This window comes from Nicotiana sylvestris, chromosome 11 (assembly GCF_000393655.2).
Source record: "Nicotiana sylvestris chromosome 11, ASM39365v2, whole genome shotgun sequence".
NCBI classification, from domain to species: domain Eukaryota; kingdom Viridiplantae; phylum Streptophyta; class Magnoliopsida; order Solanales; family Solanaceae; genus Nicotiana; species Nicotiana sylvestris.
In genome coordinates, this window is record NC_091067.1 from 159,590,508 (window position 1) to 159,662,596 (window position 72,089).

General features: G+C 36.8%; 3 protein-coding genes and 1 non-coding gene across 4 annotated transcripts; 1 reads left to right on the forward strand and 3 right to left on the reverse strand.

Moving 5' to 3' along the window:
- Nucleotides 1-18,854: 18,854 nt before the first annotated feature.
- Nucleotides 18,855-18,926, reverse strand: TRNAN-GUU (transfer RNA asparagine (anticodon GUU)). The gene has a single exon. It is a non-coding gene; the product is annotated as a tRNA-Asn (tRNA).
- A 1,631-nt stretch (nt 18,927-20,557) lies between these two features.
- Nucleotides 20,558-26,356, forward strand: LOC104238748 (non-structural maintenance of chromosomes element 4 homolog A-like). The gene is made up of 7 exons (XM_009793208.2): nt 20,558-20,758; nt 20,851-20,931; nt 24,324-24,564; nt 24,663-24,750; nt 25,315-25,525; nt 25,641-25,732; nt 25,897-26,356. The coding sequence occupies exons 1-7, from the start codon at nt 20,611-20,613 to the stop codon at nt 26,143-26,145; spliced, it is 1,110 nt and encodes a 369-aa protein (XP_009791510.1). The 5' UTR covers nt 20,558-20,610; the 3' UTR covers nt 26,146-26,356.
- Nucleotides 26,357-28,468: 2,112 nt separating this feature from the next.
- Nucleotides 28,469-33,195, reverse strand: LOC104238749 (enoyl-[acyl-carrier-protein] reductase [NADH], chloroplastic). Its single transcript, XM_009793209.2, has 13 exons — nt 33,097-33,195; nt 31,116-31,394; nt 30,791-30,900; nt 30,641-30,696; nt 30,471-30,555; nt 30,337-30,384; nt 29,948-30,022; nt 29,763-29,874; nt 29,586-29,637; nt 29,428-29,479; nt 29,261-29,318; nt 28,965-29,063; nt 28,469-28,859 (listed from the first exon to the last, which is right to left on the reverse strand). The coding sequence occupies exons 2-13, from the start codon at nt 31,390-31,392 to the stop codon at nt 28,705-28,707; spliced, it is 1,179 nt and encodes a 392-aa protein (XP_009791511.1). The 5' UTR covers nt 31,393-31,394; nt 33,097-33,195; the 3' UTR covers nt 28,469-28,704.
- Nucleotides 33,196-37,238: 4,043 nt separating this feature from the next.
- On the reverse strand, nt 37,239-43,768 carry LOC104238750 (protein NRT1/ PTR FAMILY 7.1). The gene is made up of 6 exons (XM_009793212.2): nt 43,435-43,768; nt 41,880-41,930; nt 41,218-41,335; nt 40,419-40,636; nt 38,887-39,446; nt 37,239-38,389 (listed from the first exon to the last, which is right to left on the reverse strand). Exons 2-6 carry the CDS (start codon nt 41,916-41,918, stop codon nt 37,525-37,527), a joined length of 1,800 nt encoding a protein of 599 aa, XP_009791514.1. The 5' UTR covers nt 41,919-41,930; nt 43,435-43,768; the 3' UTR covers nt 37,239-37,524.
- Between the last annotated feature and the right edge of the window lie 28,321 nt (nt 43,769-72,089).

The window sequence follows — 72,089 nt, forward strand, 5'->3', positions numbered from 1 at the left end:
TGGAGCTTGATAATTTTTTGTTCTTTCCTCATAGCTCTCGATGCAATTAGCTTTGTTTGACCCATACTGTATGATCTTGGGCTGTTGTTGGAGATGTTCAATCACCCACATTTGCAACAAAATTTTGCATCCTTCGAAGACTTTCGCTCCTGATTTGCATAAAGTCAAAGCCCGATAAATATCTGATAGAATGATGGGGACAAGGGTGTGATTTTCTTTAGTGGTGAGGATTTGTACAACTTTTGCGGTGCGAATATCAATTGTTCGCTCTTTATTTGGGAAGACCATGACTCCTAGAAAAGCCACCATGAAAGCAAATCGACGGTGCATCTGCCAAGTGTCTTTGTTTTGCTTATTAGTAAGGCCTTTCTCATGAATTTCGAACCCATCTGACTTTCCAAACCTGGAATACAAAAAGTTGAAGGAACAACATCCATTGATGACATTGCTTTTCCTGATTTGACTGCTGATGTTCAGAAGACCGAAGAATCGATGTATTGAAGGAGCCTTTGTGAATATCAAGCTTTGATTTCTTAAACTTCCGTCAAAACCAACATAGCCAGCTATCTCCTCTAATGTAGGAGTAAGCTCGAAGTCAGAGAAACGAAAAACATTGTGAACAGGATCCCAGAAAGTTACTAATGCCGTAATCAGATCATCCCGAGGCTCAACTTTCATAATGTCCGTGAGATTTCCCAAATGCTTGACGACCCATTTTTGACCGTCTTCGCCTAAATCATACCACCACATTTGAAGCTGACATAGAAATTCCTCCGTACTTGTGGATGAGGGGCTTTGTGTAGTGCTCATTTTGTATCTGAAATTTAATTTTAATAAAGTCAAAATTTATTTTTGAAAAATTTATACTAAAAATCATTTTCGAAATTTTTCTTTTATTTATTAAATATCTTTATTTCAAAATTTAAAACTATATTTTTTCGAAATTTTTAAAGCAACCCATTTTATTCCTTGCTTCTTACCATGATTTTATTTAAGCTGGTCAACAAGCATGTTCGAGGCAAATGAATGCACAAGTAACAAGTAGGATGCATCATGATGGTCTTTTAATTTTTTGGTTCACCTGTCCTAGACAGACCCAACCCCTGTGTTGAGTCTCCAAGGCCAAATGCATATGATGCAAATATTCGTTCCTACTAGGGATCCGGTACATGGCTGAGTTATTCTAAGTGTAAAACCTTAGGTTGATTGTTCTAAACCTGGCTTACCCAAACGGACAGTTTGAGCCGAAGCGGGGGCAACGTACCGGGAGCACGAAAGTCTGCCCGGCCTAGTTACTTGTCCCAACTCCGTCTTATTTGGTATGACTTTAACAGAAAGGTGGGTCACGCGCACGTGTACACCATAAATTCAGAAGACTCAGAAAGAAGGGGGTTTCGTAGCAGTTGTATATATTCACAATTCAAATAATATTAAAGCGGTAAAAAAAACATTTAGCATATTAGCATATAAACAGTTGAAAATCATATAGTAAATAAAGCCAATTAACACAGATATTTTAAGCTCGAATTCTTTAAACCCTGAACCATTGGTTTTGGGTTACAATAACACTTTTGTTCGGTCCCCAGCAGAGTCGCCAGAGCTGTCACACCTCCTTTTCACCGCGCCCGCGGGGCGCGTGGGGAGTTTTCTCCAATTAAAGGACATCGAAACGGGATTTATTTAATTATTTTCAGAGTCGCCACCTGGGAATTTTAAGGCGTCCCAAGTCACCAATTTCAATCCCTGAATCGAGGAGAATATGACTCTGTTTATTATTCTGCGAACCAGAAATCCTGAGTAAGGAATTCTGTTAATCCGGAAGAAGGTGTTAGGCATTTCCGAATTTCGTGGTTCTAGCACGGTAGCTTAACTGTTTTTATTATTGGCTTAATTATCTTGATTTTATTAAATATATTGATGTTACATGATTTTTTGCTACCGCTTATACTTACTGTGTTTGAGGACCCTTCTTTGAATCGAATTACGCGTACGTATATTCGTGTTTTAAAAAAAATTGCGGACTTGTGTCACGCGTACGTGTACACAATAACTTTTGAACAATAGTTTTTCGAAATTGTGTCGAATCAAGAATATTTGTTTTTCTTGAATAGTGAACCGTACATCTCGGGTTTTTATGAAATTGATTTAACGCCTTTGGAAAAATCCTTTTTATTAAATATTCGTTCGATATTGCGCGTACGCATAATCCGAATTTTTACTTTTAAAAATATAATCAGGGTACGCGAACGTATCCCTAATCGCACAAAGTATTCGTAATAGTTTAGGGATTTTCCACAATTTGTTTATTATATTCATGTATTTCTTTTATGTGAAAATCATGAGAAACTCCTATTTAGAGGCTTATAAATTCTTTGAAAAGAATTCGCAATCTATTAAAGGTTGTTTGTCGATTATGATTTCCGAATATAAGTTATATTCATTCCAACTATTCAAATTCAAAGAACAGAATAAAAATATGATTAATACTATTTTTAAACAAATATGACATATATATATATATATATGCCAAAGAATAAATTGCATATGAAACTGAAAATAAATGATTCATAAAGGAAGGAAATATTTTCCGAGAATTTTCATTATTTACTTAATGCAAATTCTACTTCTAATTATCATTGATATGAAGTGTGGCAATTTATGCTTGTACACCTCTTTTCATTCTTATATGCTTGCTTTTAATTTAATAGTCCTAATTACTTGGTTAATTTGTTTTATGAAGGTAGATAGACATCGAGCTTATAGGAAAAGAGTTACAAGTTACTTCAATAAAAATACATTGCATGAAACTTAACTGTATTTCGTAATCATTCATAACGTTATAACATTGTAACAAGCTATATCATATTGCCTTTCGCCAACGTTTATACCCACATCTATTATATTATAAAATATACCATCAACACCATCTTAACCTTATTTAACAATAAATATCATTATTGTAGTTTTCTTGGTACTTCTACATCACTTCTTACTTAGCTAACAACAAAATTAAATAATGACCAACATTCATGCCATATTCCCTACTTGGACAATTTATTAAACTAATGAGATAATGAACTAATATTATTACAAACCTTTATACGAACTTTCAAAGTAAGACAATTAGCTCATAGCTATCAAATTGAATTCACTACTAATTAACTAACATGAAACAAAAAATGAAATTTAAATTGATGAACTTGGACAAATAGAAAATAGACTTTCAATTCAAGCTTCATTGATGAGTCATGTTGAATCTCTTTCCAACTTAAAATTTAAAAGACATGTACCTGAAAATGAAGGTGGAAGGAGTAAATTTCAGCAGTAGCAGCAATAACAAAATCAGTAGAATATACCAATAACACAACAAGTCTGAACAAGACCCGTTGACCCAGATGAACAGTGACAGAGACTTAGGAAAAATTTCAGATTTGGACTGAACAACATTCACAGGCAAACAACAGATTCCAGAAAGAATGCATTTCAGATTTCATTTTTCTTTCTGTTTCGGATTCCTTATTTCTGATTTTCTGTTTCTGCTTTTATATCTGTTTCAGATTGTGTGTGTGTGTGTGTGTGAATGTTCTCTTTTCTATTTCTCTTTTTGTTTTCTTCCTCTCTTTCCTTTTAAACAAAATCTGAGTTCTTTTCTTTTCTTCAAAATCTCAATCCTAAAAATCTCTCTTTCTAAAATCTGTCCAGCTTCCTGTATTTATACAGGTCTGTCCCTTTCTTTTTAAGTGCTGCCTGGACCCCCTTTATCTTTTAAAAACAGAAAATTTCCATTAAAAATCTGTTTTTCCACTTTAAATCCCATTAGGCTAACTTTTCCCTGATTTTCAGCAGCCCATTATCCCTTGTTCCCCATTAGTATCATTAACTAATAGCCATTAACACTCCATTATCAGCCCACTATTATATCATATTACCCTTACTGTTTTATCTGTTTCATACCCAGAAATGTCCCTGAAATCCTACTGTAATTACTGTTATTACTGCCTTAAATGCAAAAATCATAACAGAATTTACAAAACAGATTTAAAAATCTGTTCAAACTTAATTATCAAACTGATTTAACACAGCTATAACCAATTCTCTTAGGTTCTGGACTGAATCCTAAGAATGTAAACATTCTATCACAATTACATCTAATCATCATTTGTAAACTTGAACTCAAACTTGACAATATTACACTGGGTTCAGCACAATAATGCAAACTGAACTTATAATTGAACTAAGATCAAACATACACAGGAGCATTGTCAATATACTGACAATGCCCTGTTCAGAAAACAACATATACAGCATACATTTGAATTCACTGATTCACAAACAATCATGATTTAATTGACGAGCATTAATCAATTGACTATTTACAACATTTGTCAATAATTAGTCTAAAACAATAGAAGCAGACTGTTTTAGTTAACATTTTCAGAAATGAAAAATTCGTAATATAACTAATCGACGAACTTAATCGAGTCGATTACACACATTGTAAACAATCACAACCAACAGAAACAATTCACATTCGGATTAAGTAGATAGGTAGGAGACAGAAATGACAGAATTGATCAAAACAAATATGAAAAATTAAAAAGCTATTAAAACAGACAACAATACACGTAGAATACACAAAGAAATAGAAAATACCTCTGAATCTTCAATCAGACTCGAACTTAACTCGGCTTTCGGATTTTTTGTTTGAAATCAAACAGACCTTAGTCGAAGTATTTTCCACTGAAAATACTTCGACTAAGGTCGATTAAACCTCAATCCTTTAATCAATTTGGACAAAAATCCAGAAGTTTGGTATTTCTAGGTTTCCTGAAGGTTCGATTTGGGACCTAATCATTTCTGGTTAGATTCGAAAGGAACCAAACATGATATAAGGGTGAGGGTAGCCTAGGGGTCATTTGGTGTTAGTTTGAAACGGATCTGAGTTCGTCCTTGTTTGGTCCGAATCTTCAAAAGAAGATTCGAGAAGTTCCGAACTGATTCGAGCCAAACAACCAACAGATCCATACTCAGGATGACTAGGGGAAGCTATGGTGTTAACTAGGTGTTGTTTGGTTTAAATCTGAACTTGGCTCGAATCTTCAAATGAAGATTCGAGAACCTTCAGGGAGATTCGAACTAAGCAGATAACATATTTGGATAGAGGAGGCTCAGGGGGTTCTGGGGTGTTACTTTGGTGACCGGCGGCGTTGATGCCGCCGGGTTTCAGGCGAAGGGGAATAGGGGCGGCTAGGGTTAGGGGTCTGTTTGAGAAGACGATGAACAGGAGAGGATGGGGGGGTGTTTAGTTAGGGGCTGGGGTAAGGGTTTGGGATTTATATAGGGGTGGGGTGGATTGGTATCGTCCGTCCGATCAAGTAAGATGGAGGGCCAGGATCAATCCACTAATCCAAACGACGTCGTTTGGTTTAACGTTGGGGTCGGACTGAGTCGGGTCAATGGGTCGGGTTATGGGTTGCGGGTAAGGGCAGGGGATCTTGACCGTTGGTTGAATTTAATCCAACGGCCCTTGATGAGAGGTGACCAAACGACGTCGTTTGGTCTTAGCTTGGGACTGGGTCAGACTTGGGCTGTTCGGATTGGGCTGTGGGGGGGAATTAATGTTTTGGGCCTGGATTTTAATCCAGGTCCGATTTTGTACAACTTGTATTATTTTTTTTATTTTTATTATTTTCTAATTTCATTATCAAATAACAAAATCTTAATTAAAATTATAAAAACAAAATTACCCTTACAAAGATATTAATTACCTTTTTAACAACTATTAACACATAGACAACATTAATCACACAGTGGAAAAAATAGAACAAAATGCATATTTTTATGATTTTATTTAAATTAACTTAATTAAATGCATACTTAAATCCTAGATATACATGAAACATGTATTTTTATTTTAATTTTGTTTAATTATAACAAAGCAAACATTTTACGGACATAAACAAATATTTAACACCACGCAAATTCAGAAATTACACAGTAAAAGAAATTTATTTTGATTTATTTTGGAGTAGTTTTTCGTAAGGCAAAAATCACGTGCTCACAGCTGCCCCTCTTTGTGCGGAAACTCTCGTGAAGGCACTCCTGTTACTGAATCCCGTGCTGATCAACAAGAGCAATCTGAACATTTTGAAGGAGTTACAACTGAAGCTTTGCAAAAGCTAATCGATGCACAAGTCGGCAAAGCTCTTCAGGCACTTGTTAGTCGATTGCCTGTTGCGCCACCTACGCCGACTCCTAATAATAATACATTGGAGAACCCCCGTTCTGGTCTTGATAATTCTGGAAACGGATCAACCCCCAGTGAACCACAAGAAGGGGGACCATGTAATTTAAATAATTCATATTTGCAAAATTTAGTACTAACCTTGCAGAAACAGCTGAAGGAACAAAATGAGCGAATAGAGCAAATCCCTGGAGTTCCACCAATAATAAAAGGAGTAGACATGGACAAATACTCACAACAACCATGGAAGCCTAGTGCTGCTCCCCTTCCAATTCCGAAAAAATTCAAAATGCCTGACATCCCGAAATATGATGGTACTACAGACCCACGTGACCACGTGACTGCATTTACAACCGGCGTGAAAGGCAACGACTTGACCAAACAAGAAATTGAATCAGTATTGGTCAAGAAATTTGGAGAAACACTCACCAAGGGTGCATTAACCTGGTATTCTCTTTTATCTGAAAATTCTATTAATTCTTTTGCTGAGCTTGCAGATTCTTTTATTAAAGCACATTCGGGAGCACAAAAAGTTGAGAAAAGGATGGAAGATATCTTCAAAATCAAACAAGGGGATTCGGAGTTGCTTAGAAACTTCGTTGATAGGTTCCAACGTGAAAGAATGACTCTACCTCGTGTGCCTGACAATTGGGCTGCTATAGCTTTTGCAAGTAATTTAAATGACAAAAGTTCTGAAGCCACGAGACGACTCAAAGAAAGTCTTCGAGAATTTCCTGCAACCACATGGAATGATGTTTACAATAGGTATAGCACGAAGCTGCGAATCGAAGAAGATACCGTACCTAAGCTCCATCATGAAGAAAGGGGCGGTACCCGAAGGTCAGATTCTGAAAAAAGATCAGGTAAAAACAGGTACGATCCATATATGGGACCCGCAGGAAAGGACCCACGGTCGAAGCAAGATAACCAACAATACGATCAAAAGTCAAGGAACCGGGATTCTAGCTCTTCTTCAAAGTTCAGGAATGATAGGAATAGACAAGAATCACGTGATGATGACAGGAGTTTAAAGGCACGATTCGGTGGATATAATTTCAACGTCTCTACCTCCGAGCTCGTAGCTGTTTTAAGAAGCATGGGAGATAAGGTACGGTGGCCGAAAGAAATGCGGTCAAACCCAAGTAGACGCAATCCGGACCATTGGTGCGAATTTCACAACGATCACGGGCACAAAACTTTAGAATGCAGATTCCTGCAAAGTGAAGTAGATCATCTATTAAAGCAAGGATATCTCACTGAGTTATTTAGTGAGAAAGGAAAACAAGCTTATATGAAGAACAGACAAGAACCACCACAACCTCCTTCACCCAAAAGGACAGTGAATGTCATAAGCGGGGGAGAAGATATTCATGGCATAACTTACACAGCTTCAAACAAGGTTTCTAAGGTAACAATTACACACGGGAAACGGGTGCGGCAGGTCCTTGACAATGAAAGCATTTCGTTCGATGACGCAGATAACGAAGGAGTGACAACTCCACATAATGATGCACTGGTAATATCTTTACTTGTATATGATACTAATGTAAAGCGAGTTTTGATTGATCCAGGAAGTTCTGTAAATATTATATTACTAAGGGTACTGCGGGAAATGCAAGCTGAAGACAAAATGTTACCCAAGGCGCACACCTTGTCAGGTTTCGACAACTCAAGTGTAGTAACAAAAGGTGAGGTAATACTAACAACTTTTGCTATGGGTGTTGTGAAGGAAACTAAATTTCAGGTAGTTGATATGAAAATGGCCTACAATATGATCATGGGAAGGCCATGGATACACGATATGGATGTTGTCCCATCAACCCTGCATCAAGTTATCAAATTCCCATCACCATGGGGAATTTGTCAAATTCGTGGGGATCAGCAGATGGCCAGAAATGTCAACGCTGTAACAAGTACGAATGCCGAAAATAAAGCAAAATAGCAATTACAGGAAACAGTTGAAAGTAAAAAAGATCAAACTTCAACTGAACAAGAGAAAACAGATTTGGACTCAAGGCCTGACACAGTTCAAGAACCTGAAGAGAATGAAAGTATCAAAACGACGATTGAAGAGCTTGATGCAGTGACGTTATTTGATAAACAGCCTAAACGGAAGGTTTATATCGGGGCTAATTTAGACACGAACATGCGAGGTATGATAATCGAATTTTTAAAAGCTAACTTAGATTGCTTTGCTTGGTCCCACACTGATATGACAGGGATACCTCCGAATGTGATGACTCACAAACTCAACGAGGACCCTTCTTTCACACCAGTAAAGCAAAAGAAACGGAAACAAGGTGCTTTCAAAAACCAGGTGATTCAGGATGAAGTCCAAAAATTATTAAAAATCGGATCAATCCGTGAGGTAAAATATCCAACTTGGTTAGCTAATACTGTGGTTGTACCCAAGAAAAATGGTAAGTGGCGTGTTTGTGTAGATTATACTGATTTAAATAAAGCATGTCCAAAAGATTCCTTTCCCTTACCATATATAGATCAACTAATTGATGCGACCGCAGGTCATGAACTTTTAAGTTTTTTAGATGCATACTCAGGATATAATCAAATCAAAATGGATCCTGGTGATGAAGAAAAAACTTCTTTCATCACAGACAGGGGGACTTATTGTTATAAAGTAATGCCCTTTGGTCTCAAAAATGCTGGGGCAACCTATCAAAGGTTGGTCACCAAAATGTTCCAAGAACATTTAGGGAAAACAATGGAGGTATATATAGACGATATGCTCGTCAAAACCCAGCAATCTCATGATCATATTTCTCATCTATCTATTACTTTTGAAATTTTGCGAAAATTTAACATGAAACTCAACCCAGAAAAATGTGCATTTGGAGTTGCATCAGGTAAGTTTTTGGGTTTTCTTGTTTCTAACCGTGGTATTGAGGTGAATCCTTCTCAGATCAAAGCAATAGAAGAAATCCCGGATATCCTTACTAATAAAAAGGAAGTACAACGATTAACGGGAATAATTGCAGCTTTGGGGAGATTTATTTCCAAATCCTCAGAAAGGTGTTTTAAGTTTTTCTCTGCACTTAAAAAGCAAGATCATTTTGAATGGAATGAAGATTGTCAGCAAGCCTTTAGAAATTTGAAAACTTATTTGTCAAAACCACCGTTGTTGGCAAAACCGAAGGTAGGGGAAAAACTTCTCATTTATCTGGCCGTATCTGAAGTCGCGGTAAGTGTTGTTTTAGTCCGCGAGGACCAAGGTAAACAATCTCCTATTTATTACGTAAGTAAGTCTTTATTGGAAGCTGAGACACGATACCCACAGTTAGAAAAATTAGCATTAGCTTTGGTCATGGCATCTAGAAAGTTAAGACCTTATTTTCAATGTCATCCCATTGTTGTAGTTACTGCTTTTCCGCTTCGAAATATTTTGCATAAACATGAGCTTTCAGGAAGATTAGCGAAATGGGCTATAGAACTAAGTGAATATGAAGTTATTTATCAACCCAGGACCGCTATAAAGTCTCAAGTACTAGCTGATTTCGTGGCTGATTTTAGCCAGGGGATGCATTTGGAAGCAGAGAAAGAATTATTAGTTTTTAATGGTGCGAACCCGGGGACTTGGGTTTTATACACTGACGGTTCATCTAATGTAAAAGGGGCAGGCTTAGGAATAGTCCTCGTACCACCTGCGGGGGAGACCATTAGACAGGCTATAAAATGTCATTCTATAACTAACAATGAAGCAGAATATGAAGTTGTAATTACAGGTTTAGAATTGGCACGAGAACTCGGCATAACACAGATTATAATCAAGAGTGATTCTCAACTCGTGGTTAATCAGATGCTGGGGACTTACATAGCCAGAGAGTCACGAATGCAAGAATACCTCGCAAAGGTACGAGATTTAGTAAAGCAATTCCAAACTTGGAAAGTAGTGCAAGTCCCAAGAGAGGAGAATGCAGAGGCAGATGCTTTAGCAAACCTTGCATCCGCAGCAGACGTGGCAAACAATATAGATGCTTCAGTCATACATCTATTTCATTCTATTCTCGAACCTGACAAAAACGAGGTAAATTTTAATCATCTAACATGGGATTGGAGAAATGAAATTGTTGCCTTTTTACAGCACGGAACCGTGCCTAATGACAAAGGAAAGGCTTTCGCGCTTCGCAAAAGAGCTGCACGATATTGTTTATATCAAGGTAATCTTTATCGAAAGATGTTCGGCGGACCACTAGCAAGGTGTCTCGGCCCTTCTCAAACCGAATATGTCATGAGAGAAGTACATGAAGGACATTGTGGGAATCACGCAGGAGGACGGTCACTGGTAAGAACGTTAATTCGCACAGGATATTATTGGCCTAAGATGGAAGAAGAGGCAACCATTTTCGTGTCCAAATGTGATAAATGTCAAAGGTACGACAATAATATGCATAGACCAGCTGAGTTACTACATACTGTTTTAACCCCTTGGCCCTTTATGAAATGGGGAATGGATATCGTAGGTCCACTTCCACAAGCGAAAGGTCAGGTAAAATTTCTACTCGTACTTACAGATTATTTCACTAAATGGGTAGAAGCAGGGGCATTTAAACAGGTACGAGAAAAAGAAGTTAAAGACTTCATATGGCGCAATATAATATGCCGCTTTGGAGTACCAAAGGAGATCGTATGTGACAATGGACCACAATTCATTGGAGCACAAGTTACAGAATTTTTTCAAAGTTGGCAGATCAAAAGAATAACATCTACGCCATACCATCCAGTGGAGAATGGACAAGCGGAATCAACTAACAAAGTTATTATCAATAACTTGAAAAAGAGGTTACAAGATTCAAAAGGTAATTGGCCTGAGGTGTTACCCGGAGTACTATAGGCTTATCGTACAACGACCAAAACAGGCACTGGAGAAACACCATTTTCGATGGTTTATGGTACAGAATCCTTAATACCAGTTGAAATAGGTGAGCCAAGCACACGGTACGATCGGGCAACAGAGGAATCTAATAATGAGGAGATGCGGGTTAGCCTAGATTTACTTGAAGGAAGAAGAGAGGCTGCTTTGATAAGGATGGCAGCACAAAAGCAAGTAATAGAACGATATTACAACAGGAAAGCACGCCTCAGATTTTTCAAAATTGGGGACTTCGTGCTTAAAAAGGTTTTCCAATCTACAAAAGCTGTTAACTCAGGAAAGCTAAGTCCAACATGGGAAGGACCATACAAAGTTCGTGGCATTGCGGGAAAAGGAGCATACCAGTTGGAAACAATGGATGGTAAAGTTTTACCCTCACATTGGAATGCTGTCCACTTAAAAAGATATTACTTTTAAGAAAGTACCTACGGTCAGGTATCATCATGTAAAAATTCTTCTCTTGATTTTTTAATATTTTACTAACGATTTTAGATGCTAGGCTAAATATCCTAACTCGTGCCAAATGATGAGTCACAACCTGCAAGGCAAAATGGAGTATGCATAAATTCCTAGCCCAGGGTTACAATTAATCTGATGGAAATACACACGAGTTAGGCAGTCTTCATCTATAATCACATAGTCGAGTCCCGTATATCTTTCTGTTTCAGGAAAAGGGCCAAAGTAAAAAGAAATAAACAAGTGTTCGAGGCTTCATACTTCACCGCTCAAACACTTGGGGGACTACATATTATACACAGATAGGTGCAAAGAAACAGATACGAGTATCGAATAAAAGTCGGCCAAACTGAAGCAAGTGTTGAGAAGAAGTTACGAAGTCTTCAGCATTCATGAGAACAACAGAGTCATCTCTCAAACTCATAAACAAAGTCACCTCTCAAACCCTTCTTAACATGTAAAGATAGGGTCATGACTATGTACTGAAACAGGTTATAAAAAAAACCTTGTTTAGTTTATGTTATTTACAAATCTGTTACAAGAAAAACAGTTACGAGAAAAGTTGTAGATGTATTGTAATACATGTAACAGTCAAACACTTGTTAAAAGTTTATGAATGAAAACTTGCCAAAGTTGTTTCATACAAAACGTGTGTTTTCCTATTACTTTCATCGTATTTTAACACCATTATGAAGTTGAGACGTCTTCTTCATTAAGTGTCGATAAAATAAAAGGGCCCTCTTTTATAAGCCTCATGTCAATAAGTCATGGGAGAATCATAAAGCATTTTCAAAGGATAAAAATGCTAAACTATTCTATAAGTCCTAATAAGTAAAGAAAAGGCAAGAGTAGAACACATTGAAGTATTAACAAATTTCTTGATCTAATTAAAAAAAACTAAGTAGAAACTTAGTCAATAAAAATTTATACAATTGCCCCATTATGATAACTGGGGACTTTCACCAAAAAATCCCTTAAAAACTAAGGGATAAAACCATCATCCAGTTGAAGGGGTTAGTACATCAGAAGTTGCAATATGAATTTCACTTTTAACCACAGGCACGGTGGCAACTTCTGAAGAAGCAGCAACAGGAACGGTTTCAGCTGAGCTTGAGGGGATTATCACGGAAGTTCCAACTTCCATAGATTGGGTTGTAGAAGTTTCACCCTCTGAAGCTGGAATAGCAACATTTTCAGGAACTTCAAGGGTAGGAGAAGGAGTATCAGTAGACTGTTGGCTTTTCTCGATGGTATCTATGACTTTAGCCAGTTCAGACTGCAAGTCAAAACCCTCTTGAGCAGCTTCCGTCAAAGTATCACGACGAGAATTCAGAAAAGCCCAACTCACTTCTATGTTAAAATTTTCCTCTAGAAGTCCATATTCCTTTTCCCACATAGCAAGATCGTTTTTTAAAATTTGATTTTCAGCTAAATGGGAGTCAAGGGAAGCTTCAAGAGAAGCATGAGAACTCTTCAAGGCTTGAATCTTGACAGAAGAAGTTTGTAAGTCAGCCTGAGCTTGAGTTAAGTTTTGTACTAACTCTCCTGCATATTCTTCCTTTTTAGCCAAAAGTGCCTTCAGCTCTCTAACTTCTTCACTAGCTCTGGATAATTGTTCTGATAAAGAGCATTCCAAAAGCTCTTTATCTCTTTTCAATTGGCTTGAAGAAGCTTTGACTGTTGCCAGCTCAGAAGTTAAACCACGGTTTTGCTGCTCTAGGAGGTTTTTATTTTCTTGCAACTCTTCTATAGTCCCTTGAGCATTTTCGAACTGCTCCTTCCAGTTGGTTGCTTCAAGTTGGGCTCCCCTAGCAATTTCCTCAGCCTCGTGGACAGACTTCTCAGACTCACGAGCTTTTCTTTCCAGTAAGGAAATTCTTCTCATTAGTTCCGTGCTAATAAGATTAGCCTACAGAGGTAATTCATGGAAATGAGAAATTGAAGATAATTTAAAAAAAAAACTTGTTGGTAGAAATACCTTCAAAGTAGAATGAACTACGTCGTTCATCAAAGTTAAGCAGCTATGGCTCTCCATCTTCTTCTTCTCGATATCTCCAATGAGAGGTTCGAGCCAAACATCAGCTCTGCCAGTCTTCCTCAGGAGGCTATGATTGGCAGGAACTTCCAAAGTAACACTTCTCATTAACATATTTCCGCTGCTAGAACCTGTCTCTGTATGATGAACAAAGGGAAGAGGAGCAGCGGAGGGAATAGAAGGAATGGAGGGAAAAGATGTCGAAACCAACACCGGAGCAAAAGCAGGTGCGGTTGAAGTAGCCAAGGGAACAGATATAGGAGCAGTAGAAATTGGCAAACAAACGGAAGGTGTTAAAGCTGATAAAGAAACACTTACGGTAGGCAAAGGAATGGATGAAATAGGAACAAGTGAGGAAAGAGGAGCTTCGTCAAAAACAGGTCCGAGCTCGCCACTCTCGAAACCACTGTCAAAAAGGTGCTGAATTGATTCATTATTATCTCTTGGTTCGGCATCCTCATCAGATTGAATCAAAACAGGCTCGGTGGCGGAGGTACGAGCAGGAGTGTTTTCAATTTCATCATCAATGACTATTCGTCTCCTGGCCCTTGGCCTGGTAATTAGGGAGGTACCCTCCTCTTCTTCTTCAGAACTTTCCTTTGTAGCTTTTCTTTTAGGCAACAAGGCTCGAGCCTTATCTAAATCCAGAGCAGCATTCGCAGACATGCGAATGGCCATAGCTACTTCAGCTGTCATTCCTCTCATGCCAAATCATGATTAAAGAATGGATATACATGATTAAAGTTGAGGAAAAAGTGCTTAACATGTAAAACAAAATTTTGTAAAAGAGGGGATACCGTGTGTTTTGACTTTCCAGCCATGTAAGGAAGCAATTGATTTCCAAGTTCTTTGCTCCCTAGTAGCAATTTTCAAAAGTGAGTCTACCCAACCACGAAAGTTGGGAATAGATTCCACATCTCCCATGGTTGCTACAAAAAACCAAGAAGGGACGAGGTTAAAAAACAACATTCTTTTGAAATTCTCAAAAGTAGGTACGGTAAATAAGAGAAAACTTACGTTCAAAATTCCACTTCTCAGGAAAGGGAATATTTGTTTCACCAATCAAATCCACTGTACGGAACAGCAACGTAACGGATATACCATCCACGATCTCTGTCATCCTCAGGGTTTACCAAAACTTTTTTGCTCCTTGCAGTTAAGGTGAAAACCCCATGGCGTATTAAGTTGGGATGGTATAGATGAATGAGATGAGAAAAGGTGAAATTGACATTGGCCTTGGATGATAAATATCTCAAACAAGCCACTGTTCTCCACACCAATGGACCAATTTGGGCCAAACAAATGGTAAAGAAACGACAAAAATCGAGAATAACTGGGTCAATCGGAGGATTAAAACCCAAAGTGAAGGGGTAAGTGTAAACAGAAGAATACCCATTTCTAAAAGAAGAAATTCTTTGATTTGGGGAAGGAATTGACATTCGAAGACTATCCTTCCAATTACAATCTCTTCTTATAGTGGGGATTGTAAGCTCGGTTACTAATGTTGGGTAAGTATCGGCTCTTTCTAAATTTTTAATTTGTTTTTGAAGAGACGTTTTGTCACTTTCAAAAGACAAATCACTGGGAACTATATCATCAACTGAGGGTTCTTGAGAAGTATCAAGAATTTCCCTACTCTTAGAAGAAGGGGCTTTTGGAACAAAACTCCTTGAAGAAGAACCAGAGGAACTGCCTCGCGTAGATTCTAACCCTGTTCGAGGCCTACTTCCTCCGCCTCTTCTGTGTCTAATAGGGGCGTTGGGGAACTGATCTAGAATTGGAACTTTTTTACGGTTAGGGTTTGGAGAAGACATTGTCAAGAAGAAGGTATGTGTCGAAGATTAGTGAAGAAGACAAAGTTATGTGTAAAATGGGAACCGTCAACTTTTTAAGTATAATGATGAAAAGCCTATAATAAAGGCAGCTATCACTTCGTAAATAGTGAGAATAAAGAAGTCTCGAAGAAAGGAATGAATAGCGGAATCAATTATAAAATGACACATGGACAGAGCATTAAATGGAAAAGACTGTTGAGACGTTAGTACTGTCATGAGCATTAATTGTGGCAAAAGTTCTTTTTACATGAAGATCCACTTCCCAATTATTTAATTGATAAAAAAAATGGAAAGTGGGGGGACTATCTGTATTGGGAAAAAACTGAATTTATATTAAAAATGCTGTGGCATGACACGTGGATTAGTTGAATGGTCAAAGAAACAACAATTGACTAAGAGGCACGGTGAAAACAGCCACGGGAAGAAGAATTTAAATAAGCACGGGACGACGTATAGATACGAGTCTCGTACCAATTTAAATTATTTGCAGCCAACGGATTAGAAGGCATTGAAAGCAAGGATCAGATGACAGAAAGGAGCCCAAATTCATTATTAAATGTCTGATACGTTATAAAGTTGGTATTTAATAGGAATGATTGTGTAACGGCCTATTTAATGTCATTTATTGCTCATGATTATATCATTAAAGCTGAGGCTTTATTCCTTTACCTAGAATGATCTATAAAAGGAAGAAGGATCATCATTTGTAAGGACACAGAATACTATTGAGAATACACTAAAATACTTATCTATTTACCCTCTACCATTGTTCTCAAAAGTATTTTATTTTTTGTCTCCTGATTATCAGTAACCCGATTTTTTCTTTTAGCTTTGACCAAGGACTCAGATTTTTGGTTAAACAAGTCTCTCAAAGCAGGTTATGCTCAGTCAACTGTCAATTTATTTATGCAGATGAATTTTTGTTTGATTGCTAATTACTTTATTTTTCTATAAATATATTAATTTATTTTGCAAGGTACATACTTAATGCAATAATACTTTTGACAAATTATCTAGATTAGTATGATGGTTTATATGCAGTCTTATTAGTAAGTCTGACAGTATTCTCCATCCACGAGAGCAAAATATTATTTTCAATCACATTATTAGATGATAACTAATTATGTATTATGTAAAAAAAAACTTTTATTATGTCTTTGCACTTTGCAGCTGCTACTAGGGATAAATTTTTAGATTTATTATTTTTTGTTATTATACATGTGATGTTCCTCGGGTGATGCTTGTCGTATTTGTAGTGTGCTCTATCACCCTAAATCTAGACTAGATAGAACTTAGAAGCCTCACTATCTTTGTATGCTTTCGTCCCCAATACCATTAAAATTGTGGCTACGATTTTTAGATTTACCATCTTCTTAATTATAAGTTAGCTAAATATGATTAACATTCATTAATTTTAGCATCTTACAATTTTTATATATTTATTTTCTATATTATATCTCAAACATATTTTTAATATATTTATGTAATTTGTTTAAACTTTTATGTACTAATACATGATACACGCGTAACGAAAAACTAGTATTAAGAAAAATGACTAAATGGCTATAAATTTGAGCAAAATGAAAAAGAAGAACAAATTTAATAAGATAACAGAAAAGAACAATAAAGATATACTCCTATATAGATCATGATATATTTATGAGAAGAGAACAAAAACACATAAAGCACTTATCTCTTTTCACATTTGTATTAGCTGGCCTTGATTCATTCATATATGAGTAAAATCAGATTCACAAAATCTAACTATTACTCATTAATACAAGAGATCATACCTTTTTAAGTAGAAAATTAATCATGAAATTTAACCAATAAGTACTTCTCTAAAACACAATCAAAAAACATTTTTTTTTCTTTAAAAAATGGAGAAACTTCAAGATGATTTATGGCTAGCATGTTCAGTGCAACGCCATGGATTAAACAATTGGGAAATGGTGGCTGTTGAGTTTTCTGACGCTGTTTTTCATCGTCGTCGTTGTATTCTTGACTTGTCACCTATAGAATGTCAGGTTATGTATCAAGATTTACGTGACCGTTTTATGAATGTTCATCAAATGGATTATAAAGAAGATGATGAGAGTGTGCTCGTGAAGTTTATGGTGGATATACTTACAAAGGCTTATATAGTTGCTTTGAGAGAGGACGTGAAACTCAGAACTGCTTCAATTCAGTATGATTAATCTTTTTATTTTTATTATTTGAAATAGTTGCCTTTTAGTTTCAAGTTTCAACCCCCCTCATCCCCCCAAAAAAATTTTGTGTGTGTGAAGCTTGAAGAATTGTTATCTTCATGTTCTTGTTAATTAGTTTAGTATTTCTTTCACATGACCAAACAAAGTACCATCAATGTTTGGAAGTTTTCATACATATACCTACATATATATATCAAGATTGGTACAATTATGAAAGTTTATTTTAACTTCTGTATGTTCAATAAATAAAGTTTTCATTTCAATGTCCTTTAACTTTTGGTGCAATCTAATACTAAAATAATGACATTTTCTTTTCAAAAAGTGTTCTCTAGAAAAATGTTTTGGGCTATGTTACGCGGACTATAAAAAAATATTGCTGCAACTATGTCAACTCCTCTAAATAAAAAATATAGTACTACTTTTGAAAAATCCGACATATAACAATATTTCTGAGAGTCCGAACACCATAGATTCTAGGCTCCAATTTTATAAAATCATAGTGGCTGTTAGCTTTTATCATCTCTACAACCTTAATTTGTCACCAATTAATAGTCTCATAAAATGAAGCACTTGCACTCTTTTTTTCTTCAAATTTCTTTGTTTTATCCACGTTTACACGGTGAAAACTAATATTTCTCTACTTATGCATGTTTATATAGAAAAAATTACCTCCTTTTGTTCCAATTGGAAGCAGAAGAAAGAATAGAGTTAAAGGAGGAAGAAGATGGTGATAAATCTAACAAAATGGAGGAAATTCAAAGAAAATCCAATATTGATGAAGGCTTAAGAAAAATCCTCGATTTGCTTAGGTCTCACAAGCATTGTTGTCTTTTCGAATCCCGGCTTCGCAGTCAGGTAACTCTTTTTTTATTTACTGTAAAACATCTTGTGCAGATAAATATTTATAATAAGTGTCGTTACATTTATAACGATAAGTATATATATATATATATATATATATATATATATATATATATATATACACCATGCAGTTTCATGCATGAATAGCTTTAATCATCTCAGATCTAGACCGAGGTATTGATGGTGGTTTTCTAATCTCGCGTAACATAATGTGATACGATGAGATAGAACAGAATAGAAATAAAGACAGGGAACAAGTTACCTAGTCTTAACGGGCAAAGCGGGCCCCTTTATTATGAATTCTTTAATTCATCATCAATCAAATATCCCCAAGTAGGATTCGAACCTACGACCAATCCGTTAACAGCCGATTGCTCTACCACTGAGCTACTGGGGAACAACAGGAGATTCGATCTCATAGAGTTCAATTCCCGTTCCCATCCCTTGACCAATATGAGCTCGAAGCTTCTTTATCTTTTTTGCATTTTTGATATTATAAACTTAGGTTATTCCTTATTAGTGCTTATTTATTTTTCAGGGAAATCAAGACTATACTGAACAAATTAGACAACATATGGATTTACAGATCATTCAAAGCAAATTAGAACAAGATGTTTATTCGAACTTTGAAATTGCCTTCTTTAGAGATCTTCTCTTGATGTTCAACAACGCCATAGTTTACTATCCAAAAGAAACTATTCAACATGTAGCTGCACTCGAACTTAGAGACATTGTCCGCAGAGAAATGAATGCCAAACCCTTATTTCGTCGTGACATTGTGTGTGGATTACCTGCAGAAGGTAACACAATGTTGGTCAAAGAAATGGCAGAGAAAAGGATGCGCAAAAGGTACAAGATGAGAGCTCGAGAAACTGATGAGTCAGTCAGGAGAAGCGCGAGAGTGAGAAGTAGGGGTTGGGAAATTAAGAATGATCCTGATTATGATTATTATGATTGTAGAGGGCCAAGGAGATCAAGGAGGATAAGAGGCAATATCAACAAAAAGGATTAGGGAACAAAAAGGATTTGGGACCATATAACATTAGTTTGTCGTTAATTTTGTTGGAGCAACGGTAAATATGTCTTCATGTGACCTATATGTCGCGGGTTTGAGTTGCGGAAGTAGTCACTAATGCTTGCATTTCGATAGACTGCCTACATCACACCTCTTGGGATACGGCTCTTCCCCGAATTCTGCGTGAACGCAAAATACTTTGTGCATCGGGTTGCCCTTTACTTTTTTTTTTTTTTTCAATTTAAGTCATAGCCATGGAGAATTTTGATATAGCTGCCTAAACTTTTGCATCAATGTAACCTCTCTTTGGTTATGACCAAGAGAGTTAATATTAGTATTATGATCAAACATTTGATAATCCATTACTTAATTTATATCTGCTCCTAAACGTAGTCTCTTCTTCACATTGAGTAGAAACTTACTCTGTGTCAAGTGTCACTTTTTATTGTTCCAGAGTCAATTTAACTAATATTTTAAGTTAAATTGAATTAAATAAATTCAATAGTTTAAAATTTAGATATTCAAAAAAATATATAAATATATTGAAGCTTTGATCGACAACAATATATCCCATATTCAAATATATATATATGATGGTAGAATTTAATAGATATTTGATTCATTAGTCGAGATGCATCACACAATGAAAAAACTAAACTACATTAAAATGAATAGTAAATTTTCACGAATTTTCTATGGTGAAAGTGGCGGGATGTGAAAAAATCTCTAAAAAATTATTTCATATATTTAAGTTTTAATGGAAAAATTATTGCTTATATGTGCAAGTAAAAAGGTTACAAATACTTGAAGAAACGAAGAAAAGGAAAAAGAAAAACCTAAAATAAGACGAGGCAGTAAATTTTTACAAAATTTACCTTGGCGTGGTAAATTTTCAGACAAGCGGGAAATTCTCCCCCCAATTTTTTTTTTACTATTCCCAAAACTTGCTTAAGAAGTTGGAGGGTGAAAAAAAACTTCCTTGAGAAGGTAAACCAAACGACTCAAGTTTTTTCCCTTTAAAAAGACATAGTAAAAATTTGTTGATCAAATTCACTCAGCGAAAACAATGGCGAAAGAAATAGAGAGAAATCAAGAAGTACATAAAGCAAAAACTGTTGTACATGATGATGAGTTGAACGAGCTGACTCAGCAACCAACTTCAGAAGCAAGAGGAGTTCGCTCCAAATACTCTGATATTCAAAACCGTATTTGTGGTAATTTTTCTGATTTTTTTTTGTTTTTGTTTTTTTTTTGTTTTGCTCTGTTTTTTTATATAAAAAAAATATTGTTTTTGTTTTTTATGCAGAGGGAAAAGATGAAATAGCGAATGTTGATTCTGAGAAGTTTAAGGAAATTATGAAAGATATTGAAAACTCTCATTATGAAGGTATTTTTGTTTTTCCCTTTTTCTCTATATTTTTTAAAACTATTATTATGGATAGTTTTATTTTCCCTTTTGTATTATGATTATGTATTGAGAGTGATATTTAGATGTTAAAGGTTTTATTTTTACGTTGAATATTTACAAAATTTTGCATATATATGCTTGAAAGCTTTTATTTTTAAGACAAATAGTAACTAGTAAGTTTAAGTAAGCTACATTTGTTGCAGTTATGGCAGCACTGCTAAAATATTTAGAATTTTGTCTGTTAACTTTGTGTTCTGAATTCTAGTAAATATGAACTGTGATTGACCCTAATAAGCGTGTGGTGCGACTCAAAATCCGAATCTTGTTTTGTTTTTTTCTATTTGTTTCGTGTGTGATTGTATGGTAGTTAACCACCATTGTAACATTGTCCATAGAGATTACCCCCTCAATGCAAAAAGAAAAGAGAAAAAGAATGTCAATATTACAATCTTGAGAGTAGAACAGTTTTTTCTTCTGTTATGAGTTTCACAAACATGTTAAATATTTCAACAAGAATTCTTTTTGTGATTTATAGTAGTGATTTTTTTGGGGGTCAATTTCAGTAGTGATTTTACTGTAGCTTAATTATGCAAACTTTACTTTTAGGAAAGAGAAAAATTGATGTTTAGTGTTCATACTGAATATAGATGCGATGGTTCTCATATGTAGAGGCTGACCATGTTTCGAACATTAAGAGTTTGAGTTCGGGATTCTACTATACTAGTGAATTTGTTCGCCAATAAAGAATTTAGAATTATCTTCTTATGAATCAAGTCGAGATAGAGAGACAAATTTTTTTTGCTTAGAGTTGAGACTTCTTTTCCCTACTAATTAACAAAATAATTAAGAAGATCAATTTGTTAACATCAATTCATATATGTCATTCAGTTATAAAAAGAAGCTCAATTTTATTAAATATACATTAGATAGACAGTATAAAAGTATTCATAGATTTTATTTATCCATTTATTTTTCACTTTTATCTTCTTTTAATACGGTGACATTGCCTCTTCTGTTTCCTACTTTTATTTGTTTTCTTCACCAAATGCATCTACATTGATTAAAGTCATCAGACAACACATAGCCAGTGCTTCTCATTGCAAAAATAATAATAATAAGAATAATGGTAGAGACTTTTATTCTAACCATAGGATAAATAGGAAAGTATAAGATAAAGGCAAGTAAATGGAAAAAAAAAAAGACAATATAATATATCATGTTGAGTAATAGTATCCTCTCGAGCTGTTTTGGTTTGAAATAAGAGTAGAAAAGCTAATTCAAGAAATAGTGAAAGAACCAGAGTGAAAATTACATCAAAATCAAAATCCAATAATTCATGGATAATGTCTATGTACTACACTTTAGGAGTTTTGCGGAGAATCATATGCAAGAGCGAAATTGTCGCTGCACAACTGTAACCAAGTCAAGCACCTGAATAGTGAATACAAAGAAAAGTAGCAGGTACCGTCACCACTCGTGCACACACCATGATGTGATTCATCTAGTAATCGTTATAGGAGAAAAGAAAATAGTGGCATATAAATTTATATAGAAGTAATAACGAAAGAATTAACAATACCTGTAGAGATCCCTCATAAGTGAACCGGCACAAACAACAATACTCTTTTGCAGCTTTGGATAACATAGCATGGTTTGAAGAGTAGATAAAATGCGCTCTTCACCATAGTGAAAATGTTGAGAATGAAAATTATAACGAAATAGTTTTTTGAATAGCCAAACTCATGTGCTATAATAAAATTGCATTCTAGATCTTTTCCTTAGGCCATATATGCCTTGAGAACTCTTGTGATTCTTGAAATTCTCTTTTACTTTTTTTTATATGACTGCAATATTACTCGGATAAACCTTTAAATCAGAGAAAGGATATGAAAAAGATGCAATTCCATGAGATATAAAAAGCTTGTTGATGGCTAACCTGTTTGCGAGTATCACTTGGAGCACTTTTAATATTATCAAAAAGAGGCTTAGATTACAAAAAGACATGATGCAAAATAATTACGAAGAGAGTTTGCAACGTACTTGTCAGATCAGGTGCTTGGCTTTGAAATTTAATTCCCTTTGCGATATAACAGATACGTTGAATCTTGCAGGCCTCTGCAATACACCCAAGGGAACACAAATAACAATTGCATAAGAGTATGAATAAGAAACTAAAGAAAAAAAATAGTACTTAACTGAGTGCAAAGACATAAACCCGGTCTTCAAATATAAGAACAAATTCATCAAGCTTTTGCCTCTTCGGCTGTGCTATATTGTAACGTCCATACATATAGGTAAATTCTAATAATAAAGAAGCTAACGGTAGAAACTTATGGAAGAAATTAATAGAGGGTCTTTATATAATTTTAAGCAATATCTTAAGGTGAAAATAAGAGAAAAATGCCAAAAATTTGACAAAAAAGATAAATACCAATGCTAGCTTAAGAGATATGTCATGTCAGCATTTATTTTCCCTCTTTTATATATATATAGAGAGATTCCTTTCGATTTATTGGGTTCAAAATATATTTTTTCTACTTATTTAGCGAACTTTTTAATACACATACATGATCTGAGCCAAAGTTTCTAGGTTTGGATGAATCCGTAACTTATGCACTACATCTGCCTTTGTTCATACTTAAGATATTGTCCTTTAGGATGAGGGATTGGATTTTTTGTTTCTTGGAGGGGGGATGATGGCATGGTGGATGGTGAGCTACTAGTTGAAACCATTGGAAGAATCTTAAAGTGTCTCCTAAGTTATATCATCAAATTATTTACTTTAAAAGGTTAAACAATGACATGTCGTGTTAGGTTATGAATCAAGATATTTGCAAGTATTTGCTTCAATATTACAACATTTCGTTTTCCTTCTTATAAGGAGGTGATGGGGTTAGTAGTAGTTGTACTAATCACAAGAATATTGAAAGTGAAATTCTAAGGTATCAGGGCTACTTGTTTTTTGCCTTGTCACGGTTTTTTTCCTGGTGGTATGAGGTACCGTTCAATAACATTGCGAAGATTTGAAAGTGTGTCCTTAACATTTATTCATGTTTCTTTTTCCCCTTTTGCAGTCTGGAGATAAAGCTAAATTTTGGTAAATATGATCAGTTATAGTATTTTAGTGCGATGTTGGGTGCTTTACTTAAATATGATCGAGCATGAAAACTCAAGTTCAAGTTTTTTAAATGAAGTAGTGATTGGTGCTACTATCTTGTTTAATATTGTATCCTTGAGAGGCCTTAAACTTATAAGCTAGAGTTTGTATAGTTTACGACATTAGAAGGCTGAATTGAACAGTTCTTGTTGAATGTTGGGTTGCAAACTTATTTTTGAGATGGATTATTAACCTTATCTGCTGTGTTGATTAGTGAAAAAGCCAAGAGAGCAAGTTGCAGATGCAGAGGCATTGTTTGATCTCACCAAAACTTTGGCGGCTTCTGTTAGATCACATTCCACTGGTGTTACACCTTATATATTCATTTCCTCTTTGCTTGATGTTTTTGGGACACAACGTCCAAAAGGTCATTCTGTGAATGCAAATGCACTTTGGAAAGATATTGGGCTGGCTGTTTCACCAATTTTTACGAATGCTGGAGGTTGCCTCACTATGTAAGATTTGTTTTGCAACTTTTAATTCTTACAATGTGCTCACAGCTCTGTTTCATGAGACACTTGGGTTCTCATTCTTGTTTATACTTTTTCTGAAGGCTTGGACCCATGAACTGTGAATTTAAGTGTCGGAAGGTTACACGTAGACCACGGACAAAGGTGCACTCACGTGCTCGTCCAAAGGAGGTACGTGTAACTCTCTCATGACTTGTGTTAAATGCAATTAACATTGTAGACATGTGCAGGCAAGAGTTAAGTAGGTTTTAAGATATTGACACTAGAGTGCATTTAGAAAATTTCTTTACTTGATATGTTCCATTTTGGTTCTAAAAACTATTGTTCTGATGTTGCTCTGAAATTTGTTTCTCATGTTCCTTTGGACGCCTGTGACCTGTAATGCACATCTTAAGTCCATGCAAGGAAAATGTGAACTTAGTAGAAATTTTCTAGTCCATTTAATATATAGTGGAAGCAACCATCGTCTCTTTTTTACAGTGAAAACTGAAATTGATAAATCTTCTTGCTGGACTAAACTGTCTGCCAAGAAAAAAGGAAAAGCATCACGTATTCATAGCTCGACCCCATGATATGTGTATCTTGTAAAGCTCTCCTGTATTAAGTTTGTCATTATTTCTGGTAATGACATAAAATGGGGTTGAAATAAGGCCAATATGTCTTGATTTTGCATTTCATTTAGCTTATTGCTACTGTGACATTCCAGTGTGATGCAATAATCTGCTTTTGTCACAGCTTGAAGTTAATGCTGAGGAGAAAACAGATACAGACAAGAACATATCAACCATGTTTCAGATCCTAAGGAAGAAGCGAGTTAAGCTTGAGAGTCTCATAATGAACAGAAAATCCTTTGCGCAAAGCATTGAGAATTTATTTACACTATCTTTTCTAGTGAAAGATGGACGGGTTTTCGTAGATTTGGATGAAAGTGGATCTCATTTTGTCTGTAAGATACCTTTCTGAACCTTTTTTTGAGAGTTCCTTTTATATTTGTCCTTCTCTTTCTTGATTCCTCTAGGTCTATAGTGTTTTTCTCCTTTCTAATGTTCTTCCCATCTCAGCTCCTAGGAATGGTCCTGCTGCCGCTGCAGTTAAGTCTGGTGAAGTTAAATACAGCCACTTTGTCTTCAGATTGGATTTTGCTGATTGGGAGGTAGGGAATTATATCTAAATCATAATTCTGTGTCCATATTAGGTACTTAGTGAGTAGGATCCTAGCATTTTCTATGATATGCATTTGAAAGCTTCCAGATTGATTTCTTTGTTACTCAGCAACTCTCGGTTTGACATTATGGCCAAATTGCATTGTGCATGCAGCTGATGAAGAATGTGGTACCAGAAGGAGAAGAGCTGATGCCAAACAGGGACATATCGATGAATCCAGGCATTACTGAAGCTAAACCTGTTCTAATCAATGATTCTCGACCAATATTAAATGTCACTTGGGTCAAGAAATTTTCAAGGAACCGTGGCAAGGTTTTACGCGAAGCGTCAGAAGTTGACGATTCATATGAAATTGGTGATGCAAACATTTGCAATGGTAGCCTGAAGAGGAAGTTACTATAAGGTTGGAGATATCTGTATATTCCAAATAGGCTATTTTGGTGTAAATAAGAAATGCAGACCTCATTAATTTGCTAAGGATCAATTTTAGCTGCCTTGTTCTCTGGTAAGGTAGAGTTAGTTAATGAGTAGTTCTTTTGGATGTAAAGCTGCTGGATCTGAGGCTTTCATATCATAGGGACTGATCAATATTTCCCTGTTAAAAGTTCTTAAATCATTACCCCTTTCTAATCACATTAGTATTTCTTTTACTCCATTTGTCTCATATTGTGTTGTGTTTTTCTTTTACACGCCCTTTGAGAAAAATTAATTAGGAAAGGGATTAGAATATTCTACCCTTATTTATGTCTTAAGATATAATCTCTTTTCATTGACTATTTATTCTATTTATGTGTTATTTTCATCTTCAAGAACAATTATTACTAAGGGTAAAAAATAATTAATCTTGTGTTGAAATTTTAAAATGTTAAATAATTTGAGACAACTATTTTTAGTAATTATGGGGACATTTGCATCTATATTCGCTTTTTGGGTCACATTTTAACTTGCACTTGTTTTGCAAAAAAAATTGCAAGTGTACTTACTTTTTCGCGTAACTTGAGCATACGGGGCTGAAGTAACAAAGACAATCATGCAAAATTTCAGCATTCTAGTAGATGAGACTGAAGTAGTAAGTATGCTAAACCAAATATGCTGAAATTTTTGTTTATAATTGTTGAACTTAAGCATAGTAGCTGAAGTTTTTGTTCGTAATTGCTGAAGTTTTTATTTTTGTAATTGGCGAATTTCAGCTTTAGAGCTGAAGTTTTTGTTTTTGTAACTGACGAACTTTAGCTCTAGAGCTGGAAATTTGTTTTGTACCTGGTCAACTTCAGCTCTAGAGCTGAAGTATTTGTTTGTAACTGACGAACTTCTAATATGATTCTTTTTATCTAACTTGGTTTTGGTTTTTCTTGTTTCCTCAAGATTTTAATGATTCTTTTTTTCTTTCAAAACACCATACCAAAACAAAATCTAAAAAGTCATCTACTATTTCAAGGATCTCACTCGTTATAAATTTTCAATTCCTTGTAGAAAAGGAAAATTTCACTCCCTTGGGTAGTAAGAGCCGGAGTATAAAAATTAGTACTAGTATTAATAGTTCATGCAAGTATTACGAAGTTGTCTGCTTTTGCCAAGTGGTGAAAAGGTTTGCGGAAATTAAGATGGCGAGTTTGTCAAGCATCCCTTCAGCCTTGTCAATGTTCCAGGCCTAGTGATTGAGGGCGGATATAACTTTGAGGAGGAGAAGGAGGAGGAGAAAGGGGGCTAAAGTTGTTTAAAAAGTGGGTACAAGTTAAAACTTTAAAAAAATGGGTATAAGTTAAATAGGACGACCAAATAGGGCGCCTCGTGCAATTTTTACGTAATTATGACTGTTAATATGAGACAGAGGGAGTATTGTTTTATTTTGAACTTTCTGCCATCTCTTGTTACTTTCTTTCCATTTTGTATGATATAATTAATATTTGAAAATAATTGCACTTTTCATATGAAATTTTAGTTCATATGGTTCTTATTTCTTTGACAAGCATTTGAAAGTAGATGCAAATAAAGGCCACTAAAAAGCTGAAAGCTAATTAGCTATAAAGTAATGAGAGGACCCAATAGCTTTGAGCTCATCAGAACAATATAGTTAAATTTAGCCCAAAATATGAAGTTACAATGGCAAAAAAGTATGCACGTGTTTTTTTCTTTTCTTTTTGATAACCGAGAAGGAGAGCATTGACGTAACTTGTAAAGTTGTTGTCATATGACCAGGAGGTCACGGGTTCGAGCCGCGGAAACAACCTCTTGTAGAAATGCAGGGTAAGACTGCGTACGATAGACCCTTGTGGTCCGACCTTTTTCCGGACCCCGCACATAAAGGGGAGCTTAGTGCACCAAGCTATCCTTTTTTTGATAACCGACAAATTACCATCGAAAAATCCCAAGGAACGACTGGTGCACGATTTGAAACTAAGAGGATAATAGACTAATTCATAACCCCTTCTCCACTTAAATACTAGGCTTGTCCAGAGGTAGAGTTCAAACTCGTGACGGGCGCTAAATCCACATATCACAATGTACTACCACTGAACCAAAGCCTTGGCGCAAACGTAAACACATATTCTCTGCTTCAAATTGTTACTACTATTTTTGGCTGAATCATCCTAGACAAAATATATTACTTTTTCAAGCCTCAATGTGGATTAGAATGTGCCTACACAAAATATTTTATTTTTTTCAAGCCTCAATGTGTATTAAAATGTGCCTACACAAGTAGCAACTAGGACATAATGGCAAGTTATCAACAAAAGAAAAAGAGAATAAAGTTTTATTTCAGCAAATATGGTTAGGGACCTAGTGAAAGATAATTACTGGAAACTCATTACTTCTATTTACTCTATAAAATATCAATCACACAACAGTTGATTTCGTGAAGGCCGCTGGCCAAGCCATTCTTGGCTCTGACCATAACAAGTTCAAAAAATACACAATGACTAGTACACAAATACAAATTCAAGTAGAACATAATATCTTCTATTCCTCGCTCTTGGGAATGTTGAGCTCTTTAAATAAAGGACTGTCGATTCCCACACCCATTGCGTTCAAACCGTTGTCAACGTATATAACAGCACCCGTAATCGCTGAAGCCAGAGGCGATGCTAGGAATGCAGCTGTATTTCCTACTTCATCTATGGCAAGTTTTTCCAAAAGGTATATTAAGAGCAAAGTAAGACAAGGGAGAGAGTGTAAAGTAAACACTTTTAGTGAGAAAATAACTTGTGTGGATGATTTACCTGCTGATAATTCTTTCTGTAGAGGTGCATTGGCTATGGAGTAGTCTATCATCATATCTATGAAACCAATTGCTTTTGCAGCTCGACTTCTTAACGGGCCTGGATAGAGATATGTTTCTCTTGTCAATAAAAGAATTTACATGAAAGGAACATTATATAAAGAAGTGAGTTGGAACAAAAGGCTGAGTAGTGGTTGCTTCGCTTCCTAGTAAACTTCCGAGGTTATTCTATAACTTGGTTGAGGTGTTATCATATAGAGGAAATCATAACCCAAACGACAATAAATGGTCACATACCGGCAGATATTGTGTTCACCCTAACTTTCTTTTTTCTTCCGGCCTCGAAAGCAAGCACCTACATCATTAGAATGACTCCTTTCAATGATAAGAAGCAATCAAATAGGGTGGATATTAGATATTCAAGGGGAGAAAACCATATAGTTTCTCCTCTTGTCACAACTCACTCTGGTGTCACTCTCGAGTGCTGCTTTGGCAGAACTCATACCTCCTCCATATCTGCGCATGATATATTTCACTGGGTGACTCCTCTAGCGACAAATTTAAAATTTAAGAGTATATCATCTAAAGAATAAAGCAAGACGAGAGAAAGACTAATGTGTACCCTGGAATTATCCTCTCAGACGCAATATAGGTCAGAGAAATTGAAGAACCACCTGTTATAAAATCATCATTCATTTCAAAGGAACATTTTGGGGAAGTACATAAATGTATAGATGGACAAACAAGGAACAAGAAACGAAAGGAAATACATAAAATAAATGCCAAACTAAATACATGCCTGGGTTCATAATTGGAAGGAAATGCTTTAGTAAAGATACATAGGAATAACTTGATGCTGATATTGCCGCAAGGTATCCTTTCCTCGTTGTCTCCAAAAGAGGTTTAGTCACCTAAAGGTTGAATGATTTAATAAGAAAGATCACAAATGAAGAAGCACTGATTTATAATCTCAAAAGGTGATACCTCTGGCCCATTAGCAAGTGAATGTACAAGAATGTCGATGCTGCCAAAATCCTCCTTAACAGATTCTGCAGCTTCCTATAAACAAGAGAAATATGAAACTGAGATACACCAACTTTAGAGGACATAACAATTAATATCAGGAAGATGAAGATGTCTTGATAGTTGATACTGGCCTAAAATGATTACCAACACAAACATGAAACTACCAGGTCCAGAGATAAGAAAAACGGATATTTTTAATTTGTTTAGGGCAAGTATTAATAATAACCATGGTAGTTACGCTAATTGAATGTCCAAATCTAGTTCTTAAGAATAGCGAGCCACACCAACAAGAGTCACTCATTTTGTTCAGCATGCACAAGCAAGTGCGAATAGGAAGGACTTCATACCGAAACTGTCCACTTGGAAGAACCAGCATAACGCTTATTTGATTTTATCTGCATGGTTAGAATATATACAGTTTAGGAAGATTCCAATGAAACACTACAAAAAAATTTCACACAACTATATGTTTTAACATTACATCTTCGGGTACATCCTCAAGACTGTCAAAAACAGCATCCAAGGGGTATACTTTTGTAATCTCCATCAAAGAACCATCTGGCAAACTGACAAAGATGCATTTAATGGGAGGTTAGTTATAAAGCCTATTTTCTGCAGTGGTACAAAGTAATCACAAGTTTAGACTCTAACACGCGTGATTCATCAAACTTCCCACGTCGCAGACTTGTTTCGAAAATGTTTAAGGCCTGTTTAAAGAAATGTAAAACATCAAAATGATTGAATATATATATACAGAGATTTCAAGCTAAAATCCAACAAGAAATTGTAAATTTCACTTACCGGAACCCAGGTTCCAACTAGAATTTCAGCTCCTGCAGCAGCCAGGGACTTAGCAATAGCCCACCCGTATCCATTATCATCAGCTATACCAGCTATAAATGCCCTTTTACCTGCAAACAGCATTTAAAATGGAGATCTCAAGTTTCTTTTTTTACCAATAAAATGGAGATCCCAAGTTTTTTTTTTTTTTTGGTGGGGGGAGTAGGAGAAAAAAAAAAGTTGATCGGCAGAGAACATCCACCATCTCTTCCATGCACTGCTAAGATCTAAAACCACACAAAATCTAGAAAAGCTTTTGAAAATTAAAAATTCAAAACAACCTGACCTTTCAAATCAATCGGCAGCCCAGAGGCAGCCTTGCTTCCATCAGCTTCCGATTTTGCCTTGGTGACAACTTTCTCTAACTTTTGAGACGTAGATGTGAAATTGCGCCAAAAATTCTGAGTGGATGAAACTTGACAGCTACTAGCAAGTCTATTCCATGACTGTTTTCTAGTGTCAGCACAAAACTTTGTTGAGCAGACACTGGAAATTCTTTTAGTAGAGAATATGGATGGCCTAGCTATCGTTATTTGGAAGCTTGAAGCTGCACTTGCTGCCATTTCTAGCAGACAAAAGCATAACGGTATCACTCAGAAAGCTACAACCTTACATTTTCACAAGTAAATTCAGAAATGTACAAGTTGTATGTAGGTTTATAAAGAAACGTAATGTAAAGCGAGCTGCAGTTTTCATCTCGGACAATTCTGATCTTAATTCTCTTACATCAATAGCACATTAAACCTTCAAATCTTTTATTAAAAGCAGCCAGTTCATTTGATGATAGAAATACAAAAAAACATAGCAGTTAGCTAAATCACTAGCCTTATTTCTTCAAATTCCAGAAATATGAAAAAGTAAAAATCCTGGAACTCCCACAGCTAAGCTCCTTTTCTCAAAACCAAAGTAAAATCAGCTCATTTGAACCCATGTTCTGTTTTTAGCGCTTCGTGCAAATACTACCTCTTTCTTGCCTTAAATAAAACAAAAATAATAATGAAACAGGATACATACACCTAAATATATATCATCTGCCATCATATGTTACATATCCTAGTCATTTTTCTGTTTTTTTAGTTAAAGAAAAGAAGATGAAATTGGATACGTAAACCTAAATAGATTGCAGCTAACACCAACAGCACATTAACATTTCAAAATTCTTTATTTCTTTCCATTGTAGGAAACCGAAGTAATAGTTCTCTTAATTACGTCAAGAGCAACAACTGCAATAATGAAAGACTTTAGATCTCAATATCTCATTCATACAAATCAGAAACCAAGCACTACATCTCGTGCATGTAGTAGTTCTTCTCTCTTTTTGTTTGTATTTTTCAATCTTCTAGCTACCAATAAACACTATATATTGTACACAAATCTCTACACCAGTGACCAAATCATCTCCCTACACTCCACCCTCCATCACCAGAGGCGGATTCAGCATATTGTTCTCAGATTCATCTGAACCCAATATTTTCGGCACGGACATAAATTTATGTGTAAAGATTCACTAAACGTGTAACAATTAGCTGATATGGACCCATAACTTTAAAAATACGAGGGGTTCAATGCTAATAACCTTAAAGGTTGAACTTATAGAGTCTAAATCCTGGATCCGCCTATTTCCATCACCCGTCAAAACATACAACCAAGACCATAACTAGAAAAAAAAATATTTAAGCATACTAATAACGGTAAAGTTCTTGACAAGCATCTCATCCAAACAGACCCATGGCATGGACTTACATTCCCCAGAAACTACATAATTAAACACTTAAAAATGAAAATTTTAGAACACACCACACATTCTTAAGCTCAGTTTTGTTCCAAATGCAGCCAAAATTAAGTATAATTTCAAGCAGCAAATACCGAAAAAAAGATAAGCAGTAAAAACTGAGACTTGTACACATTTAAATTACTACATAATTAAACCCAGTAAAGATGAAATATTTAAACATAAAACAAACTTTAGGCTAATGATTATACCAAATGCAGCCAAAATTAAGTATAATTTCAATTACCCAGAAAAAGATAGGCAGTAAAAACTGAAACTTGTACACATTTGAATTACTACATAATTAAACCCTCAAAGATGAAAACTTTAAAACATAACACAAAGTTCAGACTGATGTTTATACCAAATGCAGCCAAAATTAAGCATATTTCAAGAAACCAATACCCAGAAAAAAAGATAAGCAGTAAAAACTGAAACTTTAATCATTTGAAGTAATTATGAAGAAGAAGAAGAGCGTAATAAGAAAGATATGAACCTTGAATAAAGAATGCGAAAATAGTTGACAGAATTGTGGGTATAAGGGGTTTTTGGTTTTTGTTGCTATCCTTTGGAGAGGAATTGAGTCAGCATTAACAGTAGTAGTTGTTGTCTGTTGGAGTCTTTAAAGACGGAAATGGAGTCGGGGAAATAACTGGGCCTAGTATTTATGGGCCTATAATGTTACTGGGCTTAGATCGTTGTTGGGTTTTAATATCTGAAAGCAGTAAACTAGTGAAAATAGCACGGGCTAGTCAGTTTGCAGACTTGTAACTGAAAAATAGCCAGCGTTTACAAAGTTATTGAAAAATAGCCACTATTTTACTGTAACATGGAGAGTTCCAGCATAATATACTGGAGATTGGTGAACCTATATATGAACTTCCAGCAGGTTATGCTGGAACTCCAACACATGGAAAGTTCCGGCATAATATACTGGAGATTGGAACACCTGTTTATGAACTTCCAACATATTATGCTGGACCAGTATATTATACTGAAACTCCACTATATTATGTTGGAAGTCCAGTATATTATACTGTAATTCCAGTATATTATGTTGGAAGTCCACTATATTATGCTAGAACTCCAGTATATTATGTTGTACTGGAAGTCCGATATATTATATTGGAACTCTAGTATATTATGCCGGAACTCCAGTATATTATGCTGGAATATTTTTTGGATTTTGAAGAGTATTTTCGTTCAGATTTATCTTTATATGAAAAGTGGATAAATTTTGATTACTTTTGAAACTATGCCTATTTTTCAATTACCACTTGTAAATCTGACTATTTTTGAATTTCACCCAAGAAATTATGGTAGAAATGACACCAGGTAGCCCGTCTAAAGGGCTGCTATTTAAGAATTAGTCGTGTGTCCTGAATTTCAATTTTTCAGTTCAAATTTTCGGGATAAAAATATTTTGACTTGTCCTAAAATTAATATTTTTAGTTTAAAATTTCAGGACAAAATAAGTACTGGTTAATCTCTAAATAGCATCACTCATAATGACTATATGTGCACTTGTCCCGAAATTATGGTAGAAATTATACCAAGTAGCCTGTCTAAAGGGATGCTATTTAAGAATTAACCAATGAGTCTTGATTCAACTTTTCAAGATACAAATATCCTACAACAACAACAATAACAACAACCCAGTGTAATCCCACAAGTGGGGTCTGGGGAGGGTAATATGTACGCAGACCTTACCTCTACCCCGAGGGGCAGAGAGGCTGTTTCCAGGAGACCCTCGGCTCAAAGAGGCAACAAGAGACACTATATTAGTACTATCAATAGACTCATAATAAAACAACATAAAATACCGTAAAATTCATAACATAACACAAAATTCCATAAAAAACAAAGTAACAACAATATAAGAGATATATGAAATACGAGAAAGATGTAAGGTATTAATACACAGAAGATAAAGCCCATCATCAATAGTTGATCAATAGCATTCTAAGACTAATTCCTAACTGGCTAGTCTCACTCTAGTGCGCTGTAAAAAAGACATCACAATTTCCCCTAACCTACAACCTTAATGCTCGATCTCCACAATTCCCTGTTTAGGGCCATGTCCTCAGTAACCCTAAGTCGCGCCATATCCTGCCTGATCACCTCTCCCCAATACTTCTTAGGTCTCCCTCTACCTCTCCTCGTACCCACCACCGCCAGTCGTTCACACCTTCTCACCGGTGCATCAATGTTCCTCCTCTGAATTAAAATTAAATATCCGAAAATTAAAATTTTTAGTTCAGATTTTTAGGACAAAATAAGTACTGGCTAATCCCTAAAGGGAAAATTTCACATAGGAATAATTGGGATCCCTACTTTTCAATTTTATAGCCCATATTTTAATTTACAATCAACTAACCCAAAAATAATAGGCTAAGATCAACATCCAACTCCTATAAGTTCTCAAAATTACTATTTAATTTTTAAAAAAGATTGCTCAAGCTTTTAAGTTAATTTTTGAATCAGTAACTGTAACTCAAATATTAGTTCAAGAAACCAAATCCATTTGGGTGGTGAAAATTAGATTTTTAACAAGCTTAAATATGTGGGTTTAGATTTCGAATTTGATTTTGTGAGAAATTTGGAGTGTGTATGATCTAGAATTGTTAGAAATAGTATAAAGAGGTTGCATATAAAATTTGAAGTCATTTAATGGAGATTTGGACTGATTTTGAACAAGAATTGCAACTGAAAATCGTGGAAGAAGTTCGTCTACAGACGCTTGTATAAAGGTATATAAAAATGTATAATTGTGTATAAGATGTGTTTATACACTCATATCCACTATTATACAAGATTATACATAATTATACAAAAAACTAACTTCGTCTTCTTCCTTGCGTTTTTTTCTGAAATTTAACTCAAATCTTGCTCAAATCTACACCAAATCACTTCAAATTTAAATTTTGAACTCCTTTTGATATTTTCAATCAATTGGAACAACATCCAATCCAAACAACTAACAAACTTAAAAAATCTTATTTTTGAAAGCAAAGATTTAAATGGCGTTCAATGGTGGAATGTTGAATCTTCAATTTTCTTACATTGCAACCACATGATACAGGGAAGAAGCAGTAATGGTGGACGACCCCTTGAAGCATATGTAGAAGATGTGAGAAGTAAAGAGAGTGAAAACAATGATTGTGAGAACATAGATTTAACTCCATAGCTTTTAGAAGCAATGGTTGTAAGAAAACAGATTTTGAAATTGCTAGTGCTTTCAAAATATATACAATATGGGCTAGGTCGGGTAAAATTTAAAAATATGAGCCATTTTTTGTTATGGTGTGAAGTCAAGTGTATTTTCCTGTAATTCTTTCATCCCTAAATAACATCCATAAGAATGACCGTTTGTGTAATGAGAAAAAATTTAATGAGAAATTAAAAAATAGCCGGATTTACGACTGGTCGTTCAAAAATAGCCCGGTTTCAAACGTAATCGACATTTAGACACTTTTCATGTAAAGATAAATCTGAGCGAAAACATTGTTCAAAACCCGGAAAATACGCCAATATATTATACTGGAGTTCCAGCATAAGTATGCTTGAACTCCAACATATTATACTGGAATTTTAGGATAAGTATGCTGGAACTTCAGCATAATATGATGGAGTTCCAACATAAGTACACTAGAACTCTAGCATAATATACTGGAGTTCCAGCAAGTATAATTGTCCAGTATAATATACTGGAGTTTGGAGCACCGGTGCTCCAATCTCCAGTATATTATACTAGAGTCAACAAAGTATACCGGTCCAACATAATATTCTGGAGTTCATACACAGGTACACCGAACTCCAGTATATTATGTTGGATCGGTCTCTGTTGCAGCAAAATAGTGGCTATTTTTCATTGACTTCGTAAACGCTAGCTATTTTTGAATGACCAGTCCGAAAACTGGCTATACCGTGCTATTTGTACAAAATAACCCCGCGCTAGAATTTTAAAGTTTTATGTCAGAATTTGAAGCCGCTGCCAAACTTTCAAATAATATATACAAATTAATAATTTAGTGAAATCTAAAAGGTTTAGAAAGAATTCATAAATTTCAAATTCCGGCTCCATCTACACGGAGAACCGAAGACATATTAAAATTGCCCTTTAGTCTGTGCTTAATAATCTTATGCTAAGCAATTTCTGATTTGTCATCAATCATCATATACGAGGTTTATAATATGTTTTGGGGAAGTATCATCCTACTATTTGCAAATCAGAGCAACATCTCCATCTATTAGAAATGAAAAAATAGAGAGAGAGAAATGAGAAGGATATCCACTCCAAGATTATATAGGTCAACTTAAAACTTCGTTTTTGTATACAACTTTATATAATGATTTCGACAAAGACATGTAATTTGAAAAAATAAATATGCAGCTTTATAAAAGACCACAAAAATAAATTTTCTGTCGCATGTTAATTGGATTTTCCTAAGAATCTTCACTGGTTATATTACTTAGCTTTTTATTTTCCAATTTATAATTTAACGAGAATTTATCATACATAAAAAATTATTAAAGCATAGAAATGTGTAATTGCAAGTATAGCACCAGTGAACACTTTCTGAATTGAACTTTAATGGAAAATCCAAACACATAAATGGAAATTCAAGCAATAATATAGAAAATTAGAAGCAGTCATGTCCTTATAATAATCACATAAAAGGATTATGCTTCAGTTTATTTCACTAACAAAACTACATTATTCTAAAATTATAAAAAAAAACCATAGAAATGAGAGCACTTAAATTTCTTTATCACTTTCCTCCAATAACCGTGGAATCAACCATTGATGTTTGTATTAGGGTAGGCTACCTATATCACACCCCTTGAGGTGCGGTTTTTCCCCGGACCTTGCGAAAACGCAAAATACTTTGTGCAGCGAGCTGTCCTGTCCTTGTTCTGATAATCAAACTTTATCAAGCACTTGACTCTCTTTTACCCCCTCCTTTGTGCAAGATTCATCACTTCCTTCATGTTGAATACCTTTATACCATTTTGCAAACACCACAAATGCAAACAAATCAACCAAAGCCAAACCAAATAGCAAGAAATAAAACCTATCAATATGTCCATTATTCAAATTCTCAGGTATCCAACCATGTCTTTCTCCTCTTGCTGTTATTGTCATAACCATATTCACAAGCATACTACTAACATAATTCCCAAGTGACATTGATGCCATACAAAGTGAACTCCCTAAACTTTTAATTCCATCTGGTGCTTGACCATTGAAAAATTCAAGTTGTCCAACATACATAAAAACTTCTGAGGCACCAACGAGAATATATTGTGGAATTTGCCAAAAAATACTTAGTGAACTTGCTTCTTTTCCAGGGATTACGTGTTTAAGTCTGTAAATTTCTGTTACGCCAGCTGCAACCATAGATAACATACCGATAACTAATCCAACTCCCATTCTTTGAAGTTCGGTTAATCCTTTTGGATTTCCACTTATTTTCCCAGCCAATGGTACGACCATAAACCTGTACAGAAATGTACAGGCTAACACACTACATATATCAAATGCTGACATACTCGCGGCTGGGAGGCGAAAATGGCCAATTGTTGCATCCATAACCTCACCTTGTTCGACAAATAAAGAGGCCATTTGTGTAAATATAACAGAATACATTATTGTGCATAGCCAAATTGGACACATTCTTATGATGCATTTTGCTTCTTCAACTTGTGTGATTGTGCATAATCTCCAAGGGTTAAATGCTGGTCTTTGTCTATCTTCTTCTGTCACTATTGCTGCCTTGTCTAGTTTTCTGGACAAATTTTCAAGGCAAAATAAGAAGTTATTAAACACTAAAATTACCTAAGAATGTAATCGAACGGTCAATAAAGTGGATGAAAACCATGTGACCGAAGTTCAAATTCTAGCAAAGATAGAAAAGGTGAATTTGGTGATTATAGTTACTTAGAAATACTAGTGGGATATAATATATATCTAATGGAATAGTCGATACGCACACAAGCTCTAGCCTGGACACTGAAGATATTATATAAAGTCAAATTCTCGATAACAGTCTTATTTGTTTCAAGGCTGGATATAGTGAAGTGTTGTTATAGAGGACATATATTATAACATAACACATATATTGGTTCCGAGAAAAACTTGATTTCTATAGTGAATGACTATTTTATAGGGATACTGTTATAGAGATGTCTGACTATATACTAAAAGTTTTTAAATGTCTTTTGTACGAGTAATAAAAAATCTTAAAAAACAGATAATATGGATCGAAGGATCAGAACAACTCACTTGAAATCATTACTATGAAGGATCTTCCGAGTTCCTTTAATGCTTGATTCTGATCCATCAACTTCATATAGTTCTTCCCCTTCAACATTAGCCACACGCCATTTACGAACCGCGGCGACGAATACTTGAGCGACACGTGGCAAAGGATTACCAAAGGATTTAACATACTTATAACCAGGAGTACCCAACAAGAAAATGAACAAGCCCAAAAGTGCAGCAGCAGTAGAAGCCCAAAAACCAAGAGTCCATTTACCACCATCTTCATAATATACCAAAATAGTATTGGAAATCAAAGATCCAGCATTAAGTGCAAAGTAAAAGTATCCAAAATAAGCTGCTCTTGAGATTTTTTCTTTAGGATTTGCCTCATCAAATTGATCAGATCCAAATGTTGCAATTGTAGGTTGATGACCACCATAGCCAAGAGCCACTAAATAAATGGCTAAGTAAAATAATGCAGTGCCAAGAGGAGATGGGGGTACACAATTCAGTATTCCATCTCCACATCCATTAGGTTTGATCAAGAAAATCCAAGAAGTAATTGACATGATCACCAATCCCTGATTTAATCACATATCAAGTTAGTTAGTAACAATGCATGGGATTTAATTTATATACACAGACGATGTAAAAGAGTTCTGCACGATATATGTGATCAGTCATGTTATAGTAGGTTAAAAGGGGCAGCCCGGTGCACGAGGCATCCCGCGTTTACGCGAGGTCCGAGGAAGAGTCGCACCCCAAAGGTTGTGGTGTAGACAGCCTATCCTAATACAAGCATGAGTGGCTGATTCCATGGCTCGATCCCGTGACCTATAGGTCACACGGAGATAACTTTACTGTTGCTCCAAGGCCCCTCTTCTCATGTTATAGCTAGTTATCTACCTTATTTTCTAAGTAAGTAATTCTACTTAGTATACACGACGTAGTTATGTTTTAAACGATCTGATAGCATAAATTTCTCTTTACATTATCAGTAGTCTATATAAGTTAAATTCATAACGATGATAATAACTATTGTATATATAGATATCCTCTGTTTAGAAAAGAAACTTTGCCCTAACTAGTTTTAGATCTAGTATTATCCCATTCCATTTTATATGGCACTATTGAGTGCGACCATAATTTATGAAAGAAAAAAAAGACTTTTGACACATCAAAAATATCCTTATAACCTATGTTGCACGGACTCTTCAACAACAATGTCGCATTTATGTCGAATGAGGATCCGACACGCACCGGACGATATTTTTGAAGAATCCGAACAACATAGCTTAATAAATTTGTGATCCTTAAACAAGTGTCAGGATATTCAAAAATACACTTATAACCTATGTTGCACGCACTTTCCAATAGTGATGCCGCACCCATGTCGGATGAGGATCGGACATGTACTGGACGATACTTTTGAAAAGTCCGAACAACATAGCTTATAACTTGTGATCTTAAACATGTGAGATGATATTCCTATAACTACAACAACTTATCGTTAAGGATAAAATAAAAAGTTTACTCATAATATATTTAATTACCAGGAGGAGAATAAGCTGAAAGATGGCACAAGTGAGAAAACGACCCCAGTAAGAGTCACTGATGAAAGCTCCCAAAAGGGAACACAAATAAACAGTTCCAGTCCATTTGCTGACATTGTTAGCTGCAGTTGCATTATCTTGTCCCAACACTCTGACTAAGAACAGTACTAAGTTCACCCCAACACCAAAGAATGCTAGTGTTGCTAATCCTTGGTTTACTGCAACCACCAAAATATAAAAATAGATCATTAGCCAATAGTTCCACTTTTATGTTGCTCAGACTATTCAAAAGTGCAGAAAAATGAAGTATTATCAAAGGCGAAAAGCGCAAAAAAAACTAGAAGGTGTGTTAGGGCTTTAAGCGCAAAGCGCAAACAAAGCGTAGGCTTTGATGAAGAAAAGCGCAATTTGAAAAAAAAACTACAAATGCGTATGTGTAGTCCGAGACTAATACCTATAAGCATGAACACCAAATATATGAACAAAAAAATTGAATATTTTTTACGATTCATTGTTTAGTGTCGACTCTTTAGGATTACACTCATTGACAAGGAAAAGTATGCCTTAGAGCCTTGATGATAACACTAAAACTCCCGCTAAGCGAGGCGAAACGCCCAACCTGTTTTGAGCTTCGATTTAGGGCTTAAGCATGCCTTTGATAACATCGAATAGATGCGTGTCAAATCCCACATAAATCCAATATGGATGCGACAACATATTTGGGAAGTCCGCGCAACATTTACTTTAATAGGAAATTATACCATTAGATTTAATTTAATTTAATTTAATGTAAATATACCTAAACAAAGAAATGCTGAATACCATCCTCCAGTTTTTTTGCTTCTAAGGACTTTAAGCTTGATGATAACTTTCTGCTTGAAGCCATTTTTCACTCCAGCTGAATTCTTTTCATTTGTCTGTGCCAAAAAAGGAAAGAAAATATTAATAATTAGGTTAACAGTCTCCATTTTTTCCATCCTTTTAATAATTGTTCTTATTTCCATTTTTTCCATCCTTTTAATAATTGTTCTTATTTTATTTTATTTTGTGAATAGTCATATATATGAACGTGTGCAATGAAAAGCACGTGTTAAATTAAAAAATCCCTTAAAAGTATAATAATAATGAAAAAAGGAAAATCCCACCAATATTTAAAAGGAGAAATTGGGCCCTGCCATTTACTAAGAGAAAAGTAAGATAGAGCTATTTAAAAGTGATAATTTGTACCTTCCAATTAAGTCCAATAATTCCACTAATAATATTTGCTCTAATCTATGTTGCTCGGACTATATATTTAATATTGCTACTGTACTCGTGTTCGATCCTTAAAAAATATACCATTTTTAAAGATTCTAACACGATATAATGATATTTTTAAAGAATACGAGCAACGGAAGTTTAACAATATGAAAGCTTTCACTAATGCAAAGAGAAAATAATATGAATAAAAGCAGTCCTAACCTGTACTTGCATGGCGTTAGTTGACACAATTGTTGCCATTTGGGATAATCTCTGTAAAATTCAGATGCAAAACAAATTATATACTATACTATAAATTACAGAATAACGAAAAGGGAGTAAAAAGCCACAACAAGAAATATCTTAATAATTAGGTTTAGTTTCTTCACTTTCATTACACTATCAATGTGTGTGTGTATATATATATATACACATACATACTTATATTTAGACAAGTATATTTTTTCGTTATTTAGCTGAAGATATATAAGAAACAACATAGTCTATATTTAATACATTGTGTAACATCGTGAATATTTTTGGCATTGAAATCGCTATTATGTCCATAATGTCAATATAAACAAGGCGGATGCTATCATAAGTCATTAGTTTTTCCATGTAAATGAAAAATAATCAGAATATGGTACTGAGTATAAATTGTAAAAAAAAGAACTCAATTCATTTTGGGGAGAATAAAACTTACTAGAAGTGCTTGACTGCAGAGAAATATTATGAATATTTGCCTTAGCAATTATATGCATGCAAGTGAAAGAATGATGAAAATTGATAGAGAAAATAGCTCAATATATAGAAAGTATAACCAAACTGTCGTTTTCAAAATGATCTAAAAATATATTTAGGACAAGTTTTCAGATTCATTGAAAGCCTTTAAAAGTGGATTTCATGACCTATGTGAAAATCATTCTTTTTCCTAATTTTTTTCCTCACTTTAAATCAATTGGTTTTGTCTTTTCAACAACACCAATAATAAATCCACTGAAATTTCAAAAATGGAGTCCAGGAAGGGTCAGTGTGTACGCAAACTTTAGCCTAATTTATGAAGATAGATAGGTTGTTTCCGATAGACCCTCGGCCCAAGTAAAGAAAAAAAAGCAGCAACAACAAGCAGTGACAACATCAAGATAAGATGATAAGGAAATCGAAGTGAATCTATACTACGAGAAAGGAGAAGGGATACACTCGACTATCTACTAATATTGTACCCTAATTTTCGACCTCCACACTCTCCTATATCAAGGTTCATTAGTTATGTCTTTTCGTGGTCCTTTAATTTTTTAAATTCATGCATCACTGACTACATAGAAACAGTATCTCATAGTATTCAACATTAATCAAAATAGCATATGAAACTTTTTCACCAACTCTCAAATCTAAGCAAGAATAAGATTTATTAGATAAATGTCATATTCAATTTCAGTGATAAAAAATAGGACAAACAATTTGACATCTTTGTTTATATTTTTCTACTTTAGGTGTTGTTGTCAATCAAGAAAAAGCAAGAAACTATCTATGGATGTAAATATTCAGGCAATTTTTACTTGTAGGTGAAGTATTATATATATGTGTTTACACTATCAAACATTGAGAAATTTCCATTAAGTAATAATAATAACATCATACTAATATTCATAAGATTTGACAAAGATAAGAGAAAGAATCTTATTTTAAAATATATTGTTAAAGGATTTAAGTTGTATACACAAAGCGGAAAGAATTTTTACGCTATAAATGCGACACAATATATTAAGATTCAAACCTTTTACGGAACTTGGTTGCTGAGAAATTCGTGATAGTATTGGGTTCTGGTGAAGGAGAAGAACGTGTATCGATAAGCTCAATCGTCAGAACTGACTGATAAATCACTTGACTCTCAGGAATATCAATAATACTAATAAAATTGTTAGTAAAACCTTTTGTCATTTATGGTGAGAATGAAAAAAAGAAGGATGTTAAAACTCTTAATCTTGCAAAGGGAAGACAAATCAAGAAATTTTCACACTTGAAAGTTCTTCAAACCTCTCATTATTTCACTAATCAAAGAAATTAATATAAAGACACGAACAAGAAATCCTAATTCTTGAAGATTATGGATGAAGAGAATTAAAAAAAATGGAGAGATTGATAATTAAGTGATAAGAAGTGACGTCTATCTTTTTATAAAGTTTTAAGAGGTAAATTCTGGAATTCTGTTGAGCAACAAACTCCTAATAAAACTCTTTTTACTCTACTACTTCGGAAATACTTGGTTGACTACTAAAATTTGAATTTTTCTACCTCCAACGGTGAAAACAAATCAAACAAATTCAAAATATATATTTGACTAACTTGGTAATATTCAATAGAGAAAACATTATTATAAATCCAAAGTCTCTAGTAGATACCTAAATTATTTAGGATTTGATATTTATAAATTTATTTAATTCATGTTTAATTAACATTTGTAGTTTGAATTATATAAAAATAAAATTTTCAGTTTCTAGTTGAGATAGGTTTCTCAATTACTATTATAAATATAGATCTGGAGAATTGTGAGAAAAATTATAAAGAGCATTCAAGAGTTTCAAATAAAATATTTTCTTTAATGTTACATAATTTAATAGTATAATGGGTTTGGTCGAACCTATAACTTATATGCTACCCCGTCTCTAGTATAATTTATGTTAGAATTTAACCTATTATCTTAAAATTTTCACACTACTAATGTATTTTTATTACTGTAACATATTATTTACCATCTTTCGCAGATCGCCAATCTATATTTGTTATAGAAAGTTAATGTAAAAATTTGTTACGTTTTCATAGTATGGTTGTTAAATTTTCTCAAGATATGATAGCATTACTCCCTTTTTTTTTTGAATTCTGAATATCAAAAGATTATTTTTTTCTAAAAGAAAGAAAAAAAGAAACTGCCTAATTTAGAGGATAATTTTACTAGGCAGTCCTAGATAAATTAATCTACTTATATTTAGTCAACTATTCTTTTACATGCACGTGTCAAAAGATTATGTATCAAATCTTATATGTTTGACAAATATATAAGTGGAACACGATTTCAGCTAATTATACTATAATAATGTAATTAAGGTCGTTTGAAATTTAAAATGTGATAAGGACACCGTATTATACTGTGGAAATTCGATGACTTATCAAATCACTCTTAAAGAGTCCCTTTCAAAATAGAGTCATCTTACGATAAGGCTGCTATTAATTAAGTTGTTCCCCACTCATACCAAGCTCAATTCCTGTGCACTATTTATGGGGAAAACTGTCTTCCACTTTTTTTTCATCCTATCTTTTTTTATTTTCTACCCGGTACTCACTACTCGTAATAGGATTTCCGGCCAATTCGAATTCATACCGTATAATTAAGACCAATTAAAAAAGAAACGCTTTTTACCTGCAAAATTCTTTTCATTTTTACGACTTGAACCAGTGATTTCTAGTTGAGAACGAACAAATTATCTCCATTCCATCGTAGACTTTGGCGGCAAAGACGAGCCTATGTTTGGAGAAGAGGGGGTCACCAAATACTGTTAACTTCTGCATAAAATTTATATATATATATATATTTTGGTGAAAGAAATTTTTTATTGATCCCGACCAGACAAAGTTATTTACAACTGGTATATCCCTACAATAATCTATAAGTTATTCTATCTAGCTTAATGCCAAAACGGTATCATCCTTGCGCATCCCTACTAGGTAGGTCTGCCCTGTTAGAATCTATTTCTACACTCTTGCATAGTCATTTCCTATCTGTACAAATGATTGATCCACTTTATTTCTTTCCTATTCTTTCTGTTAGCTACTATAAGTTGCAGCCTGTATTTGCTATCTCTTTTATGCTCTTCCACATCCTTGTTGGCATTGGCACTTTCTGATTCCATAGAGCTTCATTCCTTGCTCGCCATATTCCATACATTATTGCTGTGATGATTGAGGTCACAAAACCTCGACATATTCTCCCTTTTATACATCTTCCTATTTTCCTCCAAATGCTCTGTATATCTGGTTGATTTAGCTTTATTCCCAACCAGCTGCATAGTTCATCAATGTATCTTCTAGAAAACTAGCACTCGAAGTACAGATAATGTACTGTTCCATCCTACATTCCACAAAGTAGATATGTTGTCTCCTGGCTCACTCCCATCATATGCAATCTGTCCCTTGTAAGTAGTCTCTGCCTCATAATCAACCAACCTATAAAGCAGTGTTTTGGAACATTCAATCTACTCCAAATCCATTGTGCATATGGCCATTTATGTGTTGCTTCTCTTCTCCATTGGTATCCTTCATTTACTGTGTATCTATTCATTTGCCCCTTCCACCCTTTTTGTTCAAAGCCTGAAGCAAAAACTATTTTGATATCACATATCTTCTTCCAATACCATGCACAATCTTGTGGTGGATTGTATTGCCACCAATCCTTGCCCTTTATGTATATGTGATTTACCCATTTGACCCATAATGCATCACTTTTTGCTCTATATTCCGTATATATTTTTCCAATGCTGCTTCATTCCATGCCACACATTCTTGTATTCATAATCATCTCTCTCTTTTTGGTCGGCAGACTAGGTCACATGCTACCAGTGGTGATTTATTCATGACACTTTTCCCATCCTATAAGTAATTTCTACATATAGCTTCAATGTCTTTCATGACCCTTTTTTGGAAGAAGGAATATGTGCCCAATATGAGTGTAGGTGCAGCAACACAGTGTTTACCAATTGAGTTCTCCCTGCATACGATAAGTTCTTGAATCCCCATCCTTTTATCCTTACCAGAATCTTGTCTATCAGCATTTCACAATCTACAACACTTAGTTTCTTTGGGGATATAGGCACTCCAAGGTACTTAAATGGTAGTTTACATTTCTTATATCCTGTCAGCTCACATATGTCTTTTATCTCTCTTCCATTCATATTTGCACAGAACATATTCGATTTATTTGCATTAATTGTCATACCAGATGCATTTGAGAATGACTTGAGACCCCTTAGCATGAGCATTACTGATGCATAATCTCCTTTGCTGAATATTATCATATCATCCGCCAAACAAAGATGTGTCAACTTCAATCATTTGCATTTTGTACGATAAGTAAACTCTTTCTGCTTAGCCACATGCCCCATGATTCGTGTAAAATATTCCATACAAATCACAAACAACAAGGGGGAGATTGGATCCCCTTGTCTTAGTCATCGTTTCTCCTTTATTTTGCCATAACATCCTCCATTTAAGTTTATACTGTAGCTGGTTGTTGTGATACATGCCATAATCCACCTTATGAATAGTCCAGAGAAGTTTAGTGCATGCATCATTTCCTCCACAAACTTCCATTCAATAGAATCATATGCTTTTTTCAAATCCACCTTGATCAAGCAGCTTTTAGTAGTTTGTTTCCTATTATATAATCTGACCAAATCTTGACAGATCAGTATGTTCTACACTATTGTTCTCCCTGCCACAAAGGCACTTTGATTTTGTGAGATGATATCTGGCAGTACCCCCTTTCAATATGTTATACATCATCTTTGAGATTATCTTGTACACCACATTACAACATGATATGGGTCTATAATCTTTAACTGTTGTAGCATGAGAAGTTTTTGGTATGAGAGTGATCACTGTGCTATTAAAAGCTTTGACCATTTTCCCAGATTGAAAAAATTCCAGCACAGCTGCAGTGATGTCCTCCCCTGCAATGTTCCAGCTATCCTTGAAAAATTGACTTCCATACCCATCTAGCACTGGTGCCTTTGTCCCTTCTATATCCCATAATGTCTCTTTAACTTTCTTTTGTGAAAACTCTCTTATCAGTTGGTTCCTTTGTTCTTCTAAGACAATCTGTCCTTCTTTGACTATGCGGCTTGCCACATGATCTTTGTTTTGCTTATCATTGCCTAGTAAACTTGTATAGAATTCCTTGAAAGCATCAACTACTGCATCTGTTAATTAGATTGTTTCTCCTTGCATGTTCTGGATTGTGAATATTCTGCTTGCTGCTCTCTTTGCCTTGATCACTGAGTGGAAGTAGCTTGTGTTCATATCTCCATATTTAAGACATTGCATTTTACTCTTTTGCTACAAGTAGTTTAACTTTGCTTCCTTCCAGTATATGTATTGCTTTGTCAATTCCTTCTCCTCTTTGCCTAATGTTTCATTCCTGGGATCTTTTTGTATTTTCTCTTGGAATTCTATAAGCTTCTTTATGCTTTCATCTTCCTGTTTCTCTACTTCTGCAAACTTGTGTTTATTTAACTTTAACAATACTTTTTAAAATCTGTTTAGTTTTCCTACCACTTTAAACATGTTTGTCCCCTATATTGATTATCTCCAGCTCCCCTCCACTCTTGTCATGAAGGAATTATTCATGCTTCACATGTTGTAATATCTGAATATCCTCATCTTAGGTTCACCTGTTCCCCCCCCCCCCATTTGATCATTGCAGGATTGTGATCATATACTCATGATGGCATATAATGAACCTCAGATGCTGGCAATTTATTCACCCAGTTATTGTTGGTGATTACCCTGTCAATTCTACTTAGCACTCTATCATGTCCTTCTTGTTTATTACTCCATGTATAAAAACTCCCCGATAATTTCAGCTCTTGAAGTCCATAATTTTCCACACATTCCTTAAACTCCTTTATTTTTGCATATGTCACCTTACTCCCCACTCTATCCTCTTGACCGAGTATAGAGTTAAAATCTCCCATAATTGCCCATGCCCCTGCCATTTGATTAGCTATCATTCTTATGTCTCTCTACAAGTCAGAACTTAGTGCTTGATCATTGAATCCATACACAATTGTCACATTGATCCTCTTCCTTGTGCTACTGTGAGTTATGATACTATGAATGAGTTGTTCTGTCACCATTTTCACTTTTATAGTGAAGATATGAGGCCTCCACAATATCCATATCCTTCCTGCATTATGTTTAGAGTGATTTGTAGTATAAGACCACCCTGTGCAAAGATTAAAAACAACGTCATTTGCCTTATCTCTCTTAATCTTTGTTTCCAAGAGCCCAAACAGTCCAACCTGCTATTTTTGAAGGAATAGATTCACTTCCTTATGTTTGATTGTCTTGTTTAGGCCCTTGGTGTTCCAGAACCCAATACTATCCATTAGGGAGGTGGGGGTCCCCCAGCCTTCCCTGATTTATTACCATTTCCTTGTGGCTCCATCTCCTTTCCTTTGACTGTTCCTAACCTTCCTTCATTCCATTGTTCATGTTGTTCTCTTGTGTAACTGTAGCATAGGTGTTTTGATTGCTTCCTCGACTTCTCCTTGCTTTCTTCCCTTGTATCACTTGCCATGCTTCTTGTTCTTTTTTGTTATTTCTGTAATACCCCATAAATTTCAAACAAGGACATATTGGTCATTTAACAAATAAAAAAAAACAAAAAAAATTAGAATAACTAAAACGAGAGGGCCGAATCAGCCCATGAGAATTAACCTAGCAGAGATGAGAGTTCTGCAAACATAAGGAGTCAAAAAAAAGAAATTTCGGAGAGGAGTGCTTCGCACTAAGCAGTAGAACGTGAAAGAGAAAAAAAATTGTTAACTAAGAGAAGAGATGGACGCATAGGATCAGATAGTATTTTTTATTGTTTGAGGCCAACTTTGGGAATTTCTTGGTTCAAGTAATTCGCCGTCAACCATTGATTTTCCTTCCTTGAAGATGAACAAGGTAATTTGATAATCTACTTACCTTAGATAATTTGTTTCAGATTTTCTTCCTTATTACTCAATATATAATCTATCCTTTATTGGTTGGTTAGTTAATTATAGGTAGACATAAGAAAATGGAATAGAATGGCTTATGGAATTTATATCGACAAGGTATTTGTAGTAGAGTTCTTATATTCATGAATTCCAGAGAAGAAATTATCAAATTTTGCACCAATGGATATTCTTTTTTCAAATAAGAAAGTCAAACCTTCTGCCTTAGAGGTGGTAGTATCATCAATATAAGGACAAAAAAATAGAAATAGGTTATCTCCTTTTTAATTATAGATTGATTGGAGGAATTTGTACGAATTGCTCGAGGTGAAGCATTTGGTATTTCAGCACGAGTACTGTGAGTAGTAATCTTACCGCAATTTGTATTTTTATAACTTGCATGATTTTTAATATGAATATGTAATTGATTATTTTGAGTTGCATATGGGACAAGCCTTTTACTAGATATGATACCGAAATAGTTATTTGTGAAGATTACCGTTGTTTTAAATATTTCCATTGTCACTAGATCTGTTTTACCATTACTTGAATTTACTGTTATCAAAATGAAACTATATGATTTGATAAGAACCGAAATGCCCTATATTGATTTAAAATATTTTCTACGAGTATATATGTATTACAGAGACAAGTATAAATGAGAGTAGAAATTGAAGGATCCCGTAGCTAACAACGGGTTCGTTAGACCTGGTGCACCTTATAATTATAGATTACCGTTATAGCCCTCACTAGTGGGAAGGTAGAACTAGCATACCGTTATCGATTTTCCTCGAGTAGGGACTACCGTTATATTTGACTTCTTGCGAAGAAGTCCACAATTATACCGATTACATGATCCGTTCATTGAAACCTCCCGAATGTGAATATTGATATTATACAGTGGTTACCGAGCTTATTACTAAACTGTTAATTGTATTATACTACAAGAAAAGCATGATGAGACTGAAAATTATTTATTGTTTCTAAAATGGCATTTTTATGTTATTTTCTATTTGATATACTAGCATGTTTTCTGACGTGTCCCCAGTAAAAACGATTGTGGTTAAGTGTTATTACTCACTGAGCTAGCGACTCATTCCCCGCTAAATTTTTTTACAGAGACAGCAGTTGACACAGGCGAAGATTTCGTCAATTAGAGTGCACAAGTTGATAGTTTTTGGTGAGCCTTGCACTTGTTCGCGTGGGCAAAGATTTTATCAATAGTTATGGGTTTTTTCTTTGAACTCTTAGAGTTGCTCCATGGTCATTCTTTTAGTGTCTTGAGTATTTCTTCGTTATTATAAACTTATATTGAGTATCACTCATTCTTATCAAATTTTGAGATAACGTAGTATTTCTAGTTGCTAGTGAGTGGACTATTAAAGGTATATATTTATTTTTGTTAATTGATAAAGTCGTTGTCAATTGAATTGCTATTAGGATGTTTGGTTGCTAATTTGAGACAGGAATATTTTTTGGGATAGTCCAAAAATAGGGGAAACACTGTCCGATTTTCTATAAAATACCGATGAGGCTTAATTAGGGGCACTTGCTCCTAAGTGCCGGTCATGATCCTAAATTGTGTCGTGACAAAGATGGTATCAGAGCTTAGGCTTTAAATCCCGAGTCATAGAGCAATTTTTAGTAGAGTCTTGTTCATGGGTATGTAGTCGTTTATACTTATAATCTTGAGGCTACTGAATATTTTGGAATGTTTTCCCTTCTTTTATTCTTTGATCGTGCATTGAGATAACTTGAGATTGACTTTGGAATATTTCTTTCGCAGATGGCTAGGACACGTACACCCTCATCTGCTGGACGTGGTACTGGACATGGTACTACCTGGGGTGGAGGTCAAGTTGGGGTTCATCAAACTAGAAGACAGACTGCTTTTCAACCTGAAGTTAGGAACATGGGTCAACCCCAAGCTGTTATGCCAGATCAAGTGCAATGGCAGAGAGTTCAGGATGATCCACCACCAGTGCCAACTGTTGCACCCACTGTTGTCTTACCTGTGGATGTAGTGGCAAGGTTATTAAATGTATTAGAGGCATTAGTGCCTACTCAGGGAGGAAGTTTAGCTCCTTAGGCTACTTTACAAATACAAGCACCTGCACAGACTCAGACTTTCGGAAATAAGGAAGTATCACTACAAGAGTTCCTGAAATTGAAATCACCAAAATTCACTGGTTCCGATAATTCAGCAGATCCTCAAAGTTTCTTGGATAGGACACTCAAGGCATTACGTGCTCTTGGATGTTCTAGTGAGAGAGCCGTGGAGATCGCAGCATACACACTAGAGGATATGACCAACATATGGTATGAAACCGTATTGCTAGGAAGGCCAGTAGGAGCAGCACCACTGACATGGGACGAGTTCACTAAGTTGTTCAAGAATCATTTTCTTCCAGGGTGATGCAAAAATATGCTAGAGACTTTGAGAGATTGGTTCAGACTCCAGATATGGATGTGTCAACATATAATACTAGGTTTTGTAAGCTGGCTATATATGCTCCTTACTTAGTGCCTACTGAAGAAGATCGAGTTTAGAGGTTTGTTGATGGATTGGTTGGACGTCTATACACTGCAGTAGCCCCACAGATAAAGACTTTATCCTACTCTGATATAGTCGACCTTGCTATAAAGATTGAAAATAAAGGGACGTGATGAGCATGCAACTAGTGATTTATGTAAGAAGGCCAAGACAGGAGGGGCTTTCAGTGGCGGTTTTAGTGAAAATAGAAGAGCAGAAAATCATGGACAACAACAATAATAGAGTTTTCAGATATGGACACACATGTCTTCATAGTCCACATACAGACCACATTATATACAGGGTACTAGGGGACCGTCAACATCTGGACATCGTTATTCTGGGCAGATATATGCCACTACTCCAGTCTGCCACACCTGTGGTAGATCACATTTGGGCCAATGTCGTGTTCTAACTGGAGAGTGCTTTTAGTGTGGCCAGTTGGGACATCACTTGAGGGATTGCCCTCAGCTTCCGAGAAATTTCAACCAGGATTTTATTTAGTCACAAACTACTCGTAATACTTCAGGTGCTACAAGTACAGGAAATAGAGCTCGAGATGCTGGAGACCGTGCTACCGTGAATCAAGGACAAGGGAATGCTGGTAGAGGTCAGGCGAGAGTTTTTGAATTTACTAGACAGAATGCTCAGGCCTTGAATGCTGTGGTTACATGTATTCTTTCTGTCTGTTCATTTGATGCATTTGCGTTGATTGATCAGAGATCTACTCACTCCTATGTGTCCTTGTACTTTGCCTTGAGGTTTAGTAGACAGCCTGAGCTATTAAATGATCCTTTTCTAGTTGCTACTCCTGTTGGAGAGTCTCTATTAGTTGAATACGTGTATCGTGCTTGTCAGATTCGGGTTGAGGGTAAAGCTACTCTAGCTGACCTTATTGTACTTGATATGATTGACTTTGACATGCTGATGGGAATAGATTGGTTATCTTCTTGCTATGCTATAGTCGATTGTCATGCAAAGATAATTAAGTTTGAGATACCAAATGAACCCAATTTTATTCTAAGAGGGAGTCAGGTTTCAGAGAATTGAAAGTTGTATATTTTATGAAAGCTCAACGATTTCTGAAGAAAGGTTGCTTGGGTCTCTTAGCTATTGTAAATGACACAATAAAGGAAACAGTTAGTATAGAAAATGTACTAGTAGTGAGAGAATTTTCTGATGTATTTCTTGAGGATTTAGTAGGATTGCCTCCAGTACGAGAAATAAACTTTGGTATTCATTTGCTACCTGACACACAACCCATATTGATGCCCCCATATCGAATGGTACCAGCTGAGTTGAGGGAGCTAAAGCAACAGTTACAGGATTTGTTAGATAAGGCTTTTATTAGACCTAGTATATCACCATGGGGTGCACCAGTAATGTTCGTAAAGAAGAAAGACGAATTCCTGAGAATGTTCATTGACTACAGGCAGTTCAACAAGATAACAATATGCAATAAATATCCTTTGCCTCTTATAGACGACATGTTTGATCAGTTACAAGGAGCTGCCGACTTTTCAAAGATTGACCTCCATTCTGGTTATCATCAACTTAGAATCAAAGATGAAGATATTTCTAAAACTACTTTCAAAACTTGACACGGGCATTATGAGTTTCTTGTGATGCCTTTCGGGCTGACTAATGCTCCAGCGACATTCATGGACTTAACGAATAGGGTGTTCAAGCCGTTTCTGGATAGATTTGTAATAGTATTTGTGAGCACGTGATTTTTGCCTTACGAAAAACAGCTCCAAAATAAATCAAAATAAATTTCTTTTACTGTGTAATTTCTGAATTTGCGTGGTGTTAAATATTTGTTTATGTCCGTAAAATGTTTGCTTTGTTATAATTAAACAAAATTAAAATAAAAATACATGTTTCGTCTAGGATTTAAGTATGCATTTAATTAAGTTAATTTAAATAAAATTACAAAAATATGCGTTTGTTCTAATTTTAATGTTTCACTATGTGATTAATATTTTTGTCTATGTGTTAAATTGTTAAAGGTTGATTAATATTTTGAAGGAGTAATTTTTTTTATTTTAATAATTGAAGAATTAAATTGGAAATTAAAAAGAGTGGAATTAAATGGGCAAAAACGGATCTGGGCCAAATTTTCTAAACAAAATCAGGCCCAATCCAAATGACCATGTCCGGTCCAATTCAAAACAGAATCAAACGACGTCGTTTGGTTACCCCTTATCAAGGGCCGTTGGATTAAATCCAACCAACGGCCAAGATCTCATCACCCTAACCCAAGACCCTTACCCGATCCGATACCCGGTTCAACCCGTCCCCCTAACCTAAACCAAACGACACCGTTTGGTTAAGTGAGTAGATCTCAGCCATCCATTCTACTTGATCCAACGGACGATACCAGTCCACCCCACCCCTATATAAATCCCAAGCCTCTACCCAGCCCCTAACTGAACACCCCCCCTCTCCGCTCATGTTCATCATCGTTCCAAATAGACCCCTAACCCTAGCCGCCCCTATTCCCCTTCGCCTGAAACCCGGCGGCATCAACGCTACCGGTCACCAACTTAACACCCTAGGACCTCCTGAACCTCCCCTACACGAATCCAACCTTAGTTTCCTTCGAATCAGGCCCCAACTCTTCGAATCTTAAATCGAAGGTTGGCCTGAAAACTTGATCTAAACCAATCAGCCCCAAATTAACACCATGGCTTCCCCTAACAACCCTTGTTATGGATCTGAAGTTAGTTTGGTTCGAATCAGCTCTGAACTTCTCGAATCTTCTTTTGAAGATTCGGACCAAACAAGGACGAACTCAGATCCGTTTCAAACTAACACCAAATGACCCCTAGGCTACCCTCACCATTGTGTCATGTTTGGTTCTTCTCGAATCTGACCAGAAATGGTTAAATCCCAAATCGAGTTTTTAAGAACCCTAAAAATACCAAACTTCCGGATTCGGTTCAGATTATGATGAAGATTGAGGTTTAATCGACCTTAGTCGAAGTATTTTCAGTGGAAAATACTTCGACTAAGGTCAGTTTGATTTCAAACAAAAAATCCGAAATCCAAGTTGAGTTCGAGTCGGAATAAAATTAAAATTCAGAGGTATTTTTCTATTTATTTTGTGTATTCTACGTGTATTGTTGTCTGTATTAATAGCTTGTTAATTTTTTATATTTGTGTTTTGATTAATTCTGTCATTTCTGTTTCTTACCTATCTACTTGATCAGAATGTGAATTGTTTCTATTGGTTGTGATTGTTTACAATGTGTGTAATCGACTCGATTAAGTTCGTCGATTAGTTATATTACGAATTTTCATTTCTGAAAATGTTGACTGAAACAGTCTGCTTCTATTGTTTAGACTAATTATTGACAAATGTTGTAAATAGTCAATTGATTAGTATTCGTCAATTAAATCATGTTTGTTTATGAATTAGTGAATTCAAATGTATGCTGTATTGTTGTTTTCTAAACGGGACATTGTCAGTATATTGACAATGCTCCTGTATTTGTTTGCTTTTAATTCAGTTTTGAATTCCAGTTGAAATAATCCTGCATGTTCTGTATAATGTTAAGGTTGTTTTTATTCAGTTGAGAATTCCCTGTTTAAATTCAGTTTTTGTCAATCAGCCATTAGAAATGTAATATACTGTCTCAAAATCATAGGATTGGTTATAGCTGTAAATCAGAAAGATAGTTAAGTCTATACAGATTGTAGAATCTGTTTTACAGTGGGTTCTGATTTTTCAAGTTAATAACAGTAGGTCAGGGGCATTTCTGGGAATGAAACAGTAAAAAACAGGGTGTTAATGCTAGTGTATTATAATGTAATGTTAATGGCTATATTTAAGTAATAAAGGGGGAACAAGGGATAATGGGGCTGCTGAAAATCATGTTAGGATCACATAAAGTATTAAAAAGAAGTTTCAATGGAAACTTTCTGGTTGTTAAAGGGATAAAGAGTCCCTCCAATACTAATTGGTATAGAACCAGCCCTGTATAAATATAGGAGCTGGACAGACCTTAAGGGCAGTAGTCTTTATCAGTTTTTAAGACAAAGAGAGACCTTAAGGCAGACTGGGTGAGAGGAAGAAAATAGAAAGAAAAATAGAAAAGAGAACATTCACACACACACACACACACAATTTGAAACAGAAAAATCAGAAATAAGGAATCTGCAACAGAAAGAAACTGAAATCTGAAATGCATTCTTTCTGGAATCTGTCCGTTGTTTGCCTCTGAATGTTATTCAGAAAATCTGAAATTTCCTTAAGTCTCTGTCACTGTGCATCTGGGTTCCTCGGGTCCTGTTTTTGTGGCTCAAATCTGTGGAAATACTGATATATTTTGCTGCTTTGCTGCTGTTGTCACTGCTGAAATTCATTTCTTCTACCTCCATTTTCAGGTACATGTCTTTTAAATTTTAAGTTGGAAAGAGATTCAACATGACTCATCAATGAAGTTCGAATTGAAATTCTGTTTTTATTTGTCCAAGTTCATCAATTTAAATTTCATTTTTATTTTATGTTAGTTAATTAGTAGTGAATTCAATTTGATAGCTATGAGCTAATTGTCTTGCTGTGAAAGTTCGTATAAAGATTTGTAATAACATTAGCTCATTATCTCATTAGTTCAATCATATTAAATTGTCGAAGTAGGGAATATGGTATGAATGTTGGTCATTATTTAAATTTTGTTGTTGGTTAAGTAAGAAGTGATGTAGAAGTGCCAAGATAATTATAGTAGTGATATTTATTGTTACATAAGGTAAAGAATGGTGATGTTGATAAGATAATAGATGTGTGTATAAAAGTGGGCGAAAGGCGATATGATGTAGCTTATTACAATACGTTATGAATACGATATACAGTTAAGTTGCATGTAAGGTAATTTTATTGAATTAACTTGTATAATAATTCGGCCATTATAGCTCGGTGTCTATCTACCTTCATAAAACAAATTAACCAAGTGATTAGGCCTATTAGATTAAAAGCAAACATATAAGAATGAAAAGAGATGTATAAGTATAAATTGCCGCACTTCATACCAATGATAATTAGAAGTAGAATTTGCATTAAGTAAATAATGAAAATCCTCGGAAAATATTTCCTTCCTTTATGAATCATTTATTTTCAGTTCCATATGCAATTTATTCTTTGGCATATATATATATATGTCATATTTGTTTAAAATAGTATTAATCATATTTTTATTCCGTTCTTTGAATTTGAATAGTCTTGGATAAACATGTTATATGCGGAAATTATAATCAATGGGCAACATTCAATAAATTGTGAATTCTTTTTCAAGAATTAAGGATATCTTAAAGGAAAATTCCTCATAATATAATAAACATTTTATGGAAAAAACCGTAATAACATTACAAATATGTCGCGCGATTAGGGATACGTTCGCGTACCCTGATTATATTTTTAAAAGCAAAAAATTCGGATTACGCGTACGCGCAATTTCGAACGAATATTTGATAAAAGGATTTTTCCAAAGGCGTTAAATCAATTTCATAAAAAACCGAGATGTACGGTTCACTATTCAAGAAAAACAAATATTCTTGATTCGACACAATTTCGAAAAATGATTGCTCAATAAATATATTATCAAAAGTTATTGTGTACACGTACGCGTGACACAATTCCGCATTTTTTTAACACGAATATACGTACGCGTAATTCGATTCAAAGAAGGTTTCTTAACCACAATAAGTAAAAGCGGTAGAAAAATCATGTAACAAAAAGTATTTAATAAAAATCAAGATAATTAAGCCAATAATAAAAACAATTAAGCGACCGTGCTAGAACCACGGAATTCGGAAATGCCTAACACCTTCTTCCGAATTAACAGAATTCCTTACTCAGGATTTCTGGTTCGCAGAATAATAAACAGAGTCATATTCTCCTCGATTCAGGGATTATAATTGGTGACTTGGGACGCCTTAAAATTCCCAGGTGGCGACTCTAAAACAAATAAACAAATCCCGTTTCGACTGTCCTTCAATTGGAGAAACTCCCCACGCGCCCCGTGGGGGCGGAAAAAGGAGGTGCGACAGCTCTGGCGACTCTGCTAGGGAACAACTTTTGTTACTATAACCTAGAACCATTGGTTCAGGGTTTAAAGAATTCGAGCTTAAAATATCTGTTTTTATTGGCTTTACTTACTATATAATTTTCAACTGTTTATATGCTAATATGCTAAATGTTTTTTTTTACCGCTTTAATATTATTTGAATTGTGAATATATACAACTGCTACGAAACCCCCTTCTTTCTGAGTCTTCTGAATTTATGGTGTACACGTGCGCGTGACCCACCTTTCTGTTAAAGTCATACCAAATAAGACGGAGTTGGGACAAGTAACTAGGCCGGGCAGACTTTCGTGCTCCCGGTACATTACCCCCGCTTCGGCTCAAACTGTCCGTTTGGGTAAGCCAGGTTTAGAACAATCAACCTAAGGTTTTACACTTAGAATAACTCAGCCATGTACCGGATCCCTAGTAGGAACGAATATTTGCATCATATGCATTTGGCCTTGGAGACTCAACACAGGGGTTGGGTCTGTCTAGGACAGGTGAACCCAAAATTAAAAGACCATCATGATGCATCTTACTTGTTATTTGTGCATTCATTCGCCTCGAACATGCTTGTTGACCAGCTTAAATAAAATCTTGGTAAGAAGAAAGGAATAAAATGGGTTGCTTTAAAAATTTCGAAAAAATATAGTTTTAAATTTTGACAATAAATAAAAGAAAAATTTCGAAAATGATTTTAGCATAAATTTTTCCAAAATAAATTTTGACTTTATTAAAATTAACTTTCAGATACAAAATGAGCACTACACAAAGCCCCTCATCCACAAGTACGGAGGAATTTCTATGTCAGCTTCAAATGTGGTGGTATGATTTAGGCGAAGACGGTCAAAAATGGGTCGTCAAGCATTTGGGAAATCTCACGGACATTATGAAAGTTGAGCCTCGGGATGATCTGATTACGGCATTAGTAACTTTCTGGGATCCTGTTCACAATGTTTTTCGTTTCTCTGACTTCGAGCTTACTCCTACATTAGAGGAGATAGCTGGCTATGTTGGTTTTGACGGAAGTTTAAGAAATCAAAGCTTGATATTCACAAAGGCTCCTTCAATACATCGATTCTTCGGTCTTCTGAACATCAGCAGTCAAATCAGGAAAAGCAATGTCATCAATGGATGTTGTTCCTTCAATTTTTTGTATTCCAGGTTTGGAAAGTCAGATGGGTTCGAAATTCATGAGAAAGGCCTTACTAATAAGCAAAACAAAGACACTTGGCAGATGCACCGTCGATTTGCTTTCATGGTGGCTTTTCTAGGAGTCATGGTCTTCCCAAATAAAGAGCGAACAATTGATATTCGCACCGCAAAAGTTGTGCAAATCCTCACCACTAAAGAAAATCACACCCTTGTCCCCATCATTCTATCAGATATTTATCGGGCTTTGACTTTATGCAAATCAGGAGCGAAAGTTTTCGAAGGATGCAAAATTTTGTTGCAAATGTGGGTGATTGAACATCTCCAACAACAACCCAAAATCATACAGTATGGGTCGAACAAAGCTAATTGCATCGAGAGCTATGAGGAAAGAACAAAAAATTATCAAGCTCCAGAAGGGATAGAAGCATGGGTATCTCATCTAAAGGCTTTAACGGCAAATCAAATTGAATGGACTCTGGGATGGCTCCCGATGAGAGAAGTAATACATATGGCAACCTCAAATAGTTATCTACTACTATTGGGATTGAGAAGCATTCAGCCGTATGCACCACTAAGAGTCCTAAGGCAACTAGGGAGATATCAAATAGTTCCTGATGAGGAAGATTTGAGTACGCAAGTAATCGAATTACACCCAGAAGCCACTATTCCCGAAGCTTTACTTCAGCAAATGTGGAATGGGTGCCGATACTTGAAAAGTGATACTCAAGTCCTAGACACTACCAAGGGTGAGATAAATCCTGGATATGCAAGGTGGTTCGAAAAGCGGTCTCGCGTGGATGATGTACCAGAACCTGAGCTAAAAAGGCCAACAAAAAGACCCCACGTTCAAAACTTCAATGATAAAATCCAAGAGCGGTTGATCTGGGGAGAAAAAGAAAAAGGGTACAAAGCAACTATCCATGCCCTAAAAGAAAATCTAAGAAGCCTCAGTTTGGAGAAAGATTTGCAAGAACAAGAAGCCAAAGGCGAGAAAAAGAGTCTAGTTTGTGAGAATGAAAATCTTCATGCTCGATTCCAAAAAATGAAAAGAGTCTCTGAAACGCCAAAGAGGAGCTGGAAGGATCAAAAAACCATCGCCAATCTCTTCGAAAAAATGCAAGATTATGATTCCATGCTTGCGGAAAACGAAAGGGCATTGAGCAAAGCAAAAGAAAGGATCCAACAATTAAACGAAGAAGCCAGATCTAACAAAGAACGCCAAGATAGGCAATCCAAAAAAGACAAGACTCAATTCAAGAAGGAAAAAGATTATTGGATGCGATCAGAAGACCAGCTTCGTGCACAACTAGAAGAGGCAAGAAGATGTAACAGAGAATATCAACAAAGCTTTTTCAAAAAATGCTTCACACGGAGTATTCGGACGGGCAAAAATCGCTCGCTTTATCTTTGCGCGAAAACCCTTCGTGTCTTCGGGCAAAGAGGGGCAGCTGTAAGCACGTGATTTTTGCTTCACGAGCAATCACTCCAAAAGAAAATAAAAATAGTGACAAATGGTTTCGCTGTACAATTTTTCGATCTTTCCGTAACATGTGTTGTTGGTCATTTGTGGGTCTGTCCATTTTGCATCTAGTCATTATCAAACAAAAATACAAAAATGCCTGTCGTTAAAAGAAAATTCAAAAAAAAAATATATATGTATGTGTGCATCGTTCGTTCTAAGCTGTGATCTAACCATTTTTATTTTATTTTATTTTTATTTTTAGTTTTTCATTTATGTGTGTTTATCATTGTGGGTGTCACTCAATATGTGTGCAGGTTTATTTTTTTTACATTGTTTTAGGAATCTTTGTTTAATTTGAAAAAAAAAAAAAAGGGAAAAGGAAAATCTGATTTGGGCCCCGAAACAAGGCCCAAAACCAAAGTACTGATCCAGTCCAAGACGAGCCTGCCCAAACACGGACTCAAACGACGCCGTATCGGCGTCCCTACCAAAGCCGTTGATCTGATTCAAACGAACGGTCCAGATCAGGCTGTTCAACTCGCCTCAACGACGTCGTTTCAGGCAAGATGATCTAAGCCGTCCAACCCCATTGATCCAACGGATCCAGGCCCTCCTCTAAACCCGTCAACATGACCCGATCCAATCCCCTACCCGGTCTTAACCCACTATCATCTCCCGAACGACGTCGTCTCTCCTCAATGAGTAGATCCTGGCCCTTGATCTCAATTGATCCAATGGCCAGGATCTAAACCCTCAATACATATATAAACCTAACCCCTTACCCCCACGCCCCAAGCCACACCCCCCCTTCAGCCACTGTTCACCATCTTCCCCAGGACCCCTTTCCTCTCAAACCCTAGCAGCCTAGGTTTTCCCCCGTGAGCCCGGTAACCACAGTTCCGATGACCACCAAAATAACATCCCCGATGCACCCAACCATCCTGAACATGAATCCGTTAACCTTTCACCTCGAATCAACCCGTAGCTTCTCGAATCTTCCAACGAAGATTCGAGTAAAAACCAGATCTACACCGATTGACCCCAAACTCACACCACGGCCCCTCCTGACCTCCCTCACCCCCTGAATGGCTTAGGTTCCGTTCGAATCTGACTGGAATTGAACGGTTCCCAAATCGAACCTCAAGAGCCCTAGGATTCAGATCTATGGGTTTTTGTCCGAATCAGTGTCAGGATCAGGGCCTAGCAGACTTTTACCGAAGTGTTCTCAGTTGAGAACGCTTCGGTTAAAGTCCATTAGACCCCAAAATCACCTGGCCCGAGTTCGAGCATTGAGTCAGTCTTAGTTTCAGGTCCCGGAGGTATTTTTCCTTTTATTTTGTCATCTTAAACTCTATCTGTCATACATGTTCTGGTTTGTTTTGGTTTCTGACTCGTCTATCCCTGTGTGTACATTTTGAGTTTAAAGTTGATTTGTTTGTTGATTTTGTTGGTTGTTCGATGTATATTATAGTTCGCGTAGTCGTTTAAATAAGCATCGTCAACTAAATTCACTTGAAAGATTAGAAAATCAGGAGTTGCATTTCAGTATTGATTACTATGCCTGTTTCTTGTTGGTGTTACTTGTATCGGCATGACCAACTTGTACCCTTTAATTGGCACCCACGTTTGATTAAATTGGAATCATTGGTTTGAATTTAGGCTGAAAATTGATTGTTAACTGTGGAAAGCTAACAGATTCACCTGAAGGCAGCATTGAGTTTAAGTTAAGTAGTCAGTAGTTAGCTGAAATCAAAGAGGTTTATATACTAATTATTAAGAGTTATGGTAATACAGTGACATGCAAGGTTAAGGGTAGTTTTGGCATAAGACAAAGTCTGATTAGGGGGTTTAACTTAAGAATATGTCAAGTGTTAATTAAAATACTATTAACCTAATAACAATGGGGAACAAAACATAAGAGCATGGGTTCAAATGAATACTTTATTGCACCCATAATCCTTGATTAGAGCAATAGGACAAAGCATGGGGGGCTGATTAAGTTTACCGAGAAAGATGCCTTTAGGCATGGGGAGTTAAGGGGTATGGGCAGATTGCAACTGGCAGGATCCAGGCAGCTTGACTGCACTGGGTTGTTGGCTTATAAATAAGCTGTTGCAGAACTAAAAAAGGGCTGAACTTTTAGTCTTCAGAAAAAGAGAAAACAAAAGGGGGAAATTTTCAGAACACTTTAACCAATCACTGCCCAAAACTGCACGAGGAGCTAAATTGGTTGGGCTATCCTGGCCAAGCCAGTTATTCTAACTAGGGTCATTACTGTTCCATTAAGAGAAAGGCTGTGTGTTTTCTGCTGTGATTGTTACTATACTGAGTTTTCTGTGGGCTGTGGTTCGAGTCTTAGTCTTCCTGATTGCTGGAACTGTATCGGGTATTAGCTGAGCTTTGGGGTTATTGGGTTTTCTGTTGCTGTCACATTTGGTATCTTGGATTTTCTACTGGTTCATTACTCTTTTTCTGGGATTGTTTGTTTGGGCCTCGACCATCTGTGGTTTCTGTTGTTCTGGAAACTGTTGCTATTTGTCTGTTGGACTGTGGAGAGCATTTGTGGCTGTTGGTTTGTTGTTGAGTTGTTACTGTTTGGTTGTTGTTGCTGTGTTTGTTGCATACCACTCAGCTGATCATTTTCTCCCTCCTGTTGTCCTCTATACCAGGTACACAAATATATTACCAATGTAACTTGAAAAGTTTGAGCATGAATGGAGAAGATCTGCAGATGTCTATATATACATAGAATATTATGTTAGACCTCATATAATGTATAATAGTTTACCTTCTTGTTTTGGATACTGAAGTTAGCTTACAGTCCTAGTAAACTGTCAATGAATGGTAGTTGAATGTTAGATTGTGTATATAGGATGGTGATAAGAGTATGCCCAAGGCAGTGGGTTGTATCTCAGATTTAATGCAATAGTGTAGTATAAACAAGTAATGTATGCGAAGCATGAAAATCGTACACTATAAATTAATTTCTTTCCTTTCCAATACATGTTCCATATATAACTGCTAAAACCTTTTTTTTAGATAAAGAACACGGTTTACAATCTCAACCCCACGAGAGGTCGAGCCCGGGTCAAAACAGACCCGGCAGGCTCGCATCGAACAAGCAGTGGCCCGGGTCTGGCCAATCATGCTTGGGCTGGATTTGGGCCCGTGGTTACTGGATCGGCTGACTGTGTATGCAGCCCCGTTTCGGATTTTTAAGCCTTTCTGAATGTTGTTACAACATCTTCAAACATGTAATTAATTAGGACTTTCTACTATTTTCAATTGATAGAGACAAACACGACAAGAAACGTAGTTGCTATAAGATATCCCTTTAAAATAAGAACGAGATGAGCCTCGATGAAATAAACAAAACGCGCAGATGCGGGGCCCTTGTTAAATGTATATTATTGAAGCATTTAGTTTCCAGGACGGGTTGCTTAGCAAATCTCGCAACCTTCCTGAAATGACAACACGTTAGTCTCTTTAGGATACGCTTTAATAAACTTTACCTTCTTAAACTCGGGTGCACATTTATGTGACCCAAATCCAAATCTCGACGGATTCGAAATGCCTTTCTAATCACGGGTACATTGACTGTGACGTGGTTCGAGATGCATGTCCATGACGTTGCAAATTCATTAAAAATAAAGAACGAGATGAGCCTCGCCAAATAAAATACAAATTGCGGGGCCCTCAATAAATATTTGCTTTAAAAATTGTTTAGACTTCGGGATGGACCGTTTAGTAAAATTTCACGGTCCTACCCAAAATAAATACGCTAGTCGCTTTAGGCGCGCCTTTAATAATTTAATTTCCTTAAACTCGGGTGCACATTGATGTGACCCAAATCCAAATCTCAACGGAGTCAAAGCGTGTCGATGACCACGGGTACATTGATTGTAACGTGGTTCGAGATACATTTTATAACGTTGCAATTCTTGATAAAAATAACGGTAAATGATAAAAGCGGTTGAAAGATAAAATTTGCACATAAGTTCGTATTGTATTTAAAATCAGATAATCAAGCCGAATATAACAGTTGAGCGACCGTGCTAGAACCACGGAATTCGGGAATGCCTAACACCTTCTCCCGGGTTAACAGAATTCCTTATCCGGATTTCTGGTACGCAGACTGTAATATAGAGTCATTCTTTTCCTCGATTCGGGATTAAAATTGGTGACTTGGGACACCCTAAATCTCCCAAGTGGCGACTCTGAAATAAATAAACTCATCCCGTTTCGATTGTCCTTTAATTGGAAAAACTCCCTTGTACCCTCTCGGGTGCGGAAAAAGGAGGTGTGACAGCTCTGGCGACTCTGCTGGGGACTGGCACCCAGAACCACTGGTTCAGGGTTAAGAATTCGAGCTTAGAATAATTGTTACTATTTGGTTTTATTTATTATCTGATTTTATTACATGTTTTGAGCCTAATGTGCTAAGTGTTGCTTTTACCGCCTTGATATTATTTGGACTGTATATATAAACTGTGCCGAAACCCTTCTCTTCTCTCTTGAGGAGCGCACGCTGGTCGTGGCTTCTTTCTGTTAGTGTCATATGCCAAAATAGAACGAGGATTCGGAGGAGTTGCAAAGTCGGATGGCCTTTTGGTTACCGGTACACAGCTCCCATCCTCGGCTCGAGTTGTCCGCTCGGGTAAGCCAGGTCTAGAACAAGCACCTAGGTTTTACAGCTTAGCATAACATAACTTCATGCCGGATCCCTAGTAGGAACGCTTATTTGCATCATGTGCATTTGACTTAGGGGACTCAGCACAGGGGCTGGGTCCGTCTAGGACAGGCAACCTGAGAATAAAGACCATCCTGCTACATCCTGTTTGCTTTATGCATTTACTTGTTTCAAGGCTTGCATGCTGACCGGTTTCTGAATATCGGGAATGTTTGGAAAAGGAAGAGGAATAACGGTTAAGGGGTTACTTATTTATTCTTGAAAAGTCACAAAAATGGTCAAAGCTCTGCCAGAATTTTGAAAAAAAATGTGTGTCTTATTAATTTGTTTTAAAAAAAAAGAAAAAAAAAGGAGTCTTTGATTCATTTTTAAGAAAAATAGGGTGTCCCCAAAATTCGATTTATGCCCGAACTACGTCAGTTTGATTCTCGCATGGTGCGGGATACGTAGGCAACCCCCATCGGGCTCAACTTGTTTTTCAAAATATAGGTACAATCCAAAGAACGAAAGTTCTTAAGGTAACATCATGCTTTTTCGAAAAACAACCAAATTTCATTTTTTTTCTTTTAGAAGTGTGTCAATTTGGTATTTGAGTCTAATGAGTCTGGATCTTTGCTTAATCACCCCAATGCTCATGCAGAATGAGTATGAGTCCAAGTTTGCCGGTAACAGTTAGAAGCAAAATCCCCCTGGAAGTGCGATTATGGTGGGAGGATTTGGAAAGGTCAGAGCAAGACAAGATCAAACTGCACCTGGGAGGTTTGGTTGATTTGTTGAAAGTTAGGCCTCGGTGCGACATCATAAAGGCTTTAGTTACATTTTGGGATCCAGCCCACAACGTGTTCCGTTTCTCAGATTTTGAACTCACCCCAACCTTAGAAGAAATGGCGGGTTACATGGACGTCACTGAAGGTTTGAGACACAAATACCTGATCGCTCCAAGGGCTGTGAATTCACACAAATTCATGGATCTGTTGAAGATAAGCAAAGGAGTCCCATACGCTGAACTGGATAGAGGTTTTTCTACCCTACAATTCATATACCAGAGGTACGGGAGCAAAGGAGGATTTAATGATCCAGAAAGTGGTATTTGTAGCAGGGGAAATCTGGTAAAATGGAATGAGCATAGGCGGTTCGCTTTTATGGTGGCATTTTTGGGCCTTGTGGTGTTTCCCCGAAAAGATAGAAATATCGACCTAAAGGTGGCTGGAATCGTCAAAATCCTGATTACCAACGATAAAAGCATCCTTGCTCCCATGATAATGTCAGAAATATACCGAGCCCTCACGGCTTGTAAGGCTGGAGCAGACTTCTTCGAAGGGTGCAACTTGTTGTTACAGATGTGGATGATCGAACACTTGTGTCACCACCCTCAGTATATGCACTACATGTCTACAAATGGGGGCTGCATCGAGGGTTATAGCCTAAGGGTTTCAGGTTTTCGATCACCGGGAGGGTTTGAAGAATGGATATCCTATCTCCGGATCATCACCGCAGACCAAGTAAACTGGACTTTGGGTTGGCTTTCTGTGGAAGAAATCATATACATGCCCGCCACTGGTCCTCACTTCCTCTTGATGGGACTCAGGGGTATTCAACCTTATGCCCCTTACAGGGTAATGAGACAGTTGGGAAGATGTCAAGTACTACACCCGGACGAAGATCTCAGCACTTATGCAGTCGAGGTCAGCAGTGACGGCCAATTTCCTGAAAAGACAGTTCGTTGCATATGGAGTGAATGCCAGTACTTAACGGCAAATACCCGGGTAAATGATGTGTCTAGAGGTGAAGTCTCGCCGGCCTATCTCACTTGGCAGAACAAGAAGAGCATCGTGAAACGACCAACCAAACGGCCTCACCTCCGAAGTTTTGTTGAGTCATCGCAAGAACAATGGGATTGGCTCGCAAAAGAGGAAGGTTACCTGGTTGAAATTAGGAAGTTGAAGCGACAAATTGAAAGGATGGTATTCGAAAACAACGTGCAAGTCGCCCAAGAGCAGGCTGAAAAAGACAAGTTAGCCCAAGAGAACCAAACCCTGAGGGCCCGCCTTCGCCAAGCCAGTAAGAATAACATCGACCAACAGAAGCGCTGCTCCGACGAAAGATTGGTAGCCAGTTTGAGAAATCAGGTCATCCAGAGCCAAGATGAATTAGACCAATCAGAGGCTTGCATAGCAAGGATGAGGGTCAAATGGGCAGAAGGTACAATGGCCCGGAGGAAACGCCTACAGCAGGTCATGAGGAATTGTGAACTGAGCGTCAAAGCAGCAAAGGAAACGAATTCCGCCCTGCAAGAGCGGATCTTCAAGCAAACACAAGATGCCCAAGCCGACCGAACACGCTATTACAATGCAATGACAAGGATGGAAAGGCAAATGGATATGTTCCAGGATCAGCTCGCCACCAATGCACAAACGCTAGGATTAAAGAGCCGACAGATAAGGCAGTTGTTCGCAGAAAGGGACAACATTCGAGCAAGAATTGACGAAATTGGGCATTACATCTACCTAAAATGTTTGGCATGCGAGCAAACACCTCGGGAAACCCTCATTGCTTCTATCATGGGCTGCGTCCACCGGATTATGAACGAGTTGAAGAGCCTGCAAAGAGACCTTACACCTAGGGCCGCGAAAGGGCCGAAAGATGCCTCGTGGGCCCCTAAGTTGGAAAATTAGTTGTTGATCGAGTCCTGATCGTTTTGTTTGTTGTTTCCCCATATGTTGTTTTCTTTTCCTCAAACCAAGTTTAAAACCCTGGAGTCTGTACTATTGCTATTTTGTTTGAAATAATGTGTAATAGCAAAATTTTGATAATGAAATTAAGTGACTCCGGAAGAATTTCTATGTGTCTTTGCTTTGAGGCAGAACTACGCCTGGTCTGATTCACGCGGGGACGTGATACGTAGGCAATCCCCATAAGATTCGACCGCTTTTAATAAATAAAGAAAAAATGTAAATAAAATAAAACGCGGGGTTTCGCAAAATACTTTAAAAAGAAACGAATGAACAAACCGGGATGACGCATGTGGTTTGAAGCAAAGCATGTAGAAACGGTTAACTGCCTAGGTGCATTGCATCCGGTATGTGTTATGATCAAATCTGTTAAGCTCTAACACTAACAAAGTTTGTTGTTGTCTGATTCCAGACAGTTAGTTGTTAAAGAATTCTGGCAACACATTCATACCAAACCAGATCCAAAGGACCGGTAGCAACAAGCATGACTACTTCTGAGAATAGTAATGAGGAAGAAAGGCCGATGAGCCAGTTGCTAAAAGAGGCAATGGAAAAGATTGAAAGGATGGGACTAGAGATGCATGCAATGCAGCTAGCCCTGGCCAAAACGCAAAAGAGCCCTGAGACACTGGGACACGTGCCGGAGTACCCTCACTCTGGCCCTTCCACAAGCCACCCAAATCCCCTCTATCATCAAGAAAGAAGCCCTCATGATTCCCAAGCTCCACCACCCCATCAACCTCTCCCAACACCCAATATTCCCATTTTTGTGGGACCTGCATCAGCCCCTTTGCAGCGAACGACCAGTGAGCCATTGTTTCAGGCTCACGATACACAATACTATCCCCCTGAGCCTACATTCCATGCACCCGAACCACAGGCTTACAATCCCCATTTGGAAGTTCCGGCAGAGGTTGAGAAGCCGGTTAAGGCCCCTGAACAGGATGAAGTGTTGAGAAAGTTCAAAAGCCTGGAGCAATCCTTCAGGAACTTACACGGGCTGGGCAACCAAGTCAGCGTGGCATACAAAGATCTGTGCCCTTTCCCAGATGTCCAACTCCCGGCAGGGTTCAAGATGCCCAAGTTTGATTTATATGAAGGGCACGGTGATCCCATGGCACATTTGCGGGGATTCTGTAGCAAAATGAGAGGGGCAGGAGGCAAGGATGAGCTGTTGATAGCTTATTTCGGCCAAAGTCTGAGCGGATCTGCACTGGAATGGTATACCAGGCAGGATTTCAGCAGGTGGTACACGTGGGATGACGCAGGCTTTTACAGGTCATTTCCAGTACAACCTGGAGATAGTCCCTGACCGTCTCACGTTATTGAGAACTGGGAAGAAACCCGGGGAAAGTTTTCGCGAGTTCGGGTTCCGCTGGAGAGAACAAGCAGCTAGAGTCGATCCTCCCATGAGAGAGGGAGAGATGGTGGACTATTTTTTGCAGACATTGGATCCAACCTACTTTGGTCACTTGGTGACAACGGTTGGAAAATCTTTCAACGAGGTGGTCAAAATAGGGGTCATGATAGAAGAAGGTTTGAGGTCGGACAAGATCTTGAACTATTCGGCGCTTAAGGCCACAACCCAGGCTATTCAAAGCGGCACGGGAGGTGCGCTGAGAAGAAAGAAAGAAGAGGTTGCCACGATCGAGGCAGGCAGTTGGTCCAGGGCTGGCAGGCCGCACTACAACCAACCCAGGCCTCACAGGTCAAACTACCCATACAACCCACCACAAAATTTCTATCCACCTCGAGAACCACATTGTTCCGTACACCAAGCCCAGGTATACACTCAGCCTCCGGTTCGCCCACAATGGCGCGCACCGGCTCCCCAGAACATATATGCACCACCACAAAACACTTACCCTCCACCAAGGGCATATAGAAATCCTTCAGGGGCAGGTTTCCGGGGAAATCCAGATGCCAGAAATGACAGGTTGCGGAAGCAAAGAACCTTCACCGAACTGGGAGAAACCTACACCGCTGTGTTCCACAAGCTGCGGCAATTGGGTTTGGTTAGTCCTGTCCATACTCGGGAACCAAATCCCCCGCCTCAGAATTTGGATCGTTCAATCAGTTGTGAATACTGTTCAGGGATGCTCGGGCACGATACCGAGAAGTGTTGGAAGTTAAGGCATGCCATACAGGATCTTATTGACACCAATAAGATCGAGGTCCAGACACCGGAGGCTCCTAACATCAACCAAAACCCACTGCCAACGCACCACGAAACTCACATGATTGAGTTGGTGTGTGAGGGAGGAGAATTAAGAAAACCCTCACAAACAGTGATGATGATCCAAGCTGCCCCAAAAGAAGTCTTAACCGGTGGAGGAACAAAGGTACAGTCGCAGGGAGAAGGCGTCAAGCCGGTAGTAATATGGGGGAAGAACCCGTCCGTCATAACAAGCAAACCCGAGCCAAGCAAATTGGTAATACCAGGGATCCTGCCCACACCGGCAGTCATGTTGAAAGGGGTATGTAGAGAACGGGTGACCATAAAGCCGGTGGTCCAACTGCCTATGCTTGACAGCAGGGCTGTGCCCTGGAAATATGAAAAAGCAGTGGTGACGTACCAAGGAAAACAGGTGGAAGAAGTCAGTTGTGAAGCGCAAGGGCTGACTCGATCAGGTCGATGTTTTGCTCCGGTGGAGTTAAGAAAAACCAACCCAGTGGCAACCAAGAAGCCAGTGTCAGAAGAAGAGGCTGAAGACTTCCTGAGGAAGATGAAAGTGCAAGACTATTCTGTGGTTGAGCAGCTGAGAAAAACACCTGCCCAGATCTCACTATTGTCATTACTCCTCCATTCCGAGGAACATCGCCGGGCCCTGTTAAAGATATTGAACGAGGCCCATGTACCCAGTGAGATTTCTGTAAACCACCTGGAAACCATTGCTAGCAAGATTTTCGAGGTGAACAGAGTGACATTCTCAGATGATGACCTGCCGGTGGAAGGTACGGAGCATAACAAAGCTCTATACCTAGCTGTCAAATGTGAAGACTCGGTGGTAACCCGAGTATTGGTGGATAATGGCTCAAGCACCAATATTTGTCCATTATCCACCCTGGACCAGTTAAAGATTGACCGTGGAAGAATCCGGGAGAATAGCATCTGTGTCCGGGGGTTTGACGGAAACGGAACAGCCACTGTGGGGGATGTCGTACTTGAACTGACCATTGGCCCGGTCCTATTAACCATGGAATTCCAGGTGTTGGACGCCACGGTATCTTACAACTTGCTATTAGGACGACCTTGGATTCATGCAGCTAAAGCGGTGCCTTCCACCCTACATCAGACAGTGAAGTTCGAGTGGGAAAGACAAGAGGTCGTGTTGCACGGCGAGGATACAACATGCACCATGGGCGGAACCATCGTGCCTTTCATAGAGACCACTGATGACGAGGGTCCCTGGGTCTACCAGATTCTCGATACAGGGTCGGCCAACAAAATTTCTGAAGGAGAAATCATCCCGCACCCTAGGGTGGCTGCCGCAACGGTCATGATGGTCTCGGAGATGCTGGGTAACGTATTTGTACCGGGAAAAGGCCTGGGAGTTGAACTTCAAGGGATAGTCCAACCTGTTTCCCTTCCTAAGAATCTGGAAACCTTCGGGTTGGGGTTCAAACCGACCGCGGCAGACAGGAAGGAGGCGCGAAGAATGAAGAAGAAGGTCTGGTTTCTGCCTAAACCAGTGCCACGCCTTTCAAGGTCTTTTGTTAAAGCAAGTGCCAAGGGGTCAGCGATCCCAAAGATTCGAGGACCTTTGATCGGTATAAATGAAGACCTGAATCAGAGTTTTGAGAGGCTATTCGCGGATGTCAGTATGGTGGAAGCTGGAGAAGGTTCCAGCAGAGCAGAGATACAATTTGTGGGGCCTGAGGCCAAGACCAACAATTGGACGGTTACTCCTCTTCCTGTCCGAGGGGAGTCTTGGTAGTAGGCTTTGATTAATGTTTTGTTTGTTTGTTTGTTTGATCGGATTATTCAAGGGTGTAATCCAAACTTTACTTTCGTTTTGTAAAAGTGTGAACCCTTTT

Bases quoted from the DNA above. Each gene is read 5' to 3' on its own strand.
- LOC104238748 (XM_009793208.2), top strand. From the start codon at position 20,611: ATGGCGAAAGAAATAGAGAGAAATCAAGAAGTACATAAAGCAAAAACT. The intron at 24,565-24,662 runs GTAAGATTTGTT...CTTTTTCTGAAG, and splicing joins GCTGGAGGTTGCCTCACTAT to GCTTGGACCCATGAACTGTG. The intron at 25,733-25,896 runs GTAGGGAATTAT...TTGTGCATGCAG, and splicing joins TGGATTTTGCTGATTGGGAG to CTGATGAAGAATGTGGTACC.
- LOC104238749 (XM_009793209.2), bottom strand. From the start codon at position 31,392: ATGGCAGCAAGTGCAGCTTCAAGCTTCCAAATAACGATAGCTAGGCCA. The intron at 30,385-30,470 runs GTAATGTTAAAA...CTAACCATGCAG, and splicing joins TTGAGGATGTACCCGAAGAT to ATAAAATCAAATAAGCGTTA. The intron at 28,860-28,964 runs GTAAATCATCCA...AACTTGCCATAG, and splicing joins ACAGAAAGAATTATCAGCAG to ATGAAGTAGGAAATACAGCT.
- LOC104238750 (XM_009793212.2), bottom strand. From the start codon at position 41,918: ATGGCAACAATTGTGTCAACTAACGCCATGCAAGTACAG. The intron at 39,447-40,418 runs GTAATTAAATAT...TGATTAAATCAG, and splicing joins TTCAGCTTATTCTCCTCCTG to GGATTGGTGATCATGTCAAT. The intron at 38,390-38,886 runs GTGAGTTGTTCT...AAATTTGTCCAG, and splicing joins CTTCATAGTAATGATTTCAA to AAAACTAGACAAGGCAGCAA.